This window comes from Mytilus californianus, unplaced genomic scaffold, assembly GCF_021869535.1.
Source record: "Mytilus californianus isolate M0D057914Y unplaced genomic scaffold, xbMytCali1.0.p SCAF_17, whole genome shotgun sequence".
NCBI lineage: Eukaryota > Metazoa > Mollusca > Bivalvia > Mytilida > Mytilidae > Mytilus > Mytilus californianus.
The window spans coordinates 3,009,643-3,081,731 of NW_026262659.1; the positions used below are offsets into that span (position 1 = coordinate 3,009,643).

The 72,089-nt window shown below is 32.2% G+C and overlaps 2 protein-coding genes across 2 annotated transcripts; both read right to left on the reverse strand.

Annotated features, from left to right (window-relative positions):
* Positions 1–5,488: 5,488 nt before the first annotated feature.
* LOC127726240 (uncharacterized) lies at positions 5,489–56,735 on the reverse strand. Its single transcript, XM_052233547.1, has 21 exons — positions 56,614–56,735; positions 55,463–55,550; positions 52,155–52,338; positions 50,845–51,147; positions 48,809–48,872; positions 47,677–47,714; positions 46,455–46,541; positions 45,587–45,676; positions 40,947–41,027; positions 40,593–40,639; positions 39,395–39,483; positions 37,861–38,004; positions 34,793–34,922; positions 25,426–25,499; positions 23,789–23,929; positions 18,470–18,584; positions 17,469–17,557; positions 14,395–14,544; positions 12,399–12,477; positions 11,111–11,196; positions 5,489–7,393 (listed from the first exon to the last, which is right to left on the reverse strand). The coding sequence occupies exons 2-18, from the start codon at positions 55,484–55,486 to the stop codon at positions 14,442–14,444; spliced, it is 1,803 nt and encodes a 600-aa protein (XP_052089507.1). The 5' UTR covers positions 55,487–55,550; positions 56,614–56,735; the 3' UTR covers positions 5,489–7,393; positions 11,111–11,196; positions 12,399–12,477; positions 14,395–14,441.
* A 4,229-nt stretch (positions 56,736–60,964) lies between these two features.
* Positions 60,965–70,732, reverse strand: LOC127726241 (uncharacterized). The gene is made up of 7 exons (XM_052233548.1): positions 70,624–70,732; positions 70,095–70,159; positions 67,411–67,519; positions 66,784–66,830; positions 64,398–64,484; positions 63,538–63,624; positions 60,965–61,658 (listed from the first exon to the last, which is right to left on the reverse strand). Exons 1-7 carry the CDS (start codon positions 70,704–70,706, stop codon positions 61,051–61,053), a joined length of 1,086 nt encoding a protein of 361 aa, XP_052089508.1. The 5' UTR covers positions 70,707–70,732; the 3' UTR covers positions 60,965–61,050.
* Between the last annotated feature and the right edge of the window lie 1,357 nt (positions 70,733–72,089).

Below are 72,089 nucleotides of genomic sequence, written 5' to 3' on the forward strand. Positions count from 1 at the left end.
GCAGTATGCTTAGCGAAGAAGAAGCATATGTCAATTTTAGATTCTAGTTTGACTCTGCTGGGCTTTAAACACTGATAACATCCTTCACCGAGAACCCACTACAACAAGACCAATGACGCGAACCCAGTACCAAAAGACCTCCGAGGAGAACCCACTACATTAAGACCATCGAGGCAAACCCACTACCTTAAGACCATCGATGCTAACCCACTGCCACAAGACAACCGAGGCGAACCCATTACAACAAGACCACAGAGGAGAACCCACTACCACAAGACCACCGTTGCAAACCCACTATCATGAGACCACAGAAGCGGTTTAAAAGAGGCTTGAATATGCCATAATGCATACAATAGAATGTCTCAGTGACCCAATTTTTAGTTTGTGCTTGTTATTGGTAAAAATAAAATACGGACTGAATTTTACTTTTGGAAGTTGACTTAACAAACAAACAAACAAATATGTCATTGCTAATCACAGCGCCCACAAGGAGCAGAATAATCAACATTAATGTCGTACTAATGATTACAAGTGTGTCAATATCAATAAGACACAATGTTATGGATGGAAGCACCTTCAATGAAAATAAAATATTTCTTAAGACTTAAGACAAACAGAAGAACACAACAAGCACAGTAGTTAGTTTTTGTTATAAAATAATATAACTGGGAAACAGAAGGAAGGGGGGGTTGTCACTGGGCATTACTACAACGTACTATTTATCATTTAAGGATCCGAAACTTTCCTATGAGTGGATAAGTTGTCCAATAATTCTTCAAGTTACTGGAGTATGAAAATATTTTCAGAAATCAAATAAATTGTGATTTAATATCTAAAGTACTAACATTTTTATACAATTGTTTTACTTCATATAAAAAGCTAAGACGATTATTTGAAAGTTTATGGCACTGAAGAAGAAAATGAATTTCACCCTCAATCTCAGTACCACACAATTTACAGATACATTCTGATACCGTCAGCGTGTTGTACCTTCCCCTCTCAATCTGCCAATCGTGAGCACTGGAATTGAATTTTGTTATATATTTTTTAATTGCCCTGTAAAACTAATTTTCTAAGACAAATATGCTTTTAAAAAGTCTATAAGTTTTAAACTTGTTCCCATATATTAGTACTTTATTACCACAGTTAAGTCTGCCTCATATCTTGACTTCTAGAAATTGACAATGAGGGTCGGTTGAAAACAGAAATTTACTACAAAAAAGCTTCCCAATTGTGAATTTTCCATTTCTATGTAGCAACATTCCAGAGGCATTTGTATACGGAGTATATATCTCCCAATTGATACGATATTTCCTATCATGATTTCCTTGTAATCATCCCTTCGTAAATTTTACGAACGCAGTCACGAGTTGGTTCACCGTTACGGAATATCCGTTTCACAGATGATATCGGATATGTTTATGATGTCGTAACTACAATCCAGGTCCCTTTCCAAGAATGTGACCTACCGAATAAGACTATTTATCAGGTTTGTAATAACATAGACAACACGATGGGTAGCACATGTGGAGCAGGATCTGCTTACCCTTCTAGAGCACCTGCAATCACCCCCAATTTTTGGTGGGGTTCGTGTTACTTAGTCTTTAGTTTTTTAAATTTTTGTCTTGTGTACTATTGTTTGTCTGTTTGTCTTTTTCATTTTTAGCCATGGTGTTGTCAATAGATATAAGAAGATGTGGTATGAGTGCCAATGAGACAACTCTCCATCCAAGACACAATTTATAAAATAAAAAAAAAAAAAACATTATAGGTCAAAGTTCGGTCTTCAACACGGAGCCTTGGCTCACACCGAACAGTAAGCTATAAAGGGCCCCAAAAACGTTGTCAGTTTATTTTCGATCTATGAGTTTGAATATCCCTCTGGTATCTTTCGTCCCCCTTTTGCAATATATGAAATAATTTGCTACTTCCCATTTACAAATTGTCACTTTAATATAAAAAAGAAGATGTGGTATGATTGACAATGAGACAACTCTCCACAAGAGACTAAATGACACAGAAATTAACAACTATAGGTCACCGTACGGCCTTCAACAATGAGCAAAGCCCATACCGCATAGTCAGCTATTAAAGACCCCGAAATGACAATGTAAAACAATTTAAACGAGAAAAACTAACGGCCTAATTTATGTACAAAAAATGAACGAAAAACAAACATGTAACACAAAAACAAACGACAACCACTGAATTACAGGCTCCTGACTTGGGACAGGCACATGCATACAGAATGTGGCGAGGTTAAACATGTTAGCGGGATTCCAACCCTCCCCTAGCCTGGGACAGTGGTGTAACAGTACAACAAATAAACGAACTATAAAAATCAGTTGAAAAAGGCTTAACTCATCAGATGGGTACAAATAGAAATACTACACAGAGTGGACGTGACCGGGTACTTGTATATCCCAACAACAAAAATACACTAAGTACAGATATGAGAGTACTCGCAGTTACTGACAGCTAGTTCAAAGCCACTAACAACTAATATAAAATCATGCATCTAAGATTAAAAATTCAATCAGTACATATCAAACATCCAATGGATTTAGTGTAAAGACGTCATAAACAGTCAGAGAAAAACATGACCTTGTGCAATGCCAAGATACACGTATCGATAGATTGTAGATCCATGAAAGTGTATATGTATATAACAATTATATTTAGTTTGCTTTTGAATTACTGATAACAAAATCAATATTAATGCCAATGAAAACAATATTCAGAGATCTAATTACAGTGTTGAATTGGTAACCTTTTAGAATAAGTGTATTTAAAGGATCGATAAGTTTACCAGGATCTTTTCTAAATTTCCGGGCACGGTAAACAACAACTCCGTAAAAATGAGGATGTGCTATCCCGTTTGAAATAAGTTTTCTACAGGTACAACCAAAATTCAAAACCAAGTCTTTATATCTATGGAATAATTCAGTAAAATTCATATGAACAGTTGATTCACACTGATTTCTCTGTGTCTTGTGCATGAAATAGGTGCAAACGAATCTTCCTTCTGTTGGCACAATGTTGTTTCCCGATGTCTTATGTCTTTCAGGCTAATGCAAAACGCCTGATGGCTTTTTCATATAACAATATGAACTTATGGCAAAGGTCAAATTCTAAAATGCGAAATTTTCTTTTGAACTCAATTTCAAGGTGATAGCTTATGTATCTCATATCAAAAGACCCCAGGTCTTTAAAATGTATGGTTATGAAGTTATCCTACCGAGCGGCCTTTTTTTGGGAACTTAAGGGAAAAACTCCCACAACCAGAGTACTTCAACCTATGCGTATTCGTGAAGCGTCATGTCAAAACTGACAATTTGCTAAAAAGATTTTGTCAATCACTTTTACGGTTTCTATTTTATATCATGGTATTGACCACAATTTTCTGCTTATTGACCTAGAATCACAAATCGAAAGTAACTAGGTCTTTGAGACTTACAGTTAATGATTTTTCCGAAAATGCAATCATGTCACACAAAAAAGGAATAACTCGTAGTCCATGTAAATAGATTGCTTTCGAATATAGCATTCTGAAAAATATTTCATCGATATTTTTTTTCCTGAGCAGAAGCAATAACGAGCAACACTAGTAAACTCATATTTGGAGAAGATTTCAGTAAAAAAGGGGAGAGTTTCAAAAGGTCAATAACTGTTCGATTTTATATACCAAATATCTGAGCGATGTATTGCGTAAAAAGAGTGACGGAAGAAAAGAAATAATCAGAACAAAATCGAAAGCTCATTAAACGGAATGGTGGAAAGACGTAACTATTAATAGAATGTTACAGAGTAATGTATTGATATCAAAAATAATAAGTATAGCTTATTTTATTTACATGTAATTGTATTTAATGAATGACTATTATTTATTTTGAATTTATTGAACCATAAAATTAATTTTTGACTCTTCACATTTTACATAATCCGCTTCGCGGATTATTCAATGTGAAGAGTCAAAAATTAACTTTATGGTTCAATAAATTGAAAATAAATTATTGTCATTCATTATAAATAAATTTCTATCAAAAATAAGGCTCAAAGAGCTTTTTATATTATTTATATTAACAATAACAACGTACACACATGTTGGCGTATGAATACACAACGTCAGAGTGGGCGTGTCGCCATAAAAATTGACAACATTGAAAATAAAGGTAGTACTTTTAACCAATCAGAAGACAGTAAATACACCAAATTTATTTATTAATATACATTATTCAAAATATTGAAGTTCAAATATATATTTGAGTGTTAAACATAATAAGTACACATATAAGGTAAAACCAACAAATGTTATTATAGTTCTCTTGACATCTACTACTAAATTATTCAGTTATCAATATTGAAACAAAAGGGTCCCAAAAAAGGAAATAAATCTATCCCAAGGTTGTAACTGCTATGGGACAAACCATCAAACGTATATACTAGTAAATGAAGACAACAGAAGTATACCACTGTTTAATAGCAGTAAATTGAGTGAGGGAAAACAATGCTGGGTCATGAACTAAAACTAAGGTCAGCACATCAACTTTAACAGGAAAACAACGGAACAACAGAAACACTAACCTGCAACAAAAACAAACGCCTACATACATAGAAACATACTATTTGATAACAACTGCTATATTCCTGACTTGGTACAGGACAAATGGTGGGTTGAATCTAGTTTTATAGCTAGCCAAACCTCCCGCTTATAAGGCAATCTTAAAATTACCACTAAAATGACAACAATACATGACAGGAATTCGAAAATAGTACAAACAAAAACAAGATGTCTCAGCACAGAGAAATATATAAAAAAATAATATAATAGTAAATTACAACATATTAAATCACACAGCTTACAAATTCGGTAAACTAAGGCCGTGTTCCCATTGACATTAACCTGAACTCGGTGTTGTGTTAGGTGTTAGTGTAATTCACACGTAAACTAAACACAATTACGTTCCAATTGATAACACTCAAGGTTTACATGCAGTTTAAATCATGTTTTGTCTACATGCAGTCGATAGTCAATGTAGACCTTGAGTCGGTAAGTTGTATACAAAACTAGATATTTAGAACATGACTTTTACATTGTATGTTTAAAGAAGGAAGGATTTTTTTTAATAAAAGTGATATTTATAACAATTAATAATAATGTTGCAGCCTACGTTTTTTTAATGCGCAATTGAGACATGTTTAGTATCTTTAAAATACTGCAAATCATGAAAATGGCTTTTATAAAGGAGCAACATTTTTCTTTCAGGGGGTGTTATGTTTTTTTTTCGGAGTCAGAATTTGTTTTCGCGCAAACGTTTTCTTTCATTTTTTTCGACGCTATCAATCAATTATTTGTTTTCAATATTTAACACTATAAGGTATGGGGAAAATCTGGATTCAGAATATTTTTTTGGGGTCAAATTGGGGATCAGAATATTTTTTAAGGAAAAAACCATAACCCCCCCCCACACCCCACCCACCCCTCTTTTTGAAGTCAAATCGTCGTTCCATATTAAATTGCTAGATAAGTTGTCCGAGAATTTGCTTCTATGTAATAAGCATTTAAATGACATATAGTTTACAAGTGTGAACAAATCTAATGTTCAGGTAATAAAACCAGGTGTATGGATGTGAACGAATTTAATGTGAAACCAGTGTACATTACATTACACTAATTGTAAACATGTTTACTTTACATGGCGTTTGGTGTAAACACGGCCTAAAATTACAATGTTTAGTAACGGATTTGATGGTTTATCTAGACATTTTGGCTGCAATGGCCATGTTAACACCACAAAGTTTACTCTGATTGCAGACACACATTGCATCTGGAAATTTGATAGGGCACGAAAAGGCCTAGATATAATAATTCTAAAGTATTTTATGATTGATTCAAAAACTTAACTGGATTTCGTTGTGCACTTTTTCTGTTCCTGCATAATATGATAATATCAACAAACACTAGTTTTTTATTTGATAAGGTAGTATTACCCCCTTTGGTTTCTTCTACCCCTTTGAAAATACATAAACACCACAAGATGGAACAGAGGGTACGTTACTGTCGAAAAACAAAAGGTAGACACGTGAAAAGATGAAATGATCAGTTGTATGATTTTGGAGTTCTTGCGATTCCCTCAGTGTTTGTGTTTGTTTCCTTGATACCTTTTATTTAAAATTGATTTACGAGATTTGAAAACAGGCAATCTACTGTAGCTTTAACTTATCATATTACCAATTTTGAAATCGCCCATCTGTGTCCATATCTGCATCAACAAACTAATGCATCTTTTTACCAAATATATTAAACTACAGGTGAACGAACTAAACGACTGACGGAAACTGAGTAAAACGGCTTAAATAGTAGGCTATCACCTGCCAATGATTACAAGGAATATGAAGATGTAAATGTTATTATTATTTCGTACAGATTGATGTCGTAATAACCTGTGCATTGTTTATCAAGTTAAATTGATGACGAGACTTTTTGACTCTTCAAACTTATTTTTAGATATGTTTAATTACCATTCCCACTGATCTAAGAACCAATTTCAAGTTAAATTTTAAGCAAACTTCGTCATAGGACCCCCTAACATTCTAAATTCAAATTCAAACTTTTGTTGAGTCAAGTGAATATAAATAAAGATGTGGTATGATTGCCAATGAGACAACTCTACACAAGAGACTAAATGAAATAGAAATTAAAACTAGAGATCATCGTATGGCCTTCAACAATGAGAAATGCCCATACTGCATATTCAGCTGTAAAAGACCCCAAAATGACAAATGCGAAACAATTCAAACTAGAAAACTAAAGGCCTAATTTATGTACAAAATAATGAACGAAAAACAAACATGTTACACAGTAACAAATGGCAACCACTGAAAAATAGGCTCCTGCCATTGGGACAGACACATAATGTGGCGGTGTTAAACTAGTTTGTTTGCGCCACCCCTCCCGTAACTTTAGACAACGACACAACACAATTTGGAATTCAAAGAGTCCTGCACAAAGGTGTTTGTCGAAATGGACTGCCCTGATTGCCAAAGACCTGTTTCAAAGTCAACGTTTGGTCGAGCCTTTTCTATGCTTAAGTAAACTTTTTGACAAGAACATTTCAAAATATCATCAATTGTTGAAATATCTGTCAAGGATACAGTTAATTATTTGGTCAGCTCTTCATACTTAAGTTAATCTGTAAGTCAATTGACTGTCTGTCTTAGGTTAATTTCCTTTTTAAAGGTTACAATCACACCTCTGTGTCTTTTCTCATTGCCTTGGCTTTTGTCTTTTGAATATTGTATGGCATCAGTATTCCATTTATCTGCAGCTAGCTTCCAAACTATACTTCCACTAGAATTCTGAATATTAAGTATTTCTCCACTTTCATATAACCTGTTTTAATAGAATAAAAAATTAGAAAATTTAAGTTAACTTCAAATAGCTTTAAACATTAAAATGTTGAAGAAGTATTGTAATTTGTTCTTGTATTAATCACTACAAAAGTCAAAAAGTCTGAAAAGACCAATTTTTGTCTGAATGTGCATGAATGTTTACTCGACATTCTTTCTTTGTCTGAACTATTTTTAAAAATTCTTGACAAAGTCTGAATTTGTCTAATAAAGTTCTGGATTGTTCTTGACATATGTCTTGACAGTATTAACATTGTCTAAAAATTTCTCGACACTTTATTTATCATCTGATAAGTGTCTTGATTAGTCTCGACAAATTCTTGACTGTCTTAAGTTTGTCTCGATCAGTCTTGACATATTCTTGACATTCTTAATAATATCTGAATATGTCTTGACACATTCTTGACCGTCTTAAAGCTGTCTGAATATATATCGGCACATTCTTGACGGTCTTAAAGATGTCTTGACACTATCTCAACAGTATAAATTTAGCCTGAATTGTGTATAGACACATTCCTAACAGTTTAAAAACTTTCTTTTGCAGTTTTATACTCTATCACTAAACTAAACTTAGAAGAATTAGGATACAATAATACATTGCACATTTTGTTACAGTAATTGTTTATTTACCATATTTTCATTGAATATTATGCATGAAAAATGAAATATGTTTACAGTATGATTGGTTTCAATCATGTAGTAATTATTTATAAGATTTATAAATCAACATTTGTAATAATTTACAAGATAAAATTGAGAATGGAAATGGGGAATATGTCAGAGAGACAACAACCCGACCAAAGATCACACAACAACCAAAGGCCACCAATGGGTCTTCAACACAGCGAGAAAATCCCGCACCCGGAAGTGGTCCTCAGCTGGCCCCTAAATAAAATTGTGTACTAGTTCAGTGAAATTGGACGTCACCCTAAACTCCAAAAACATATAAATGAACTAAAATTTAAAAACATACAAGACTAAGAAAGGCCATAGACAACACATTTAAATTGGTTTATATCAACATTCTCACATTTGTATTTGTTAATATTTTAAATGTCATACACATATTTATATTTATAAAAATATTTATATACTCAAAGTTTTAATTATTAAAATATTTAGATGCCCAATTTTTTTTTAACTTGAAATAACAGTATATTCTATAAAGAGAAATAAAGATAAAGATATATCATGTATATTGGTCATGATTTGAAATAACAGTATATTCTATTAAAGAGAATTAAAGATAAAGATATATCATGTATATTGGTCATGATTTAAAATAACAGTATATTCTATAAAGAGAAATAAAGATAAAGATATATCATGTGTATTTGTCATAATCCGTAAAACTCAAAAGTGTCAAGTAAATTTAAGACACAATTCAAAATGTTCAGAATATGTCAAGCCATACTGAGAAAAATAAAGAATGTCAAAAATTTGTCAAGAAATTTTAAGACCATATTCAGAATGTCGAGAATTTGTCGATTAAATTTCATAAATATCTAATATAAATCAGAAATTGTTAAGAAAAATTAGGGCACATGTACTTTTTGAGAATGTCGAGTAATTGTTCATGCAAATTGAGACAAAAAATGGTCTTTTCAGACTTTTGTACATTTGTAGTGAATGAATGCAAAACATTTAATACTTGTTTTGATTTAGAATCTGCAAACAACAGGTTAAACGTCTTACGAAACGTTTCGAATTAACTAATGAATTACGGAGTTTTGTTAAGCTCCTGTAACAAACATTATAGTGTAGTTTTCAGATGTATCTAGAATAATCTCATTTCAGAAAAGATCTATTTTGTTGACGCATTGTTAACCGAACTTAATTATCTGGGATGGAGGTTTAGTTTACTACAAGTTAATGGGGCTTGAGTTATAAAACACACCATTTTATAATCAAGGGCTCATAATTTGATAGCGAGTAAAAAGACGGGCAAATGATCACCATTTACAATTTCAAAACTATTATCAGGATTACATTCTTTATCTAATCAGATCATTTGAACCGCTGTAACGAATTCATAGACAAAAATATTTAGTACGTATTTCAATGCATGTTACTGTCATATGATGTTCCTTTTAAGATGCAACTGCTATTTGTTTGCATCAGGCAGCGAAATGTTTCATATCAATCCAATTATAATCGTCCACTATTATAGGAGATAAATTTGAAAAAAAATCAATAGGTTCCAAGTTTTTTTACTGTTCTTTTCTTACATTGTGAAGGTTTGGAAGTCAGTAGTTAACAATGAAATGATATTAACATTGGATATAAGTTTCAGATTTTTGCATATAATTTATCTTTTGTTCATGCATTTTTCTTTTTTTTCTTCGACATTTTCCAACGGTCTCCAACTACTTTCTTCCGAGTTAGAATAAAAAATTATCATGGAGTCATATAATATTCGTGTATTCTTGTCTCTCATTTTTACTAATGTGCTTTGTCTGTATGACTTTTTGTCTTTCTTTGTTACATACTACAGATTAAGATTATAACAATGGTGACTGCTGTACCCCAACTGTTAACACTTTTAACTATTATATCTGTTTGTTTTGTTAACACATCGTTGCCTATATAATGGAATTGAATGCTACTGCCATACAAGTAAAAGGTTTAGCTAGCTATAAAACCAGGTTTAATCCACCATTTTCTAAATAAGAAAATGCCTGTACCAAATCAGGAATATGACAGTTGTTATCCATTCGTTTGATGTGTTTGAGCTTTTAATTTTGCCATTTGATTAGGAACTTTCCTTTTTGAATTTTCCTCGGAGTTCAGTATTTTGTGATTTTACTTTTTTTTAATGTATTTGAGCTTTTGATTTTGCCATTTGATTTGGGACTTTCGGTTTTGACTTTTCCTCGGCGTTCGGTATTTTTGTGATTTGACTTTTTAAACGTCAACTAAGCTATCTTTGGGATTGAAAAGTATTGTTTTGTATCACAAGAAAACAGTAACGAAAAACATATTTCTCAGATAAATGTATAGAGTAAGGTATAGATGTTAAATCATGAGAAACGAAGTCGGTAGATTAATAAAAAAAAGCAGGGAAATTGTGATAGTTTCGTGTACGTGAGAACTAGTTTATGTACTATTGACTTAAAACTTATCACATATACCAGCCTTATAATTTGGAACATATTACGTGCGTTTCGCATATTGTTAGAATCAAGACAGGCAATTTAAAGTTAACAAGCATCATTAAAAGAATATTTTGAAAATTATATGCCAAATACGACTAGGATTATCTATCCACGAGAGAAGAAACTCATTGTTTCGAATAAATCATTTTTCTATTGTCAGTTATTTTCAAGAACATTAACATATTAATGAAATTTCCTGTCTGCAAAAAAAGTCCTGCCTACTAGGCTGGTTATACACTCGGTAAAGAAACGTCTACCAGTAGTGCCATCGACCTAGTGGTTATATAAACTAATTAAAGATACCAGGTTTAAGATGTTGTACACCATAATATTGTTTTGTCTACTTAAGACACGACCTTTCTATTCAAAACATCAACAGCCTATATTTCACATTTTCTTCAGCACGCTCATACCATCAAAAAGAATTTTCATATGGTTTGAGAATTACCTCCTTGAGGTAAAAATAGACTAGTGTTAATCAATGTGATAAAAAATGTGGATGCAACGGCTTCGGCATACAAAAGTAAAAGAGTTGTTTTGTTTACCTTTTAAATTTTTCAACTTCAACGTCTTCACCAGAAATAAATAAGGTAAATACTTGTTCGTCAACTTTTACTGTGCTAGGTAAATGCTGTAATATATATACCATTAACATTATTCTTAATTCTAGATACTTATATTTCTAACAGCAACATTAATTTCAAAACCACAAAATTAAAGAAAAGAGATAATAATTCCGTTTTGCCCCCGAAATGGTGTTTAGCGGGCTGATATGAAAATTTATTGCATGCCTCCGGCTATTATCACATGTCCTTCCGTAACATTTTCACATGGCGTTCCGGCGTTACTCGGAAAATTCCGGAAAATACATCCCAATCAAGTCAATGGTACGTTTTCAATGAATAACATAACAAAGTAAAGTACAAAACAATTATTAGGAAACAGGAAAATATATAATGTAAAATGCAAAAAAAAAAACTATTATACAATAAATGCATATTTCAAAAGTTTCCAGCATAATTTTGAAAGTTACTTTACAAATGTTGAATTTTCCGAACAGTGTTCATTATGTTTCATTGATTTTTTTTATCATCAATATAGAAATATATAAAACTGTTGTTTTTCTCCTCTGTTGAGTCTGTTGAGGTATATGATAGAAAAATTTCATATCTGATGATACGTCGCACGGCCGTAGATTTTTCACTTTTTGAACTTCTACGTATGAACCACTTAAAAGGATCAATATATTAAATTATTATTTTTCACCATTGTTGAAGCATATGATACAAAGATCATAATATGACATTTTTCATATAAAATGTATTATCAGCCCTCGAGCGTTCGGGTCTTCGGCTGTTGAGCCATTGAACCATGATAATACATCTGAGTTGAAAAATGCCATGAAATAATCTGATAATATTTCTCTAGAATAGGCACTTAATATTTAAGTGACGTGATTTGAAATAACTGAACTGTGTACTTTTATGTCATTTTCAGAGGTAAAAATATATGTCATCCTAATTTTTACTGGTATACACACACAGACAGTTGGTTATTATGATTGTCAAGAAGGGCACAGTCAGACTCCACAAATCATTGAAACTTTGATTACAGATATTCGATTTCGATCATGAAGACCTTTTTGTAGTACTCAAAATATCGTATGTCTCATTTTTAATAATTATCCGAAATAAAATTATATAGTTTATGTCAGACTTCTACGCCTGATAAAAATTTTGTAACTGATTGACATTTTCTCAATCTGGAATAAAACAAATGATATCGTGTTTTTGTTTTCATTTTTGGAGGTAGATTATCTTGAGTATTCCTTACTGGACAATAGTCACGAAAAAGTTTGACTATATTTTCTTTTCCTTCCTTCATGGCTGTCTCAAACGGTGTTTTTCCCCACCTAAAATATTGATAAAATAAGATAATTTGAACTAAAATACATTATAGCGTCTGTCTGCTCGCCATCAATTAATAGCTAGCGTGCGCAATGTAACTTACCATGTACATTCTGTTAGTATAGGAGAATGCATTTGATTTAAATTGTGGCCTGGATTTGTTTTTGTCTAAATCGATTTATGACTTTCGAACACCGGTATACTTCTGTTGTCTTTACTATGCATTGAAAATAAATAAATCGCATGAGTAATCCCAATCAGACCTATTCACGCCTTAAATCATTGACCCTGATATAAGATCACAATGTTGTATGGATTGTAATGATATGCCATTTAGTAACGGTGTGGTAGAAATAGTAACTATGTAAGGATTTTGTATATTATTTACAACGTTCAAATACATAAAGTTGTGGACAGTTTTTTTCATTAAGGTTTCTTTAGGTTTCATACAGATTGTAGTCATAACATTGTTGTAATACATGTCACTTACATCAATTCACAATTTGATAGATGCATGTTATGTCTCTTTTCTTATGTTTCGAAAGCTATTTATGGTCTGGAAGTTTACTTATCACATGTTAACTTTGTACAAGAATCTATTAAAAGAGTTCACCGATTTATAGCACTAACATCATTTTAAGTTGTAAATAAATGAAAAATCGGGATGTATGTCAGTGAGTCACTAATAAAACGAAAAAAAATACCAAAGATATACAAAGGCAACATACAAATTAAAAGAAAAATAAGATGTCAACACGTCTAAATTTTAATATTCCTTTCGTCTCTATTAGCTAAATGGTTAGTTTTGAATAGTAAATCCAAGAGGGACGAAATATACCAGAGGAACAGTCAACTTAGTAGTCATATAAGGAAACATATTGTATATACCGTTTTACTCAAATGTAGATCGATTATGATAACTTAGATTACATTTTACGAAAGCGTGCTAGTTACACTTAAAAAAATGTTTACAAATATTTTCTAGATAATAATTAAAGTTGTGATGAGAATGGGGAATTTGCAACATTCAGTGTGAGAAAACAAACATTTTTCAAACACAAACCTTTAAACAGACTTATTCGGAAGGGATATAGTTACGATACTGTTGTCAGATCATTAAGGATTGCATATTTTGGTATTAATATTGATTCACTCATAGGGTCTTTACATCGGAAATAAACACATTAATTCTAAAACCAGTTGTTGGCATGATACGGGTTACATGTATGTTCTTCTCATATATTTTATGATTGAATGATTCTAAACCCCTAACGGGAAGGATTGTACCTGATTTTCATATGATGAAAATATAATCTTTCAATCAGTTTAATTGAGGTCTGGAGCTGGCATGTCAGTAACCGCTAGTAGTCCTTTGTAAATTTATCTATCATTGTCATTTTGCTTAGTTTCTTTTGTTACCTATTCTGACATCGGACTCGGACTTCTTTTAAACTGAGTTTTACTGTGCGTATTGCTATGTGTTTCTTTATTCTACATTGGCTAGAGGTATAGGGGGAGGGTTGAGATCTCACAAAACATGTTTAAACCCGCCGCATTTTTGCGCCTGTCCCAAGTCAGGAGCCTCTGGCCTTTGTTAGTCTTGTATGTTTTTTAATTTTAGTTTCTGTTGTTAATTTTGGAATTTAGTATGACGTCCATTATCACTGAACTAGTACACAATTTTATTTAGGGGCCAGCTGAGGACCACTTCCGGGTGCGGGATTTTCTCGCTGCGTTGAAGACCCATAGTGCTCTTTTGTCGGGTTGTTGTCTCTTTGACATATTCACCATTTCCATTCTCAATTTTATTGCTTAAATATTCATTTATTGACAGTGAACAATGTATTGTTGCGAAATAAATATAATTAAAACTATATATCATAACTTATTTTAAGATTAAATATGTGTAAATGAAAGTTTACCTATCCTTAGCTGTGTCTGCTTCCTTTACCAGACGACAATCTTTCAGTCAAAACTCCACAACTTGTTCTTGGTTATTATTCACTGCTATATGCAATGCTGTTCGTTTGTCATAATCTGAAACTGTCATATTGTAGCCTGCTTCTTTGTATCTATAAAAACATGACATAAGATTTATTTGCATAAGACATTAAAGTCGATAATGTCCATTGCATAAACATAAGTTATCTATATCAGTAAGTTGATCCTTAATTACCAGTAGGTTTGTCCGTAAATATTACCCGACATCGAAACAAATCTTAAAGAATCATGAAATTGCAAAATTTGATAAGTCGAATACTTTAACGGTCCAAAAAGTAAATTAAAATAAATACTGAACTGCAGGGAAAAATTCAAAAAGGGAAGTCCCATAGCAAAATCAAAAGCTCAAACACATCAAACGATAGAAAAACAACTGTCATATTCCTGACTTGGATTAAGGTGGCTGGGGTGTCTTCCTCCATCTTGTAATTTGGAAATAGCAGATGAAAATCGATTTATATTGTGAATGAATTGTGCAAATTTCAAAGTAGTATGTAATCTATCTGTAAGACTTTTCATGTTAATATAGAAAATTATGTGTTTTATCATATTTATGGCTGTATTTTACAAACAATAGAATATTTTTGTTAGATTCATTTTTTTTCAAATTTGCCACATACGGGGAGATAACACAGATATATGGGGAGATAACTCGGAAAAAATTACTTTTATAATAAAATGTGCTGTGAATTTACCTATTTTATAATGAAGCAAGAAAACGAGTCCAGTGACTCCATTTCTTCTATTTCGTATCTGAAAACATATTATTTGGGCTGTCTTCTCATATTTATCTTAAAATTCTATGGTGTAATTTTTTTCTTACAAATTTGGGTTTTCCTTCCATAATCTATACAAAATCTGACAATTTTGCACAACCTGTAGCATGAAAAAAACCCGGTGACCAACACTTTTTATTATATGTTTGAAAAAAGCATGTATGCACTACATTTTGACGAATTATTAGAAAGTTATATGGATTCTATTTCAACCCACAATATATGTTTAACCTTGTTTTTGTAACTAGTTAAAACCCTGCTTGTTGGAGAGTTGTTTACAGTTCGAATTGATAGTACAGGAAAACACAAGACTAGCCCAATTCTCGTCATTCAGGAAAACTTCAGAAAAAGTATGCAAGATTTTAATATATGTTTAACCATGATTTGATGACACACTGATGACCATTTGAAGTGTGCTTATATTTTTACCTTCCTTTCAGACAGGTATGTCATGGTCATGTTATAATTAATTTTATATAGTGTAAAACTATGGAATTTACTTCATTTATTTTGAAAATGATTTAATAGCTAATGATCTTCAAAGTATTTCTAAGATAGTATCATTCACCGTATATTTACCTCGAGGACTTTGTTCACTTATTTCTTTTAACAATATATGTATGCACTACAGTTTGATCACCACAATTGTCAATGCCCCTCACCCTTTCCATTAATAATTTTTTTGAAGATCAATGTTTCGAGTTTAATATACTGATGGTTGAAATTGGTTTCAAACAAGGCATGAACGTTAAAGTTTTATCGAGCACCAATTTTATAGTTTTATTGTTGATATTCACCCCATGTACCAAGTTTGAGAATAGTTTTATTGATATACAAGAAATTTCTTGGTGTTCCAAAACGGAAGGTCATACAGACAGAAGAAGAAGAAGTATACCTATTTTCATTTACCTGTGTATAATTTAATTGCAAATGACGGAATGTTTTATCAAGGTTGATGTTTTTCTGAAATTGTTTAACATTTCACAGCGGTATAATACTTTTACTTTAATTATTCATCCCTTATTTTTATTAACTTTGTACCATAGATCAATTGAATTCGTTCAGTGTATGTTCATTTGTGTTACTACGTCTTTTGATTGATTATAGTGTGTCTTTCTATGTTGTGATGTTACACTATTGTTTCTGATAAGGGTGAAGGTTTGGTATTATTAAAACGTTTTTACCCGCTGCAATTGTTTGCACCTATCCTAAGTCAGGAATCTGATGTTCAGTAGTTGTCGTTTGTTGATGTGGATCATAAGTATTTCTCGTTTCTCGTTTTGTATATATATAGATTAGACCGTTGGTTTTCCCGTTTGAATGGTTTTACACTAGTAATTTATTGGGGCCCTTTATAGCTTGCTGATCGGTTTGAGCCTAGGCTCCGTGTTGTAGACCGTACTTTGACCTTTAATGGTTTACTTTTATAAATTTTGACTTGGATGGAGAGTTGTCTCATTGGCATTCATACCACATCTTTTTATATCTATGAACGACAGACATATTAACTTTTCTCTACAATGCAGGTCTCACGTTCGACGTTTTACTTATAATTATTGATATTGTCTTTCACGTTTTTCCGATTTCTAAGAAAAATAAGCCCATTTACATTTCAAAGAATAGACATTACACTAAATGTTTTTATGGAATTCAACGTTATTGAATGACTGATGACACGAATATTCGTACCAATATAGGGGCCACAAAAACGGAACTTGTCGTGTGGACCTACTTTAATTTCATAAAGCTGAATACATTTGAATTTAATAAGCCATATAATTTCCTGAATTAAATATTATGTTGTTAAAATATCTAAAACGTGACATGAAGATCAGTGAACGTTGAGATTGGAGCGGTTTTAGAAGAAGGATTCTAGCATTGTATCGACCAGTACATCGAATCCTGATAAAAATATTTCTCAATGTTCTCCAATGTGTCAAAAATAATTGGACAAAAATTATTGTAAACTACGTCGACATCATAAGCACAAAATATGAAAGTTGAAGCCTGCCTTCTTTTGACATAATTCATCAACAAGAAGAACATGCAAAATCATATTATCAGCCAGCATCATACACAAATGTATCATAAAAACGTTTAAGGTCTGCAATCATTACAACTTTCATTTCATATCAAATATAAGATTCGTACTCGAAATTAAGGCTAATTTCTATTCAATTTCTTTACTAGTAAAGGCAAATAAATGAATGTAAACGTACGCTCTTATTCGACGAATGTCCCCTCTTAATGCACTGTTCAATATTCGAACAATCTTTAAATCCTCGTTTACATTTTTCTCTTGTTCTTTCTGAAAGAAATATATGAGCTAGGAAAAAGGTAAATCGATGGTCAGAAAAAAATGTTGTATCTATACATTCAGAAATTCTTAGTAGCTAACCGTCACGTCTTGCGTCTAAGAATTACTGTTAACCATGACAAACTATATTATAAATATTACAAAATATAATTTTTAAATTGACATTATTAATGTACTCTATAATTTGACTTTCAGTAGTTTTAAAATGTAAACAGATTTGAAAAATATGTGCATATAATTGTTTTACAACCGATTTATTCATAATTGTTTTACAACCGATTTATTCACCTTCCATATCTTGGTATGTTTTCAATTTTGGTTGTCTTTACTTACATCTTTTTTGAAATAAAACAATTGTCATTAGTTCGTTTGTCTAATTGGTAGGTAAATTTTGAATGAATGTAACATTAAAAGTTACTGATTGATTTTGGTTATGTACTAGTTTATAAGAAGTTATGAAAATTACATTTTTGTTATTCTCTGTCAGTGGGAATATATTTATCGCATCGACAAATATGATGGGCGTTTTTGGTATTAGTTCAAAACGATACTCACTCCAATTGAAATTTAAACTTATCAACTAGGTTATAATTGGTTGACTTATGATGTAGAAAAGATTATATTGTTTAGAACAAAATATAGAATAGGGAACATTCCCCTGACATGAGAGTATATTGATTGCTAACAACGCTCGCTTTTCTCCCGCGGGCAGCTAGATTCATGCAATTACGTGGACATCCCCTTTTTCACATGAAATGTCCGCATTTGATTAAAAAAAAAACAAAAAAAAAAAACACACACACACACACACAAATGCGAATTTATGCACTTTTTACATATTTTGTACTTTGTCTCTACCTATTTAAACATATCACATTGAATAAAGGTGTAAGTTGACGTTACCTTCTGCCAACAAGACTCTTGTTCCAACTGTTCTTTGTTCGCATAATTTCTCAATTGTTCTGCAATTTCAGGAGTGCAAAATTGAGGCTTAATAAGATCTCCTGGTCGTTGGCCCCTACAAATTATAGTTTGCACTTATTTTATACCTTTTAACAGTGATTTTAAAACAGGCACTCATAGTAAGCCACAGCCTTTGGTTACAAGTAAAAGTTTTTTGGTTCTAGAGTAAAACACCAGCTATAGTCTTAAACCCTGTAAATCATAAAATAGACTTTTTGTCTATATATATGACGTTTCCATCCTAATCTATACCAGCCTAAATGCATAATTAAAAAATGACTATGAATGTTTGTTGCCATATTTCTGATCATGGATTTAAAAACAAGCCGGTAAAATATACAACTTTACGATTTGTATTTAGACTGGCAAATACATGGTTTATTAGTTTTTTTTTTAAATCAGCTTAGTCATATGTTTTTGAAATAAGCCTCTTGTCACTAAACTGTTATAAAGAAAATTTGTGAAAATCCAAGAATTTGTTCCAAATTATCGCATACCTATAAAACGAAAACGGAGTAAACTCGATAAACGCCGAAAAAAACACGACCGAACAGGAAAATAAACCAAACTAAAACAATATTTAGGTCAAAAAAGGCGGAAAACAATCAAAGTGATACCCACACTGAAAATTCGAAGAAAAACTGACAACGCAATAGCAAAAAACAAAAAACAAAAAAACGACAAAAAGACAAAATACAGTACAGATACAAAAAAAAAAATGAGCGACACGAACCCAGCTTAAAACCGGGTTTGATATCAGGTGCTCTTACCACATCTGGCACTCATTTTGTTGAAAAGTGGAACCAATTCGTTATCATCTTGGAAACAGATATTCCATAACGGTCAACAAGCTCGCGATAGCGTTCGTTCAATTTTTAAAGGGAAAAGGGACGAATTCTACGTCATTACGTACGCGTGGAACCCTTGATTTTTTGTTAACAGCAGATAAATTATCGAAGATAACGGACTTGTAAATTGGCATGTCGAACGAGACATTTACCTGCTTCAGGTTCATCCGAGGTACTCAAATTAAGACAGGTGGAAACCAGATCAAATACCGAAGTGGGGAAATTCAGAAAAGTTGTTGAACTACTGCTAGAACAATTAATGTCTGTTGGTATAAAATTCTAACTGTTTAGAATATATTTCATAACAAGTGAATGAAAATAAAACTGTATTGTTTCGTTCATCATTTTGAAGAAATCCTCATCAAAACAAAAATACTTAAACAGGGCTAAACATAATTTAAGACAATAGCCGGAAAATACATTTGTGGCGGGATAAAGCATGTATTTTATGAACTCGATCTGTTGAAAAAACCAAAACCTTTGAAGAAAAAAATAACTGTATATGAACTATAAATAAAAATAACCAATCAATGCGAGCAATTTCTACACAATTTAGCAATCGGTCAACATAACGACCTTGCACGCTATTATTAATTATTTCATTCCGCATTTATTCATGAATGCATTCCGAATTTATTAATGATCAAAGCAAAAAAAAAAAGCAAAACACAATTTGGTGCGATGTCTGAAATTTATTCTGGAAATAATGAAAGATGCAATCATAAATGTAAAGACAAACATTCTTTTATTTCAGATAATATCATAATAGAATGAAGAGTGGAAACGGAGAATGCGTCAAAGAGACAACACCCAACCAAAGCACTCTTAAGGATGTACACCTCTGAGCAGACAAAAAATTCTAGAATTAAACTAGAAACTTAACCTGATTTTTGGGTTTATATGACTCTAACAAAATAATTGGTGAAGAAAAAATCTTATGGTGGTGCACTTCTTTTTTTGCTACAGCCCTTTGAAAGTACCCAATTGTGATGATTTTCCCATTTTTCATCAATTTTTACCTATTTTGGGGCTATTATCGTGAAAAAATCACGGTTCCACAATTAAACTCTTTTTCATACTTTCAATAAAGATGAAGTGGACCAATCTGAATAAATTGAACAAAAAAAAAAACTATAGGTAGGTGTTAATATAAGAAAGTTTTAACATATTTTGATGCTTTTTTGTGTCAAATTTACCATGCTGTCAATTTTGTAAATTTGTGATTTTTCTCAGGTTTAAGTACAAAATGCATATTATTTCTACTTTATTGTTATAAATGATTGAAAAAATACATATCTCAGAAATTGGAAAAGAAAAAAATAATATGGGATGTACATGATTCTGGTAAAATCATTTTTTGTACCCTTCACCCATTTTATCAAAATTTTGGCTAAAACAACTGACTTGATTGGTCGTAAAATTTACAAAATTGATTACTCAAAAACTATTCATTGTAAATACACAATTTGTTCACAGAGTTAAGTTTAATTATAACATTTTTAAAATTCATTGATATTTTCCACTTGTATCACATATTTTGGAAATAATTCCAGAACGAGATTTCAACGAAACTAAAACGTCAGAAGAATACATCCTTAAACGCTGCGAAGATTCTGCATTCAGAGGCGGGCCTCAACTTGTTCCTTAACAATCATGTATACTAGTACAAAACGCCATACTTTACTCCGAAATATACAAAAGAAAATTTCCTGGAAGGGAAACTCATTTCCATAATATTACTAGCCCAGTAGCCAGTACTGCAGTACTAGTATCGACATACGGATTTTGTGTTATTTAAATTTCCTGTCACAAAGTTTCTGAAACTATTTGAAATTGTGTTATAAACATGTATCTCCCTCATGCAAATTTCTGATTCCTCACTCGACTTCTGCTATACTTATTTTTAATTTATGATTTATATGCTCTTCATTGTGTTCTAATACGCTTTGAAATTTTATATGTTTTTTTGCCTCGCGTAATACTGAAGAGACATTTATTGACGAAAAGTGCATCTGATGCAGAAAAACTGGTACTGTTTATATCTTATTATAAATGTTAATGAAAATATCGATAAATTATTTTATCTAAGTGGTATGCATAAACAATCTTAAACTAAGTATTTCCTAAGTAAAATCTTAGTTGTTTCAGTAATTCGTTCTTGATTGCTAAATATAAACGATCATCGTAATGTTCTTCAAATCACGTATAATCAAGAGATAACAGAAGGTAGTAATATACTTCATTCTACCCTTAATTCTCAAACTCGTTGTTGTGTATACCGAAAAGTACTCAGTTTTTACACGCATGGAATTCATGCTGCTTTTTCTCTTGTGCTTACTTTACACAAATGACTTTGAACGTTGAATTGTTATAATACATCGCGTGGTATCACTTGTAACCGTTTGTAAACAGTATGAAGGAAGGAAGAGATGAGGAACGTCGAACATGCAATTCCCTGTTTTCTGTGTGTGGGGAGATCATTTGAATTTTCAATTATTTAGTTTTATTCTAAAGATGTAGGGCAAATTTCCCCTAAATTTGTTTTTCTTCCAGGGACAAAATCGTAAAGTTTTAAGACCTACCAAGAGGTGGATTTTAGAGGGCATAGACCTCCATTTTGTTAAAAAATAAATTGGTTGATTGTTAAGGAAATAACTGGAGCGGCGCCCCTCTATTGGCAGTCAGTGCCCCCCCCCCCCCCCCCCCCAATCCCTTATCAAAATTTCTTGATCCGCCACTGCTACCCAATGAAATTGGAAGTTTATATAACGTATTTATTATACCCAAACCTATTAAATTATTTTTCATATTTCCTTATATATTCAATGATATATTGCTTTTAGCGAAAATATTGCTAAGTACGCTTAGATGTTGATAATAATTTACCGTTTAAATATGAATCTTGTAATAATGTGTTTTAGTAAAGATTGTAGAACTTTTGAAAAATGCCTTATTTTTTATATGGATTCATGGAAAATTGTTCATATCCCCTCTTTTGTTTGTAAAAGGTAAGTGATAAAAAAGTTTATTTCAAATCGAAATATGTTTTTTAAAACCTCAACTAAAATGTAAGCAGGTGGTCTGGAAGAGGAGACGACAGCCCACGAGAAGCTGAGCGATTAAAGTAAAATTCTTATTGAAAAAATAAAATTATAAAATTATTATTAAGCACAAATGCTACACTGGTGCTACGCCATTGAAACCTATATCGTGTTTTGTTAAAGTTTAAAACGTATTGTTTTCTCCAGAAAATATTACATCCATGAAATATGAATTAAAGATTAAGTACGGGAAAGTTTTGGATTACAAATATTTTTTTTTCTTCCCATGCTCATCCATCAAAACATCAACCTTTTCTCTTATGCGCCAATTTTTCATCTGTTTCAACATTGTACTATGTTACGTAATATTGAATTGTTTTACATACCAATATCAATTTAGCCCAAGCTCTTTAAAATAAAGATATGTATCGCTCAATCAATGTAAATAATCACAACAAACTTTTACACGGATGAGTACATAGTGATGAGCTAATATTATTATCATACGGTAATTAGAGAAAGGTTCCGATTTAAGTATTTCTTAGTTAAGTGAGCTAAGAGAATTCTTAGTGAAATCTAAGTTTAAGGAACACTTAATTTATGATGTTTCATGCATACGGGCCCTTGCGGAACATACTGAGTATATACCTATGCACATATATGATACAAATAATAAGTTTAAATTCTAAGAAAGCAAGTAAAAGGGGATTGTAAAATTTATGAGGTTAAATTTGATTCTTTTCCTAACTGTATTATATGGGTAGATCAAGGGAAATCTTGGATGCTTAAAATTGTTTGTTTTTTTCTTCACTTCTTTCCCCCTTATAAAGGATTGATCTCTCTTGTGACTGGTAAGCCACACATCATTATATTGACCAATAACTGATTTTACGTTAGATTTGAAGTACGTTTTTGATAAAGTCAATGTAACAAAATTAACATAACATAACAGTAGATGAATAGTTGTATAACTCCCGTAAATCCATCTATAATCAGAAATGCCTAAATTGTTAAGAGATAATTTGCCTTCTAAATGTACTCACATATTGTTAAAAAGTTTCTGAGAAGTTTATTATATGGTTCTCTGACATGACGTGTATGTTATTATTCATATTTATTCATATTGTTTTGAAATAAGAGACAATTTACATTCAGAAACAAATTATACATGCAGTAGTGATATAATTTTTTTCATATATGTATATGCTCGGAAACGGGCCCTTTAACTTGATTCCGTAAACATTCTTCTAATTCTTTTTATATAAGAGATATCATTTGCCAACTTGAAATTAATATAAGTAATTAATAAAACAAGAAATGTTTGAACACATGAATTCCCTTTTTTGGTCAGATTATTTGATTGGTCTTACCTCCATCTCTGGAATGGCGAAACCTTACACACGTCTATTAGGAAGTGTATAACCTTTTCTTGATTCCTTTCAACTGCTGCATGTAATGCTGTTCGACCATCATTATCTGATAGGTTCATATCAGTTCCCATATCGTGCAAACTATAACATATAATAAACATTGGACGGCAGATCCATATTTCAATATTGTTCAGTTTAAAATCATATTTTCGTTTAATGTTATTCTGTAAAATGTGTTGCCAATTGTCAATGGTGCATCCGGGGGGCATATTTGTCTATATAAATGTTCCTATCTTTTACTTTAAGACAAAATGGTTCAAATGAACTGGAACATTATACATTTGTTTTCACCTTACCTTTTTTATTATAGCGATTACTTGATAAACTGTATTCTTGAAATGGCAGTCGAGTGCAATTAATTAGGTGTTACATGTTTATATAACCGTATTTATCCGTAGAAGATATTGAGTGTCTTGTACAGGGACTTCCCGGTTTTGGTGCTTTTAGTTTTCCCTAACTGCTTGTTTTCAAGGTGCTAGCAGCTTACAATTACATGAGAAACACAAGAAACACATGTCTTTGCAACATAAAAAAGTTTCATACATGTACATTTCTAATCTCCTTTTTCATTAATTTTGTATTTACAGTTTGTCATAGATCATATTTATTCGTTCAGTGTATTGTTTATTTGTTTTCGTTATATGTCATTTGATTAAGTTAAATCATTTCAATTGATATTTTATAGTGTGTCTGTCTATGTTGGGATGTTACACTATTACTGCAGGTTATAATGAAGGTTTGCGTCTGTTAAAACGTTTAAACCCGACTCATTTGTTTGCACTTGTCCTGTTGTTCAGTGGTTGTCGTTTGCTGATGTGCTTCATAAGGTTTTCTCGTTTCTCGTTATTTTTTATAGATTAGACCGTTGGTTTTCCTGTTTGAATGGTTTTACACTAGTCGTTTTGGGGGCCCTTTTAAGTTTGATGTTCGGTGTGAGCCTAGGCTTCGTGTTGTAGCCGTACTTTGACCTATAATGGTTTACTTTTACAAATTGAAACCTGGATGGAGAGTGTTCTCATTGGCACATATACCACATCTTCTTATATCTATGTATATTTGTTTGACAAAAACAGAATTATTTTCACAGCAAATTAAAAAAATTATATTGCATAGTAAAGGACTTACAAATATCTTGTAGAGGAAAAAACGACATTACGGGGCTTAGGGTTAACAGTTCGCCGAATGAATCAATTTGCAACCGTTTCAAACTAAAGTTCAATGATTTTACCTATTAAAAGATAATCAAGCAGGAAGTGTGTAGTTTCTTTGTTCTATAAACGAAAACTGAAATAATGATGCTTGGGACTGATTGAATTTTGATCTGTCAAATTTCAATTCATACATCTTATATGTTTCTAAATGTATGTCTGGATAATATTCTAACATTAGACTTATATATTCATATAAATAGACTGAATAAACTTTTCTTTTAGCACAAGGCGGGTAGATTGTAAAGAAAGGGGTCTTTGTTATACATTTATTGTAAGTTGGAAATGATTAATTCCAATTACGCAGATCACTATAGATTAACAATTAAGATTTTGAATTTATTCAATTAATCTTATATTTGAATTTACCTTTGCAATACGGAAACATCTCCAAATTCTGCAGCTTTCATCATTTTCATAACAACACAATCTTTAAAACTACACTACAACATTAACAAAAAATAATAAAAAAACATTTAAACTTTTTAAAGTAAAAGGATCCAGGTTGCATATTTTGATTCTTTCATTTACTAGTATTGGATTTAAAAGATTCTTCTGTTACGAGAATTAGTTTTCAGCTTTCCGACCAGGGACAGATTTCTTTTTAAAGATATTGAGATATGTAAAATATTTGCGCGAATGTAAAGTTGCGGGAAAATTTAGATGGAGGCCTGATTTGAGTTAACTGCTTTTTTTCCTTAAAAACGCTTAAAACAAATACAAATGATACTTCACACCGCCTTATATTCCATATATAAGGCTTAAATAAAAGTGAAAAAAACACATCATATGAATGTTATGTGATTAAGGTGCTTTTCTAAATTAACCTTCACCAGGAATAATAAAAGCCAAATTGTTGAAGAGCCGTATGACAAAAAAGAATCTAGAAAATAGCCAAATCTATCTAAGGAAAACTTTGCCTTAGGGATTTTAAACCTTAGTTTCTTTATAATTTTTGAAATCTATAAACGGATAACATAAGAAAGCATAGTTATCAATCATGTCAGTACAGCATGTCAGTACAGTAATACTGGCTACTGGGCTGATGATATAATCTGGGACTAAAAGACTACAACAAGAGGCATGGACCCAGTGCTGTACAAAGTAAAAACAACACATTATGTTTAATAACTATTCTAAATGACCATTACTAGAAAACAAAATAACAAGAGAGTAGAATGTGTTTAGATAACAACTAACATTGTTTTACTATATTTCAATTTTAAGAGTGCACTTAGATTGATTGTCATTTGTATTTTGTGTATACCGTATGTGATCTACATGTACATGTTCTGATTTATCTTTCGTACAGATATGCATACTTATGGTTAGATTGCAGTGTGATAGTAGTGAGTGACAATATGAGTAGTTTTTTTTTCATTTTTTTCAAATTTACGTCAATTTTAAAAAGAAGATGTGGTACGATTGCCAATTACGCAATTCTTCGAATTTTTGCTGTCTTCGCTGTTTTCTGCTCTTTGGTCGGGATACTGTCTCTTTGGCCAATTACACATTGACATTATCAGTTTTATTGATTGATATTATTCAAATATTAACTCTTAATAACCATGGTCAGATGGTGATTGTAGGGGAGCGCCTGCATACGGAGTATATATCTCCCAATTGATACGATATTCAAGGGCCTGTATTTCCTATCATGATTTCCTTGATAGAGGATTGCTGCTCACAAGTAAGCTATTAAACCAAGAGTTCCAAATGGTGAAGTTGAAATCATCCCTTCGTAAATTTTCACGAGTTGGTTGTCCGTTATGGAATAACCGTTTCACAGATGATATCGGATATGTTCCTTAGGTTCTAATTACAATCCACTTCCCTTTTCTCGAATGTGACCTTCCGAATGAGACTATTTACCGGGTTTGTAATAACATGAGCAACACGACGGCTGCCACATGTGGAGCAGGATCTGCTTACCCTTCCGGAGCACCTAAGATCACCCCCAGTTTTTGGTGGGGTTCGTGTTGCTTAGTATTTAGTTTTCTATGCTGTGTCTTGTGTACTATTATTTGTCTGTTTGTCTTTTTCGTTTCTAGCTATGGCGTTGTCAGTTTATTTTCGATCTATGAGTTTGCCTGTCCCTCTGGTAAGTTTCGCCCTCTTTTAAAGTCATGACTAATGACAACAAGTAAAAGATTAAAGACAAAAATATATATGAAACAAAGCATTTGTCTTCCAAAGTGCTTTTAAATTCGAACAGAAATGGTACAATACGAAGAAAAAAAAACAATTGATGTTTAAGAGCTACATCATCAGGACCCCATTTGTACACTTAAAAACAAAAACGGGTTAGGAATGTCTTTACAACGAATTCTTTATCGTTATTAGGAGCTATATGTGTCGTTTAAACAACATGATTAGTATTTTGAAATATTGATAGCTTTAAATCATAAGAATTTATGAATAAAAACATTAATAATTCTATCAAAGAAATTTTAAATATTCAAATATATTATAGATGTTCTTGAATGACGTCTGCCTCATATGAAAAAGGAGCAGGTCGACACTAAAAGGTTAATCGAGTTCTATATCAATTAAAACTTCATGTTTCCAAAATAAGATATCAATAAATACACACGTAATATGCTGTGTGTAAAAACGTCATAAATGTCTATATTTGGATCATTTTATAGGAAAGAAGCTATTTCACATGTTTCATTTGATGATACTGTTAGTTTTTGTTAGGAATGTCAACGAGTACTCGAGTATCGCTCTGTAGTACCAAGTATCGATTAACAAAATAATACTCGACTAATCGGTTTCCTGTTAGAATATTGTTGCTTTCTTAAGGGGGATCGGGTGTCTTCCTCCATCTTGGATTTTGAAGTAGCATATAACGTTGGTCTAGATCTTTGATGAAATGTGCAAATTGTGAGAGTAGTATGTAATTTATGAGGGTCGGTTGAAAACAAAACTTTACGACAAAAGAGATGATTTCAGCTTCCCAATTGTGAACTTTCCATTTCTATGTAACAACATTCCAGCAGCGCCTGCATACGGAGTATATATCTCCCAATTGATACGATATTCACGCGGTTGTGTTTCCTATCATGATTTCCTTGATAGAGGATTGCTGCTCACAAGTAAGCTATTAAACCAAGAGTTCCAAATGGTGAAGTTGAAATCATCCGTAAATTTTACTGACGCCATCACGAGTTGGTTGACCGTTATGGAATATCCGTTTCACAGATGATATCGGATATGTTCTTTATGTTGTAACTACAATACCCTTCCCTTTTCATGAATGTGACTTACCGAATTAGACTATTTACCGGATTTGTAATAACATAAGCAACACGACGGGTGCCACATGTGGAGCAGGATCTGCTTACCCTTCCGGAGCACCTGAGATCACCCTCAGTTTTTGGTGGGGTTCGTGTTGCTTAGTCTTTAGTTTTCTATGTTGTGTCATCTGTACTATTATTTGTCTGTTTGTCTTTTTATTTTTGGCCATGGCGTTCTCAGTTTGTTTTCGATCTATGAGTTTGACTGTCCCTCTGGTATCTTTCGTCCCTCTTTTATGTGTAAGACTTTTGATCTAAATATAGAAAATTGTGTGTTTTATCATAATTACGGCTGTAATTTCTCAAAAACACCTTATTTTTGTTTGATTATTTTTTTTTTCAATTTTGCCAAATAAGGGGAAATAATTCAGATCAAGTAATTTTTATAATGGAAAGCGTTGTGAATTTACTTATTTTAATCTGTAGCAAGAAAACAAGTTTGGTGACCCCATTGTTTTCTTATCTGAAAGCATGTTATAAGAGCTATCTTCCCACATTTTATCTTAAAATTCTATCATGTAGTTTTCTTTTTATCACACAAAATTTGATTTTCCATGCATAATCTATACAAAATCTGACAATTTTGCACAACCTGTAACAGGAAAAAAGTCCAGTGACCCCTACTTTTTATTATATTTTTGAAAAAAGCATGATAAAAACTTCTTTTTGACAAATTATAAAAAATTATATCAATTTTAATTAAGACGCCCCAGCCACCTTAAGCTAAACCAAAGATATTTTTTAAATGAGAGCGCCTCTCGGGAATTTGAATATTAATCATACATAATTAAAATTTAAATCCGATTCGAATGTTGGCGTTTAACTGTCATAGTAAAATTCCTCTTAAAAGACGGAGGATACATATGACCAAGAGCACTTTTCCAAGGCTTACACTTTTAGCTAAGCTTAGTCATTCCCCCACCTCTGTATCGTCAGAGCATATATTTAATAAGCAGGACTGTTAGTTACATAACTTAGTTGAGAAATCGCCTTGTCCCTCACAAAGTGGACCAGATAATATTTGTCAATAAGAACAAATTCGTTACACCCTGTGTCAGTCATCAGAAAATGCTTGAAGGCATCAGTAAGTTCTAATCATCACCCCGTTGGTAATAATTAAATGAGTTTTTTACTTTTTACGGTTCCCAAATACTGTTGTTTGAATAATCATTTTTCTATGGATATTAATTAATTACTTGATTAGATTATTGTCAGCTTACATAATTATACATTGAGTAAATGGGCTATTAATTATGACATGAATTCATTGGACTATTATTTAGTCCTAGGTATTTATGTTGATGGTTTTACGTTCATAAGCCAACTACCAACAATACATAAACAGGGTATAATTGGGTTTTTCCATTTGTAAATGTTTTGCAGAGCGAGAACTCGAGTATCGCTCGGTTAATCCAAAGAGTACTCGATTAGTAAATCTTCACCGAGTTGACATCCCTAGTTTTTATACAGTGTATGTTTATTTTATTTAGTATTATGCTTTTTCTATTCATTCGGTTTTGCATGTTCATCACGTTCGTTTTTTTCGGCTTTCCAACGTTTTTTTTATCCAAGCGCTATTGATGAATCTTGTGTAGACGAATCGGTCATCTCTTCGACTGTATTTTTTAGCTTGGTATCTTTCATTTTTACTTTGATGAGTTTTTGAATATCATACTGATTAACAAGGACTGGCCTTGCCACTTAACTAATTAGACAAACACATATGAAATATTTTGTAATCATGTCATAATATTACAAGCATTTTTTATGCATAAGATAATATGTATTACATAAGACTTCAAGAGTTTGTTTTATTATGTAACAAAGATATAACAAATTTTTTTTTAGATATATGTATACATAATCAATAAATGCTCTTTATCGTTTATGGCATGGTATTGGTTGCAAAAATTTGATATTTTTCATTTAAATGCAATATTTCTTATTTAATTGGTATATTTCTTCATTTAAATGCAATATTTTTTTATTTGAATGGTATATTTTTTCATTTAAATGCAATATTTATTATTAAGATGGTATAATTTTTCTTTCAAATGGTATAATTTTTCATTCAAATGGTTTAATTTTCATTCAAATGCAATAGTTTTTATTCAATTGGTATAAAATGTCATTTAAATGCAATATTTTTTATTCAATTGGTATAGTAGTTTTTTTTATTTATATGCAATAATTGCATTATGGGAAATTCTTTGACGTCATAAGGTCAAATTTGCAACAACGTTTGTGATTGGTCGGAAATTGTTTGGATTTCTCCCCTTTCTTTCCAAACATGGGTGACCAAGAATTGAAAAACGCGTCAGAATATCGCCCCTCTAACTAAATCTAACGTTCGTGCGAGTCCTGCAATTGCTGTTAAAATCTTGTGGTCATAATTAGTATTTCTATTGCAAAATTTCGATGGTCAAAACGTTGGGTCCACTTTTCAAAAACCGTTTCATTGTATATGGATTTATATGCAAGTATATCGTTTTTTTTAAATAGATTAGACACCGTTGGTTTTCCCGTTTGAATGGTTTTACACTACTAATTTTTTGGGGGGCCTTTATAGCTTGCTGTTCGGTTTGAGCCAAGGCTCCGTGTTGAAGACCGTACGTTGACCTTTAATGGTTTACATTTGCAAATTATGACTTGGATGGAGAGTTGTCTCATCGGCACTCATACCATATCTTCTTATATCTATATACAACGTAAACCAGACGTTTCTCAGACTGTTTTCTTTTTTTAATAAATCCTTTGCTGCGCGTTGTGTACTGATTGATAACTCAGTCTGGGAGAACAAGATTTATTTCAGTACCAGTTATAATTAGGTTTGAGCAATCTTCCAGTAATTGCAAATACTCTTATGTCGGTGCTTTGTGTCTATTGTCTTTATGTTAGTTTTTTTGTGTGTGTCGTACCGATCTTTTGAGTTAATTTGCTGATTTGTGCAGGTTGTTATTTTATTGTACTGTTTCACCACTGTCCCAGCTTCGGGATGGGTTGCTCACAAACATGTTGTTGTACTGTTACACCGCTGTCCCAGATTAGGGGGAGGATTGGGTCCCGCTAACATGTTTAACCCCGCCACATTATGTATGTATGTGCTCATCCCAAGTCAGGAGCCTGTAATTCAGTGGTTGCCGTTTGTTGCTTTGTTATACATATTTGTGTTTCGTTCATTTTTTTGTACATTAATTCGGCCGTTAGTTTTCTCGATTGAATTGTTTTACATTTTTGATTTCGAGGCCTTTTATAGCTGACTATGCGGTGTTGGCTTTGCTTATTGTCGAAGGCCGTACGGTGACTTATAGCTTATTGATTTCTGTGTCATTTGATCTCTTGTGGAGAGTTGTCTCATTTGCAATCATACCACATCTTCGTTTTTATATCCATCCTGCCATATTCTTTATTTGCCTGTCCCAGGGATGGAGCCTGTAGTTTAATGGTTGTCGTTGGTTCCTGTCTCGACTCATATTTGATATTTTGTAAATTGTTTTGTTATGTATAATTAGGCTGTTAGTTTTTTCGTTTGAATTGTTCACACTTTTCATGTCGGACCTTTTATAGACGACTTTACAGTATCAGGTTTTTGTCATTGTTAAAGGCCTTACGATTGTCTACAAAAAGAATTTGTCTACATGACGGCAAAAAGCTCTACAGAGTTTATGTTTGTAGTATTTCATGTAACCCGACTTAAAACATTTTTTTCTTATCTTATCTTATCTTATCTATAATTGCTTACATCCACTTCATATTTGAACTCCGGTGGATAGTTGCCTTATTTACAATCATATTCCATCTCTTCATTTTTATATTATATACGTGACTTCTAAACTCGTGTTTTCCTGAACAAGTATGAAATAATTTTCACTGGGCGTTAAAATTAGCAACAAACAATCAATCAATTTAAACTTGTGTTAAATAAGAGGAAAACCATTTGATATTTATTTATTTGTTGGGGTGGGGGACAGAAGGATTTCATATATGAATATGGTTGCCTGGTAAGAGCTGAAAAATAGGCATGATTAGCGACAGATTGAAATGAATAATAATGCCCTCTCTTCCCTTCCCCATCCTTCATCTATAAATTTAAACTGACCACCACGGAATAGCCCAATAGTGTTGAAAGTAACGTTAAACACCAATCAATCAAAATCCCTTCCCTAGAATATCAAATAATTGTCCCTTAACTGTTATTGTCCGTGTAGTTCTTATATTTATCCAGCTTATCGTCCTACAGGGATGTCCTACTAAGGCTGTCATACCATAAAAACGTTTATAAAACAGCTCACATTCTTATATATCTGCATTCATAAATTTATTAATTTCACTTTAGACTAAACGACGTCATGATTGTTATGTGCCTCTGCCGTTAACCTATCAAAAGAGAAGAGGTGGAAGAGAGCCAGAAGATCTTCTCAATGCAAAAAAAACAAAACAGAAATGGACTTCTTCTGGCTCACTATCGAAGAACAAAAAATAAAAAAAAAAAAACGCGCCCCATTGATATGTTTAAAAAACGCCTTGCCCCTACCCTTTTTTTCCAAAAAAATGGCATTATTGAATATATAAACAGAGGATAAGGGACGACATCAGAAAATCAATGAATGATAAAAAACTTTATTCAAATAGTTTGGGGCGGGACCAAACCTATAGATAACATAGATAACATAATAATGAAATATACCGAATACGTTGATTGACTTTTGGTTGCCTTATGTCCAGTGGCAAATATGTCACGCATGTTTAGGACAAATATAATAGAGATCAAAGGATAAAGAATAGAGTGAAATGGTAAAAACTAAAAGATATAGAATTATAGAAACGATCTTTGATCTAAAACCCCTACCCTCACACACACACACACCATAACTATTACTGCCAATACTCGCATATATACATCTCTATACAAATATCTAACCCCCTTCTAGACACCGAGGTTTTGGATCCGCCCCTGTTAAATGTGTCTAATTATATGCATTTTGTACGGGTCTAGATAACAGCTAAACGTACAATCATATAATGTGTTGGATACCTAATTATATTATATAATGTGTCACAAAATAAACTTGTATACCCCCCTTCCCAATGCAGTATTGAAAAGTAAATCATTTAAAAGTCCTGAAGATAAAATTTGTTTTGAAATATGCCCTGCATACTTATTTATGCAAAGACATATAGTGATTATTGAACTAATGTGGGGCTTGAAAACAAAATCTATTTAAGGGATTCGGAGACGAGAACAGTAAAAAAAAGCTCAGCAACGAATCCTGAATGTAAAATGATTTGCAGCATAAGACATGAGAGCACATATTATAGATAGTATTAAATATGAAGTTCACGCCTCATATAGTGAAGTCCTATGTCATAGGACTATTGTTGTAACATGGGTTAGTAACTGGTTCCAATTTATCCTGAATTGTCTTTATTAAAGAATTAGTTCCGGAGTATAACAGCGTATGTCTCTACTTGTGGGCTTCTGGTTCTGCTGTCGTAAATGGGTGATTTTTTTTTCTACATGTAGTACAAAAGAGGGGGCTTAGTCCAAATAATTGTAACGTCCTGGATGCTTTATATTCTTTTTTCATGTGTGCCTTCCTGCAACGTCTCTGAGGATCAAGAAAAGTAAAAAATGATATAGCACTAAAGACCGTCATGATTACATGTATCTGGACTTAGAAAAGGGAGGGGGCTAGCTATGTATTTTTTTTTATTTCAATGTGTAGACTGTAGGAGAGTTTCTTCAGAAAAGGTTTTCATTGGAAGTGTTTTTGCCATGCACGCAGACATCTGTTTCTATCCATGAACAAGTTGTGTGTCAAATTAATTATTATTACTTATCACTCGCATTTTTTGCTCGTCCTGGCCATTATTGGCATTAACAGCCAGTGCACGAACTCGCACGAACGCCAAATTTAGTTAGAGGGGCGATATTCTGACGCGTTTTTTAATTCTTGGTCACTCAAGTTTAGAAAGAAAGGGGAGAAATCCAAACAATTTCCGACCAATCACAAACGTTGTTGAAAATTTGACCTTATGGCGTCAAAGAATTTCCCATAATGCAATTATTGCATATAAATAAAAAACTACTATACCAATTGAATAAAAAATATTGCATTCAAATGACATTTTATACCAATTGAATAAAAAATATTGCATTTGAACGAAAATTATACCATTTGAATGAAAAATTATACCATTTTAATGAAAAATTATACCATCTGAATAAAAAATATTGCATTTAAATGAAAAAAATATACCATTCAAATAAAAAAAATATTGCATTTAAATGAAGAAATATACAAAATAAATAAGAAATATTGCATTTAAATGAAAAATATCAAATTTTTGCAACCAATACCATGCCATAATCGTTGTAAATTATGATATGAATAGTTCGACCTATGATAATCTAATGATAATAAAACAGTTTTTACCTTATATTTCTGTAAACGTCTATCTTTATTTAAAAGATCAATTATTTTTTGCAAACTGCGTGTTGGTGCATTGCTATCATTACGTCCAATGTACCATGCTGCGTCCTCAGCAGCTGTATGTCCTAAGCACCTTAAAAAATCAAGTATATTGAAATTCTTAAAAAGGTCTAAAATCAATGCATCATCAACTGAAATAGAAAGGGCTACCTTACTACCAGCATATCCCACAAAAAAAAAGAAACGATACGATTTTTCAGGGAAAGTCTTTTTTGAGTAATTTTAGTTTGTTAACTCTATGTTAATTTTCGTGATGTCTATCATGAAAAGAAGCTAATTATGGTAGTTATACTCATTGAAGCAAGGCCGCCTTTAGCGTGTCATTCTTTGACTTTGAGCGCCAACATATATTCTATCGCTCAGTTAGCTTGTTATTCAACTACAACCGTTTAATATTTGAACAGCTATAGGTTTCTACCAGGGTAGTACCTAGCATCCCATAACTCAATATGCATAATTTTCATTAACATTAAAATGTTGTTTGCAGCATTTCCATAACAAAAACGCTCGACTAGAATTAGATCGGGGATTTCAATCGTTATCTGAGTTCATATCTATAAATATAGCGATTTTAAAATCATCTTTACCCTGCACTCCCTTTGGTCTCGCCTCAGGCTGTACTGGAGTATTTTAGGGTGGTAAAATACTAAAATTATATATATATATTTACATATAATTCGTCTCAAATTTAGCCCAAGAAGCTTAGACCTTCGAATTTGCGTTAGTTAATTTTTTTTCTTACCTAATCGGAATTAGAACCCTTGCATCTTTGACATCGTGGCAACACCACATGCACCGTGTCCAGCGCCATAGAACACTTTGGGGCATGGTTAATTAAATTATCATCCTTTACGACGGACATAATACCTAATCTGAAAGGTACATCATTTGCTCATTGTTTAATGCCACTATACAATATGTACTGTGTTAGAACCCCAGATAAAGCCGACAAGGAAAGGCATTACATCGACCACTGACAGCGGTATTTTTAATTTAGCCTAGGCGGTCTAATGGTCTAGAGCGCTAGACAAGGTGCAGGCAGTGTTGTCACATGCACAAGTGTTCGAATTCTACTGAGGGAAGAACAAATGTTGTTGTGCTAAATTTGAGACGAACTATATATACATCTAGAGCGCTGGATATGAGGCCAGGCGATAGGTGATAAAGTGTATCAAAGGTGTAAGTTTAAATCCCGTTCAGCGACAAGACCGGTACATACGGGAATTTAATTTAAGGAATCAAACCGTTGCTACAACAGCTACTGTAGTTGGGATCCCAGGATTGAAAACAATCAACTCACAAACAGACCGCAATCGACTGAACAACATGGCCTGACATTAGACCGAGAGGCTGCATTTTGCACTAGTTTTGAGGCCGTTACACAGACGGAATAGAGCCAGATGGTATAAAAAATTTAGAGGCTTGACATTCCGCAAATGGCGTAGAATCTGGTTCAGTGATGAATCACATTTTGTGCTTCAGAGACATGATGGAAAAACTCGTGTATACCGGTGCATGAATGTACGTTTTGCTTACTAGTGTGTCCAAGAAGTGGACAGCTTCGATGGAGGAAGTGTCATGGTGTGGGCGGCTATCTCAAATTACCGTAAAACGGAATCGGTACATGATCCGGGTAATTTAACGATTGAAAGAGACAACATTATCCAGCCTCACCTTATTCATGTCATTGACCGAAAGAGGGAGTTATTCCTGAAGGACAAAGGTCTCGCACAGCGCGTTTAACAATTGGGATGCGGGATGGGATGATTTAAGGTGGAATATTGTAGTATAATGAGAATAGAAGAAAATCATGCCCATTCAAGATGATAATGAGAAGGCTGCTGCATTTCTGCTTCAAATTATCAAAAGAAATTTGAAAATGAAGCTATACGAAATAAACAATATGACTTAGCAATAGATGAAAATGAAATATTATGTATAATCTGTCCGAGAAAAATCCTCCCCCTGATCCCCTTAAAAATGAAATTATTGTCCACTTATGCTCTTAATGTCATAAAAAAATTGTTCTCCAATATAAAAATAAAAAGATGTGGTTTGAATGCCAATGCGACAACTATCCATCAAATTCATATGAAGTGGATTTAAGCAATTATAGGCAACTGTACGGCGTTTAACAATACCGTACCCACATCGTGTAGTTTGCTTTAAAAGGCCACAACGTGAAAAATGTGAAACATTTCAATTGAGTAGGTTGTATGGCACATTAGGTACATTACCCATCAAAGTTATTTTAAAAATTCATCCAATTGCTTGTGTAACTAGCATGTTTTCCTATACACAAGGTAAATTTACATGTACCATTTATTTAAAACAAATCAAGACTTTTGCTGTTGGTTTTACTAATGAACGTTTTCTAACTTCCTACTATTCCTTCAATGAAGCAAAACCTCCATAGTACCAGTTTACACTCATGCATTTGCAGTTTGAAAATACGAGAATCCTTGGAACCCAATGAATTCATTTAATTTCTCGGTTGTTGCAGACGTCACATGCGTATATATTGATTCCGAAAAAAATATTCAAAACTTAACTTTTATAATCACGATCATTAGTAAACCTTTCTGCATGCATTTTTGGTTCGACAACGGTCAAATGTAAACGACGGTCAAATGTAAACGACGGTCAAATTATATTTTCCGTCTTGGGAGTGGTCCTCACTATGACATACTCAAAAGAAATTGTGTTATCTTCACGAATTATAATCACAAAATATTCATCAAACTTAAGATGCTAAAACAAACTTAACCTAACCATAAACGAACCAGAAATAATTATCTTGCAATGCACGCCGTTCAACCATGTATTTACGTACAAGCGGTTATTGATTTATAGTGGCGAGTACGCAACACCTCACAATACGCAGGAAATGTTGATATACCTCGGAATGCCAATCCGTCTCACTATTCCTATCCTAGATGAGAATGAACAATAGAAAAATCTTAAGCTAAAACATCGACAATACAAAATATGTAGATAAATAAATAAATAACCTATCTTTTCTTTCGAGATGGCCAGCATTGTTCTGCAAAAGGTATACCACTGCATCATACTTTCCTTCACATGCAGCTAAATGCAACGCACTTCTTGTGTCGTAATCTGTATCATTTATATCAATGTATTTTTGGTTACATATTCTACAATGAAAAACAAACTTTTCTTCAAGCACAGTCTGAAGATACCATGACCTTGTATATAAATATTCCATATTTCAGAAAGTATACACGACGGCCTTGAAGTATAAATTCTAGGTCCTGAAGTTCTTTTTCATCTTAATTACGTGTTATAGTTTTCTTTTATTTATCATTGTAATTTGTTACTTAAACTCTAGACTCTTTATTCAATTTCTGGGTAATATCCTATTGACGTGGCTCAGTACATATGAATCCCGTCATTGTGTTATTGTACTATGGTAAATACTTGTATACTTGTCGTTCGTTTTTGATAATGTGCTTTGTCTATATATATATATGCCTTTTTGTTTTCCTTTGTTAACATGTTTGTTTGTTTTTATAATGATTAAGATTACAACACAATGTTAATTGCTTTACCTCTATTTTTTTAACATTTTTACCTATTGTGTATTTTTGTTTATTCACACATTGTGTCATACAAGTTTAGCGAGATTTTAACCCAGGTTTAATCCACCATTTTCTACAAGTCCGGACAGTTGTTTAATGTGAGCTTTTGATGTTGCCATTTGATTAGGGACTATTTTTCTTGAATATTTTACAAAAAAATATAGCCGCGGAAATAATTATAAGTTAAATAAGTATTCTGAAACAATTATAAACTTTGGCGTAAATAAGTAAAACATCAGTAATTCTTAAGATAACAGTTTAAATTTCAAAGTTAAATGCTGATAATTTCAAGATTAAAGCTGAATGTTCCAAGATTAAAGCTGAATGTTCCGAGAAGAAAGTTGGAAATTCAACATTTAACTATATAATTCCGAGATAACAGTTGGAAATTCAAAAAAGAAAGCTGACAGTTCCAAGATTTAAGCTTGAAATTCAAAGGATTAAAGATGATAATTTCAAGATTAAAGTCAACAATTTAAAAACAACGAAGGATGGCATTTTTACGGTTTCGTAGTATATATATACAAAACGGATAAAATGGCAATGTAAGGAAAATAATTACGAAAACGATTTTATTGATGTATTCTGATATAAATAGAGATGCTTGAATTAATATCAATCTCGCCAAGTTGACCACATTGACTATAACATAGTTTCTCTCTATCTACTAATTGTTTCTGCAAAACACAATTATCGTTAAAAAATGCAATTCAATGGCAAAAGAGGCGACTAATCGTTGCAGCCATGTTAGCTTCAATCGGAATAAAAGCAAGAGCATTAACAAACTATTTTACTTTTATTGTGACCACATGACAGCATTTATGAATACAAAATCTTGCCTAAGAAACTTTAGTCTTCATTTACTCACAATTACGGAATGCATAGCTTGACTGAACATGAAACTGTACATTGTTAAACTTCGCATCATTTTTTTAAAAACAATTACCTTTTTAACTGTTTCATGTCACCTTCAGAAGCTGCTTTGAGTAATTTATAAATCTGTAACTCGTAATGCTCATTGTACACATTTGGAGGCTGTAATATACATTTAACTATTTGAAATTAACTTCCGAATGAATACACTGAATAATTCGAAAATTGAGTTACATAAAAGTATACAAGACAATTACCATAGGAAAAGAAAACCAAAGATATTATACAGAGCATAAGTGGAAGAAAAGTGGAAAATACTTTGCCAAAAGGAAGAAAGACGAATGACAGAAAAAAGTGCGCACAAAAATTATTGACATTGAAAGAGTGGCCCTTTTTGAATCAGTGTAAGGGTATCTGTCGGTCAGTTATATATGATAGAGCTGTCAGAATCAGGTCAAGAGTAAAACTGACAGATTCAATTGTAGGGCATGAAATTCAGCATCAATTCTAGGGTAAAAATGTCAGAATCAATTATAATGCAGTACTGTCAAAAACAATTCTTGATCAGTGTCAGTATCAGTTCTAGGGTAAATCTGTCAAAATCAGTTATATTCACAATCAGTTAAAGGGAAATAATGTCAGATTTTTTTCTAGGGCAAGGCAGTCAGAATCAGTTATAAGACATACATTTTAGTATCAATTCTTGATCAGGACTGTCAGAATCAGTTCTAGGATAGAACTGCCGAAATAAGTTATGATATAGAACTGCCGAAATAGGTTATAGTAGTATACAATGGTATAGGACTGCCAGAATTAGATATATAATAAAAAGTAAAATAACAAAAATACCTCACTGCATTGAAAATTCAAAACAAAAAGTCCCTATTCAAATGGAAAAACCAAAAGCCCAAACACATCAAACGAATGGTATATAGTATCAATCGTGTTCACATGTTGAAACTACAAAGTTTGTTCGAAGTTGTTAATTGATCAACTATGAAATAATGACAAGGACTCGGTAACGTAATCAGGCAAGGTGGGTGGGAAAGGGGAGGGGTGTAGAAGGTTTACGTTTCCCGCTTTTGATTGTAAAATATATAATTGTTTTACACAAAATCATCAAGTTTTATTTATTAATTAGAACGACGGCTACATTTGAACTGTGCAGTATATTTGAGGTAGTGATTGCACGCATAAGCGTTGAATTATCCAGATTAAAGCACAGTAAGAACAAACACATCTTGTCTATGTCATGTGTTAACTAAAGTTACCTGCACTAATTGATGAGTGGAAAAAAGGAACACCACATATACAGTACCTACAAAAAATATTCTATTATTAGTGTATTTATTATCTAAGAACATTCGAGAAATGTAGCACGAGGTCAACTATCGTTTATCTTAATATCAAAATTACATAAGTTACTACAATATATATAGCATATATAAACAGATAATGTGTAAAACTATCAATATTTGATCGCTGAAACAATTGCTTTGCACAAATGTATTCAAACATTTCTTTTAAAAGAATTGTTAAAATGACGCATCGTATTTATGAACAATCTGAATATAGATTATTCTTTCAAATTGATAGAAATAAACCTTTGAGTAAATGCAACTTACCCAATAGTACACAAAATACTAATATAGAAACTCCAACTGCTACAATATTCCAATTGTGTTCCACAAATATGATGGCAATAACTGCAAAACGGAATATGTTATTTTGTATACAAACTTTTTACTACTAAACTTTACATTTATAGTATTCTGAAATGCTTTCAATTTGTTATAAAAACAGTTTCAAACAGGTTTTATACATTTTATGTAAGAACATATGAACATAGGGTAAGCTGACATTAAAGTCTTGTTTTTAAATTCTTTAAAAATGGAAACAGGGAATGGGGGTATAAAATGTACTGTAAAAGAAAGAGTATATACAGTGATTTCTTGAACTCTGATCCTGATAAATAAGTATTATTGTGAGATAAAGCATTTTTCAAGAGTGTTCTACTTTGCATAAATGTTAGTTAAGGTTGCACTTTGTAAATACAGCTGTTTCATTAATCACGCGTCTTTTGGGGAGATAAATAATATTCATAAATATTTTGTTTTGTTTACTTACTGGTTTCCAGATATGATCTCTATGTTTCTTTTCATAGAGACATAACTTAGGAATGTTACCAGTATAAATGCACATGGTAGGCTGTGGAATTGAATTCTGAGTAAGACACAAAGTGAAGGGAGGGGTAGTGCAGAATTTTTAAGTTTGCAACCCGGATTTGTTTTCTCTCAATCGATTTATGACTTTTGAACAGCGGTATACTACTGTTGCCTTTATTTGTCCTGTTGATAACCCAAAAGTAGGCAGTAACACCTGAATGTGCTAGTTTGTGACCGCGGCATAAAAAAACACAATCTAGAAATACGAAAATACCTAAAATAAACTAACAGTAGTGTGTAATATCCTAAATACATACTAAATAGTCCATCGGACTCGGACTTCTTTTGAACTGAGTTTTACTGTGCGTATTGTTGTGTGTTTGTTTTTTCTATATTAGCTAGAGGTATTGGGGGAGGGTTGAGATCTGAAAAAGCAGGTTTAACCCCGCCGCATTTTGCGCCTGTCCAAAGTCAGGAGTCTCTGGCCTTTGTTAGTCTTGTATGATTTTTAATTTTAGTTTCTTGTGTATATTTCGGTGTTTAGTATGACGTCCATTATCACTGAACTAGTATACATTTTTGTTAAGGGGCCAGCTGAAGCACGCCTCCGGGTGCGGGAGTTTCTCGCTGCATTGAAGACACATTGGTGGCCTTCGGCTGTTGTCTGCTCTTTGGTCGGGTTGTTGTCTCTTTGAAACATTCTCCATTTCCATTCTCAATTTCATATTCACAGAAATAGCAGACCTTTTTAAAGCAAATCTGAGACCACAAGGGGCAAAAAAAAAGCACAGAGAAAAATGAGAAAAATGCCTACCCCTTTGTCATTAAACAGGTAATGTTACCTGTAAATTATTATGATTTTATTATTATAAAGGTCTTTAGTAAAGAAAATAATTTCTGTGCTTAGAAAGTGTGCAAACAAATAAACAAATGTAAGCAGTCAAATTATAAAACTTTTAGTGAATGCATACATCAGACTGGTAACTTCATACATACAACTTTTGTAAATATGGCTTTGTTTAAACACGTTGTGTTCACATATAAGCTAAATTAGGTTAGATATGTGGTTAAAGACGATATTGTTGTCACAAGATTTCCAAACTGACAATTTGATGCAGAAATAGTTAACTTGTAATGATAAATAGGCATACAGTAAGATGTTGCCAGGAGACAGATACAGAATTGGATAATTTATATAATCTTGAATGTTGGAATGATTAACTACTAAACTTTACATTTAAAGTATTCTAAAATCCTTTCAATTTTTTATCAGAATAGTTTCAAACAGGTTTTATACATTTCATATAAGAAAATATGAACATAGGGTAAGCTGACAATAAAGTCTTGTTTTCAAATTCTTTAATAATGGAAACAGGGATGGGGGTATAAAATGTACTGTAAAAGAAAAGAGTATATACAGGGATTTCTTTTACTCTGATTCTGATTAATAAGTATTGTTGTGAGATAAAGCATTTTTACAAGGAATTCTGCTTCTATCGATTAAACAAAAAATGAAGATTGTACAAATGACCCCTACACATAGCAAATTAAATAATTGCAAGCTATTTTATTCAGGAGAAGACTACTGTTAAAATATTACCATTACATCTAGAATTCAAACAGAGTTTTTTTTCTCAATTTCCAAATAATTATTCGATGAATTGAAGACTACATATTTTGTTACTTTTATTGATTTGCTTTGAATAAGTAAAACAAAACAGCTGTACCATAAAAATAAATCAATTATTTACAAGACATTTTATTGTCAAAAGGGTTGGCTCTCTGTTAATACAGTATTATCCTTAAATTCAATCGATATTTCGACGTTCTAGTTTTTATATATATTTACAGAATTCATATATATATATATATATATATACAAGAAGATGTGGTAGGAATGCCAATGAGACAACTCTCAATCCAAGTCACCATTTGTAAATGGTAAACCATTATAGATCCAAGTACGGCTTTCAACACCGAGTGTTGGCTCAGACACATCGAACAGCATGCTATAGAGAGCCCCATTAATGACTAGTGGAAAACCATTCAAAGATGTTTTGATGATTTTTATTCAGTGCGTTTTGAAAATAATATTTGAAGAGAAGAATCTAGAGGCTGTAAATAATTGTTATTGTACTGTTTTTAGCATGCGCAAATAAGTTTTTGAATGAACAAAAAAAAAGTTAGAAACAAACAACACACCACAACGTACGGTAATGAAGCAACATTGGTTAAAATACAGAAAATGTCTACGAACGCACCACAACTTTGCATAGTGACAACTCAATTGATATATATTTATAAAACTATCGAAAGTTACTGAAATAAAACTAACATTCTCTTCATGGTTCTCAATAGTTGTTGTTTCATTTACATAATCAGATGAAAGTGCGTGTTTGAAAATTAATATTTTTCTACAATTTTCAGTTAACCTTTTCGGAGTCGTCTTCCAGACTTAATAATAACTAAAAACTTCTATACTTATTATAGTTCTGTTGTATTTCATTACTGATCCAAGCAGATAAAATAGTTTGAACATATATGTGTATCACAAGACGGAGCCACAAAGGTTCGTTAAAATATGACAAATTCGTAAACAATAATCTTAGACGATGTAATTGTAACACTTTATTGCACTTTAACTTCAGTTGCAACGTTTTCAGGGTAAAGACGTCCATTACTGTTTTTTTCCCGAAGTCATCTCATAGGTGAAACGTGTGGTGCGATTGAAAAATCAACATATTAAACTATGAAAATTTACATCAAAGCAAAAAACTACTTGCCTTTTGTGCTAAATACACCCATGTATATTTGATATCATTAATAATGAATCTACAAAAACCAATTTTTGTTATGTATTTCAAATAAAAGTTCATCTTAATTCTTAACACCTCCTGACGGTCACTTATACACTGACCGACCTCAACATAGACTTTTCTAAAAAAATATTTCTACTCTAAAGGAAAGATGATACATATTATCTACTGTTTCATATAAACAAAGTTCCTCAATTTTTTTATGATTTGGAAATTGATTCTATTCTGTAACATAGAAAAAATGTTCTGAATTTTTCTTTAGACCTCGACACCAATAGCACTGTTCGAGAAATGTTTCAAATAACTTTAAAAGGATAAACTAATGTAAAAAATAATGAATCTCTTTTTGTGAGACAATTCTTTGAATCTTTTGATAAAATGGAGTAATAAGTGCTCGTGGACCAATATTTTTATTTGTTTTTTTTTTAAGGATGTTCGCTACTCTGTTTCAAAATAACAAGCTTTTTGAAAGACTGTCATAAATTGATAGTTTATTAATGAAGGAACTAAAAAAGCAGAAAAAAATGAAGGGTCCGTGTGCTTGTTTTCGAGATATAAGCCATTGAAAATTTGGCGGGAAATGATTCTCTCTAGATTTTTCATTCATTTAACATTGGAACCCTTTTTCTTTCAAAAACATTGAAAAAATAACAAGGATTTTATAAGATTTTCAAATATGGCTTTTTAAACTATATATAATAAAATTATGAAAAGAAAAGTAGGGGTTAGTGGACAAAATTTCTTAATGGAAAAACATAGATAAAACAAGAGGATTCCGAATATCTGACAAAAAATCAAAAACAAGAGGAGCGAACATCCTTAAATACGATATGTTAACTTGTGTTTGCTGGGACATGTGTATCTTGAATTATCATGTTCTTTATTTCAATCGATGTTTTAAATGCTGTCCTAAAAATGTAGGTGATGATACAGTTTGATTCTCACTGATTTTCAACTTCGTACATTATGTGGCCACGTTTTGTAGTTTGATTCGAGCGTCACGTATGGGTCTTCCGTGGTATCTGAGATCACCAGTTCTTATAGGTGTTGGTGTTGCTCAGTCTTTAGTTTTTTATATTGTGTTTTGTGTACTGTTGTTTGTTTTTGTCTTTTTTAGTCAGGACGTCAGTTTATTGTCGACTTATGAGCTTTAATGTCCAATTAGTATCTTTCATCTCTCTTTCATAAACAAAAGTTGAAAAATAACCTACAAAAAGACAAAATTACCAGCCGCAGCATGGTGTTATAAAAATAAATTTACAATCAAAGTTTTTGTCAACTTACCATTACTGGAAAATAGCGCAGCAAAAAGTAATAGTACCATAATCATCTTATAGTAAAAAGGCCTCCAAACCTTACCCCAAATTACAATCGCTGAAATAAATAATAATAGTCTTCCTTAATTAAAAAACGGACAGCAGTATCTTTGGGTTTTTCGTCTTATTATTATTATGAGAATGTTGATGGACTATTAGTTCCCGGGGGTATTATCAGCTTATTCGTCAGTAATTCAGTACTGACATGATTTATGTCAAACCTTCTTACGACCTATATTTGTAAACCTCTATTGCATATGATCTCTGCTGTGGAGTTGTCTCATTGACAGTCATACCACACCTCGTTTTTTAAATCTATAATTTCTAACATTGTCCGTTTTAAAATATATAAATCATAAAGAAACTAATGTTTGAACTCCCCAAGCCAAGGTTAACCTTACATAGAGTTTATAATTGATTTTTGGTCTGTTTTGGATGTATTTCGTATTTTCGCTCTTTAACTGTTTCAGTTGTTATACATCCTTTGCATTAAAATATCGGCTTTACGCGTACCTGATGAAGATAAATCCAGAAAAGCGCTTTAGACATGTTATAAAGTGTTGTTTTCAATTTTGCTAACAGGCTACAAAACATAATTATTTGTATGTACTTGATTTGATCATTCTATTACAAAATGCATGAAACATAAACATAACCTGCTGTATTTACACAAACAAATATAACAAAACTTTTAAAAAATTTACCAGGAATGATTGGTTGGGAATGATTTTTTTTTTACTTTCTTTACATAGAAATACGTATGAAATATAATTTGTGCTTTTCATGTTAAGTTTAAATTTATCATATGTATCCACTCAGTGAAATGATGATATTACCTAGCAGCATAAGTGGACAAACTACAAAACCTGGGACCACGACCATATTGAAATCATACTTGTTAAAACTTCTTTCAATTACTTCATCTGAAACAAACAATTTTGTATTTCGTAATTCTGATATTGTACAAAACAGAAAATAATTGTAAATAACCAAACTGTAATAAATATTGAATACTGCACGTTAAATAAGTTTGTCATTTATTTTAGACGTTCAACTTATTAAAGTCAAATGCTATAGATGAGTATTGATATAATCTAACATAATTTTATTTCAGTTTACTTGCTAAAAAATGCAGATATAATCTTTATTGGCTAAGTCATATTCAGTGATGATTTGAAAAAAAATGGGCCAAGTAGTTTCATATTTATAAATGAAAAGATACCGACGACAGAAGACAAAATATTAAAAATTCAACCGAGAAAACAATGGCCTATTTTTTTAACAAAGCAATACTCGACAATGAAATATGATATACAGCAACCAACAATAAAATCATCATATATATATAGATACCAGGATTAAAATTTTGTATTTACGCCAAACGCCCGTTTCGTCTACAAAAGACTTATCAGTGACGCTCGAATAAAAATAAGTTAAAAAGGCCATATAAAGTACGAAGTTGAAACCACTTAATTACAGGTGGATCCTTGCTTGTGCAAGGTTATACAAAATGTGGCGGGTTAAAACATGTTTTAAGTGTTTACACTTCCCTTTACATTGGATAGTGGTGTAACAGTTAAGATTATAAAACATATATTCACGCTGTAAAATAAGTTGAAAAGGCTTGATAGCAATAACGGCGCTGTTCCTTTGCTTTTTTTCTGTGCATGTACTAATTTTATGTCATAAATGGATACCCCATGTCCTTTTCCTTTTACATAACGCATGTACATTAACAATGCAGCAATATCAGTTTTGACGGGATATAAGATTAATAGTGTTATACCAGAATATACAAACAAGTATACAAGTGAAGTATATCTTACAATTTTACAATTAATTAAATAAATCAAGTACCGACATTATCATTATTCAAACTAAATACGTAACCTTTAGAATAGTTTCCTATCGTTCAACGCTTTATGTAGACCGTCGAATTAAAACAAATAATATTGTTGTTATTTGTCAGTTATGTTGTTTTCACTTTCAATTCACACAGCACAAACACAACAGAAACCACGACGCACATCGCTCATATATGTTTATATATATATTTACCGTTATTTCTTTTAATGATTTGGGAATGCAGACTGCCACTAAAATATTGATAGTTATCAAAATCAATAAAAACTATAAGTGTTATAACAGAAGTCTTTTACTAAAATTACATGCAAAGTTTTATTTAACGTTGAAATTCAATAAACTTCATAAACACAAGCTGCTGTGAGCTTTTCACATTTACAGAGTAGGATAACATGTGGGATATCACTATTCCCAATGATTTGTTGTACGGTTCTATCATCAATGTTCGTAAACTATTAATTAGTATTCTCTTATGTTATTCATAAGTTGGTGTTGTTCCCTCTTTCTTTATCGTATTTTATAGACTGTTTTTGTTGTCTTTATGTCGTTTTTCTTTATTTGTTACGACGCTGTTAATTTGTCTTCGACTAATGAGTTTCGGTGTCCCTAATGTATCTTCTTTATTTTTTAATAATTTAATGAAACTAGCCCCAGTTCCATATTCCTAGCTATAAATCAATCCTAACTGAAGTGTATTTGTGATTTTGCAACCAAATGTTGAAACACCATGTACTTCCTGTAAGAGCATTATAGAACAGGTCAGATGATAACATGGATAATGCATTAATACGATGCTAATTATCAGCATAAAATTACGTGGCAAAATTAAGCAAATCATCAAATCTATCACATGAATTGAAACCCGGATGCAAGGTAAAACATACACACATATTGATATTGATGTAAAATCAGCTTAGGGTTAGATAATAACTGAAGACTGCTTAATGTATTATCCTTCATGAATTTAAATTCGTTTTTATGTATATTATAGTATTTCATATAAAGTATTGATGTACAACTGTACGACGATGTTTCATTAAGAATACACTGAGAGGTGTTATGGAAAAAAAAAGGATCGCTGATATTGAAAAAAGCTGTTTGTCATCACAGCTAAATGATAACATTTTCCTTTGCCAATCTTTACTGTAGGTATTGTGTCTTTATTTAAATTTGTTATTGAATAATCGTATATTCATATTTGTTTCAATGAGTTAGCATGTTAATTGTCCTGTTCGCTTTATTTTACAACTTTGTCAACTCACGAACAAAACATTCATTGATATGAATGTCACAGTTAATATCATGTTATGCAAACAAATATCTATACCTTTTCTTCTCTAAAGTAGGACATTTCGAGTCATTACTATGTTCTCCTCTAACACATTTATAATCTGCCAAAAAATAATAGAGAAAGAATTAATTCATAATTCAATAATTACATTAGATGTATGTTTCATTAAAATACGTTATTCTGATTGGCTACACTGCAATCTCGCGTTATTCATGTTATTCCTTAATCAACTTCATTACACAATAAAATTTATCATTCATGATGACACGAGGTCCCACAATAAAGTGCACAGGTAAATTAAATAAAAACTTGATAAAAATTGTGTTTTCATGATCCTAGCTAAAAAATGTAATTATAAGTATTGAATGCTTCTTTTTGTAACTTCATAGGGTTGTAAAAGCGTTGACCGTGCGCACATTTTAAGAATGAAGCGCTTCCGCGCTTCATACAAAATGTACTTCGGTAAACGCTTTTACACCCCAATGAAGTTACAAAAAGAAGCATTCAATTCTTAAATAAACAATCGTTATTCTAGAATTCTGTCTCTTTCTTTATATTATTCAATAAAATTGAGAATGGAAATGGGGAATGTGTCAAGGAGACAACAACCCGACCATAGAACAGACAACAGCAGAAGGTCACCAACAGGTCTTCAATGCAGCGACAAATCCCCGCACCCGGAGGCGTCCTTCAGCTGGCCCCTAAACAAATATATATACTAGTCAGTGATAATGAACGCCATACTAAACTCCAAATTGTACACAAGAAACTAAAATTAAAAATAATACAAGACTAACAGGCTAGAGGCTCCTGACTTGGGACAGGCGCAAAAATGCGGCGGGGTTAAACATGTTTATGAGATCTCAACCCTCCCCCTATACCTCTAGCCAATGTAGAAAAGTAAACGCATAACAATACGCACATTAAAATTCAGTTCAAGAGAAGTCCGAGTCTGATGTCAGAAGATGTAACCAAAGAAAATAAACAAAATGACAATAATACATAAAAAACAACAGACTACTAGCAGTTAACTGACATGCAAGCTCCAGACTTCAATTAAACTGATTGAAAGATTATGTCTTCATCATATGAATATCAGGCACAATCCTTCCCGTTAGGGGTTTAGTATCATACCATCATAACATATATGAGAAGAACATAACCCGTGTCATGCCAACAACTGGTTTTTAAATAAATGTGTTTAGTGCCGATGCAAAGACCCTATAAGTGAATCAATATAAACGCCAAAATATGCAATCTTTAATGACCTGACAACATTATCGTAACTATATCCCTTCTTAATAAGTCTATTTAAAGGTTTTGTTAGCTTCAGAGGTGAATACTGACATTTTTGTGCTTTATAAAGAATATTTCCATAAAAAATTGGATGTGAAATACCTGAACGTATAAGAAGTCTGCATGTTGAGCTATATTTACGAATGATGTCCTTATACCGATGATAAAATTTAGTAAATGTTTTGACTAGTTTGTGATATCGAAAACTCTGGTGTAATAATTTTTCAGTAATACATAAATTTCTCTCGTTAAAATCTAAAACATTGTTACATACACGAGCGAATCGTACAAGTTGAGATATATAAACACCGTAAGATGGTGACAAGGGAACGTCACCATCTAAAAATGAATAGGAAATGAAAAATCATCTCTTTTATCATATATTTTAGTATTAAGCTTTCCGTTAATGATATAGATATCAAGATCGAGGAAAGGGCAGTGGTCATTGTTAGTATTAGCTTTATTTAAAGTAAGTTCAACATGATAAATTACATTGATATTTCTTTTGACATTTGAAACATCTTAACCATCTCTTGTTTACTTCTTGATTCTCTGCTATACCCTCCGATTGACAATGATGTCATAACTAAAACTTTCGAAAAAACAGTTGAAAGAATTTTATCACGAATCTAAGATCCAGTTAGTGTATTTTGAATGTGACAAAATTCCATATGAAGTATGTTTATTCTTATAAACGATAGAAATGGCCTCCACATTGAAACAAATATTTAGGTTATCATTTATCAGTATGCTTTATATATGTAAATCATATATACCTGACGATAAAATAGAGCCAATAGCACATTTACTTATGTAACATGAACAATCTTCAGCTGATGGTATGCAAAAGCAATTTTGTTTCGGTTGTTGAATAAATTTATAGCCATTTGTGTAATCACAGCGGCAAGCTCCATCTGAAATAAGGGTACCATTATCAAAGACAACTTGGCCCTCTCCTTCACACAGCGTCTTTCGAAACAGGCAAACTCCACTAACGTTAGACCATAATGGGAAAGGCTGATATCGTTCTGACGAACAGTCGACATTTCTAAGACGTCCAGTTATTACATACTTCTCGCCTTAAACAAAATTACATTTCAAGTTATATTATTACAATTAAGTTGGAGTAATTTAAAATCTACTGTATAGGGAAAGTTATTATGTATTATAACCAACCGTTTACATAACAAAGGTAACCTGAATTTATCTTAACAAGAAGTTAATATTAGGATCGTCCTGGTTTTTTGAAAATGGTCTGTTGACATCTTTTAGTTTTTTTTATTGTGTTTGGTTAATTGTTCTTTCTTATGTCAGCTTGCTTGTACATAGCTTGCAACAAGACTTTTTACCAGCATTTAAATCTATATGCATGTTCTATTAGGACTCTACACCATCGCATCATTGTTGAAAATGTCCAAATCTGTGAGTATCGATTTGCCGCAATGATAAACTTTTAGTTGTTACAAATTTGCAGTTAATTTCATCTAAATTCATATAAATAAAAATGTTATTGTTATTCTTTACCATTGATAACAGTTTGAATATGATACTGAATATTTTGAGTTGTTCAAGAGTTATCATGGAAGCTTTAAACAAATTCTACTATAGAAATGTCTTTTGTATATTTGTATTGAGCAATTGGTCACACACATTGGAAGACAATTTTTCTACTGACAGTAATCAATTTTAACAGTGAAGTATAATTAAAATTGATATAACAAAAATACAGAACTATCATATTCCTTATTTTTTTTATTGTACTTTTTGGACAGGCATATATGGTGGATTAAACCTGTTTTTATAGCTACCTTATAAGGACTTATTTCATGTGGTCTAAAGGAAATGTAACGCCTGCTTGATACGGCTATTATCTTTGAAATGATTAAGTTTTTCTACTTTGTGGTTTCCATTAGTCTATGATTGAATATATATGATATAATTGTACGGCAAACAATTTTAGAAACTGGAAATATAATACAACATGTCATATGTATGGATAAACAAGCATGTATTTATGAAAAGATCAATTTATTAAATCATCGTTTTTCAAACACATACAAATTTGTATAAATATCTATAGACTTACCACGCGTTACATAATCTGGATTCTTGTTACACTGTTCAGAAAACCATAACCTATTTGTATCATAGAGACACGTGTATTCTGATCTAAAACTGTTTGCGCAATATGCTGATGCTCTTAACGGTCTCTGAGATACTTCCGGACATTGTAAATAGTAAGAACAAGCAGTAGGCGACACCAGAGAGATCTGAAATATAATTAAGTATAGATTCTGTCTGAAGCTATTGTTTAGAAATCACAATTCATAGCGAATACCACATAATACTGTTATGTTTGCCGAATGAATGAAGATAATAGTTCTAAATTCACATTACATTTTGTAGTTGACACAAATATTAGTGTAATGAAGTATAATATAAACTTTAGAATATTAAATGGGATCTTATGCTAAATGTGTCGCTAATGATGATGCATGTTTTATTCAGATAATTGTTTTTATCGATCCGATATTGACTCTTATATTGAACGTATAGTGAATTTTTCATCCAAAAGATCACCAATCACTATGATGACGCCAATATGCATATTTTGTAAATAATGTAGAATTTACTACATAAAAAAATCAAATTATGATCTCAGGCAATATCTATCAAAACCGCTTCCACCGTAATATGCCTTTTCAAGTTTATATTCTTCATAAATAGTTATCAAAGGTACCAGGCTTAAAATTTGATACGCCAGACGTGTGTTTCGTCTACTTAAGACTCATCAGTGACGCTCAGATCAAAATAGTTAGAAAACCAAACAAGTATAAAATTGAAGAGCATTGAGGACCAAAATTCCAAAAAGTTGTGCCAAATACGGCTACGGTAATCTATACCTGGGATAAGAAAATCCTTATTATTTCGAATAATTAATACTTTTGCAAACAGTTAATTTATAAAAATGACCATATAATTGATATTCATGTCAACACCGAAGTGCTGACTACTGGGCTGGTGAAACCTCGGGGACGAAACGTCCACCAGCAGAGGCATCGACCCAGTGGTGTAAATAGTTATCAAAGGTAACATAAACCGTAACGTCAATATAAAAATAAGATGTTACTCGGTTATTAATGTAATAATTATCATATAAAAGGCTAGGATGTCAAAACAAGTTTGCGTAAAGGCTTCTTAAATTAACAAAAAAAAAAATCACCATGGAGTTAGTAATAAACGACTAAGAAATTATATGACAACCGCCATCCGACGACAACATAGGACTAAAACGTAAAAAATTAAACATGTTGATTCCTTTCTTTGGAAAAGGCATACCTTCACGCATAATAACAAACCGTGGTAATTAGTTGTCAAGGACATGACTCATGAGTGCGGTACAAAGAAAAAACTTTAAAAATATATTTTTTCCATGATTGAAATATCAATTTCTAAATGTCAAAAAGATTTAATAGAAATACTTCATTGGCATATTGAAGGTGCAATATGGAAGCAAGATCAGCTTAACATTCCGGCTCACCTGATATTACCACAAGTATTTGATGGGGTTTGTGTTTATCAGGTTGTAACTATATATGTTATGCTTTTTTCTTTTTTTTTCTTGCCATGGCATTTTTAGTTTTTTACGACCTATGGTTTTAAAAAAGAAGATGTGGTATGATTGCCGATGAGACAACTCTCCACAAAAGACCAAATGACACAGAAATTAATAACTATAGGTCACCGTACGGCCTTCAACAACGAGCGAAGCTATAAAAGGCCCAGAAATGACAAATGTAAAACAATTCAAACGAGAAAACTAACAGCCTAATTTATGTACAAAAAGTAAACGAAAAATCAAATATGTAACACCTCAACAAACGAAAACCACTGAATTACATGCTCCTGACTTGGGACAGACACATACATACAGAATGTGGCGGGGTTAAACATGTTAGCGGGATCCCAACCCTCTCCTAACCTGGGACAGTGGTGTAACAGTACAACATAAAAACGAACTATAAAAATCAGTTGAAAAAGGCTTAACTCATCATGATCAGATGGATACAAATAGAAATACATCTAATAAAACACAGAGTGGACGTGGCCACGTACTTGTATATCACAACAACAAAAAGACACTAAGTACTGATCTGAGAGTACATGCAGTTACTGACAGCTAGTTCAAAGCAAATAAAAACTTATAAAAAAAAATCATGCATCTAAGACTATGAGTTTGACTGTCCCTTTCTGTCGCTTTGAGTTCTTTGATAAAAGCCCGACTATATATGTGCCATTTCAAATGATATTTTATAGTGTGTCTTGCTATATATATATATATGTTGTGATGTTACACTTTTGTTTTAGGTTAGGTAAAGTTTGGCGCCTTTTAAAACGTTAAAACCCGCTGCATTTGTTTGCACCTGTCTTTTGTCAAGAACCAGATGTTCAGTCGTTGTTGTTTGTTAATGTTGTTCATACAAGTAAGTGTTTCTCGTTTTTCGATTTTTATATAGCTTAGACCGTTCGTTGTCCTGTTCGAATGGTTTTATCACTTTGTTGATTTCACTTGACTGAGTGGGGTTTAACCGGTTCGATTATCATAGACCAGTTCATCGACAGGTGTTTTGGGATAAACTCACCAATGAAGTGTTCAGTCATTCTATTGTAAATTCGTTTCAAGACACTGATAGGTGATTATAAAATAACATGAGCAACACGACGGGTGCCACATGTGGAGCAGGATCTGCTTACACTTCCGGAGAACCTGAGATCACCCCAGTTTTTGGTGGGGTTCGTGTTGCTTAGTCTTTAGTTTTCTATGTTGTGTCTTGTGTACTATTAATTGTGTGTTTGTCTTTTTCTTTTTTAGCCATGGCGTTGTCAGTTTATTTTCGACCCAATGAGTTTGACCTCTTCAATAATAATTATAACGGCTATTATCCTTATCACACACATTTTCAAATAGACTGTCCTTATACAAACTAAAACGTAAGCTCCGCTCGATCAGTTGAAATGACTTTGGTTATACACTAGTCATTTTGGGGCCCCTTATAGCTTGCGGTTTGATGTGAGCAAGGCTCCGTGTTGAAGGCCGTACTTTGACCTATAATGGTTCACTTTTACAAATAGTGAGTTGGATGGAGAGTTGTCTCATTGGCACTCATACCACATCTTGTTTTATCGAATTACCAGATAAATATCAGAATGAAGGATCATGGAAGTTTATTTCTGGGCTTAAATACATGTGCAGTTATATATTAATCTTTGTAAAACAAATTCAAGGTTGGTACCAATAAAGACAATATATGTGTAGGATGTTCACACTAATATAACGATGTCCTAAAATTTTGTAAACCAGATTGTTACATGTGTAATGAACTTTATACTCACCAAAAAACTATGAAGTACAAACATTGTGAGCGTCGACAGTACCACTTGTACCAACAACACAACATATTATTTCTTCTTTAATTTGCATCTACAGATACATGTATTATACAGACAAATCGTTTGTTTTTATTTCTATTTATAATAAGATATTATTCGAACAGCGGTATACTACTGTTGTCTTTACTATACTATAATTAAAAAAGACTTGAAAGTACTAAAGTATTCTTCGCCATTTCATTGTTAAATAAAATATGAAATACAGAACAAAAAAGTATTTCAGTAAATTGATTTATATTGATTATTATTGTTTTGATGATACTGTTGTTTTTGTTATATATCATAACCAAGTATAAAGGAAATACGGAACTCTAACTGAAACCGTGATTTTATTGTTAATTCCGTTTTAAATTTAAGTTCAAATGACATGGGTATAAGCAATAATAGGTCAGACTTTATAATCGTGTATGTACATTTTGTTAGTTTACAAAACAAGGAAGTTTATATATATTTAAAAACCGGTTTACTATTCTTAACAATGTAAAACAAATGCCCAGCAACGTTTTAATGGTAGAAATATTTATAAAGAATGACACATTATTTAAATCCCAGTTTTATAAACCCACACATATGTAAATGTACCAGGAAGTTTATTTACCATCATAATTATACATTATAAATATTACAAACTGATTTCTTTGTAGTGTTTTGTAGTCTATTATCTTCGCCCTTCAATTTTTGGCCATCGTGTTGTATTTTTTCTTCAACTTATGAATGTTTAATAATTAAATAAGTAACTATCGACTTAATTATTTTATTTTTGATTTAGTTGGTTACTAGGGTAACTACGGACATCAATATCCTGTCTATTTTGCAGATAAATTAAAGTTGCATTATTCAAACCAGTTAGGATTGTATTGTCCATTTCCTTTGATAGCTTCACTTTCAAACAAAAACACTGTAAAATATATAGATCTACATATATAACATGTCACACCAAATAAAGAATTTCTAGACCTTCATTTAATGACATGTCACTTTTAAAAATTTTCTAAATATAACAACTATGAGATGTTTTCATTTATGCAAATAATCATTATAAACATATATTTAAGATCGCAGTTGTCCAATACAAGTTTAGTTTTAATACTTACATATTTTCTTTTAAATCTACTGTCAACATTTTCACGCTTATCATATGTCATGCTTGATTTCCTGTGCATAAGAGTGTTATATTGGTATTGTTATTATAAACGGAAACGTATCGATACAGGAGCCTATTGATGACAGGTAAAATCTTGTAAAGGGTGATTTAAAGGGGTCATGGGAATGCTTAGCAACCTTATCTACTTTAGGTTTTATATTAAAAGTAAAATCACAAAATACTGAACTCCGAGAAAAATTAAAAACAGAAAATCCCTAATCAAATGGCAACATCAAAAGCTCAAACACATCAAACGAATGGACAACAACTGTCATATTTCTGACAGGTACAGGCATTTTCCTAAGTAGATTTATATACAGATAAAAACTTTTCTTTATACATTATAATACTGGTTAAATCATTGACATTTCAGAAAAATAGTTTTGTCATCTTACTTGTAATTGGTTACAAAACGAAACGAACAAGGAAATCAGGAGAAGTAGAACTTTATGCCGAAACAGAAGAGTTATGTTTCTCCTTGTATTTCATGATGGTATGATACTTAACCCCTAATGGGAGGGTATGTGCTTGATTTTAACATGATCAAGACATAATCTTTAAATCAGTTTAATGAGGTCTTGAGCTGACATGTCAGTAACGGCTAGTATTCCTTTGTAAATTTATGTATCATTGTCATTTTGCTTAGTTTCTTTTGTTACCTTTTTTACATTGGTCTCAAACTTCTTTTGAACTGAATTTCACTGTGCGTATTGCTGTGTGTATGTTTTTTTCTACATTGGGTAGAGGAACAGAGGAGGGTTGAGATCTCATTAAACATGTTTAACCACTCCGCATGTTTGTGCTGTCCAAAGTCAGTAGCCTCTGGACTTTGTTAGGATTGTATGATTTTTAATTTTAGTTCATTTATATGTTTAAGATTTTAGTATGACGTCCATTTTCACTACACAAGTACACATGTTTGTTAAGGGCCCAGATAAAGCACGCCTCCGGTTGCGGGACTTCCTCGCGGTGTTGAAGACCCATTGTTGCCTTCGGGTGTTTTTTGTTTTTTGGTCGGGTTGTTGTCTCTTTGACACATTATCCATTTCCATTCTCAATTTTAAATGTTAATCTTTTCATAATCAGAAACATAACGGTTCTACCATATACAAGAAATATAATACTTTTTCGGGATATATTTGACGTCGACGACAAGAAAGCCAGCATAGATAATATCATATAACTTTTGCAATTACCTTATACATATCTAAACTATATTTAACTTGAATTCACCGATTGTATATTCAACAGTTAAACGGTTTTTCATGATTAATTTCTTTTTAATCATGTTGTTCGTGTTATAAATGATCTTATTTACTATTCGTGGCCTCAAACGCAAATAAAGTATTGATGAACAAAAACTCATATTCATGGGAAACAGCTCGCCTAGTCGAGTGCAGCAAAGTTTTATTTTTCTGATAATACAACTGTCCTCAATCACTTTGCCTGCACACTAAGACCGCTGCAGCATACTTGTCTTTACAATGAAAAATAATGAAAGAAAATCTTTCATATCACAAAACAATATTTACATAATGTTCTTTTAAGATCTGCAGACAAAAACGTAATGAGTTTACAATAATTATAAATTAATACAAAAAAATTTCATAAAGGAGGGGGGGGGGGGGGGGGGGGGGGTGGGGACTTTACTGCACTAAGACTGAGCTTCGAACGGTCAAACTATGAAAATGTATTTTCAATGTTAACTTTTACCGCGAAGGACCAGTCCATGATATCATATAAAGAAACTTTAAACCCCTAACTCTGTTATGATAACTTATTGTTATGCAAAAATAATTTAAATATTATTGTAAACATGAACGCATGTTCTCAATATCACAACAAACCCATGAGCTATCGATAGTTAATAAATACATACATATGATATTAAAATAAATACATTAATAGATATCAGTGTGAACCGTTGTAATATGAAATATGAAAGCAGCTGATCATAATCATAATAATTACATTTCTATTTTATCTCGCTAGAGTGTGACAGTCAAATGTTTTATGTTTTTTTGTATCTTTACAAAGTCTCTGACAGAAGAGCAAAGTGAAATACACCAATTTGTTTATCAGATCTGAAACTAAATCTTCGTTTTGCAAAGTACGGTGGATGTGAAGAGAATTTCACGCATTTTATAACATGCCAGGTATCCTATATTTTCATAGAATGGGTTTAAGACTCACAGACGTATGTGTTTCGTCTATGAGATTACAAAACATATACTGAATTATTAACCTGGTATCTTTGTGGAATTGTTAATGAGTGGCAAACATTTTCTGTTTTTAATGGTTTTGTCTTAATGTTGATGTGTTTCCCTCGTTTTTAGTTTGTAACCCGGATATGGTTTTCAATCAATTTATGACTTATGAACAGCGGTTAACTACTGATAACTTTACTTGACGTAACACTTTAAATGATAAAAGGTGAAAAACGGATGTCCTAAAATTAGTGTTGTTAAATTGAACTGTTTTATCTAAGCGGTTACTTGGAAATCGTTCGACCGATCAACCTGTTAACCGGTAGATAAGTTGATAAGTTGATTTTTTTACTCATCTTCAGTACTAAACAAATGCACGGGCATTACAAGGCTTGGCTTTGGACAGTCATATAGAAGTTTAATTTTTATTAATCCAATACTACCATATTTACTATGGTGTTTGTAATAACTTCAGATTAGGATGATGATAATCTTCTTGATCTCGGAGAATTGACGAAGTCTGAAACCGGTGTTTGTTTCCTTATCTCTGGTGCTCTGTGGAGTCTTTCAGCTTGAGATGATTAATCGTGTAACTTGAATCACACAGTATTGTATATTAATTCCCTGTACATAGTTTGCTTTATACCATTTGTTTCTGAACGGTCGGTTTTCTTTTAAAATATCAACCTAGACGATACCAATTTTCAATAAAGTTTGCTTCAAAGCATACAATAATTATCTATGTAAGGTAATGTGTTTACCGTGATTAAAATCGAAACTACAATTGATTTCGACATTCAATTTACTTGAAAGTTATCGTGTGTTGTTGTCAATTAGGATTTTGCTCCGGTAATTAGACTGAAATACCAAAAATCGTCGTTGACACACATTTAAACTTTCAAAACAAATAATTTAAAATTTTAATAATTTATCAGTACACTACACGGACATTATGTGAGAGGAATGTTTAAGTGCAAAACTTTTCATAACACTTTAAAACAAGCTTAATTTTAACATATCAGTCTGTATGACTTTTAAAATATCATCGGTTCACATTGTATTGGAAATTATACTATGACCTATATATTTCGTCTTTTGTTTACATCGATACGGTCTGTCTATCATTTGGTCAATCCTGACATCCTAGAAAACTTTAGAATATGCTTTATCCATACCTCACTACCGATGCAGATTTCTGATAATGGTTGATACAATTTGACGCGTTGAATGTTTACCCAGAGTCGAAAAATATTGCATTTATTTCTTTCTTTTTTTCTGAATAATTCTGAAAGATTTTTTATTCAAAATAGGTAAACTTATATATAAAAAGGAATATAATAATGTCCCTTTGGTATTAATTGCCTCTATTATCAATAATTCTTGTAATGTCCATTTTGGTATTCCCTGCCCCTTTTGTGTCAGTAAAAGAATACAATCAAAGACCATATATATCCGTAAACGTAATTAACTTTAAAAAGTATCATTTACATTCTTGATTGGTACTTTGGTGAAATACATATTTAACTATAATTAAACATATTTCTTTCCACATTATATTAAATTCCATGAAAGTTTGACAAGGTTATTAGTGTCTATTAAAGGCAACAGTAATATACTGTTGTGCAAAAGTCATAAATCGATTGAGAGAAAAAAAATCCGGGTTTAAAACTAAAACCGAGGGAAACACATCATTTTTAAGAGGAAAACAACGAAACAACAGAACACTGCAGTGCAACAAAAAGCAAACAACAATGTAACATACATGGAAACGCACTGTTCCATAACAAATGCCATATTCCTGACTTAATACAGAAAAAAAAATGGTGGGTGTAACCTAGTTTTGTGGCTAGCCAATCTTCCGCGCTTTATGGCAATGTTAAATATACCGCTAAAATGACAAAAGTACGTGACAGAAACACAGTACAAAAGATGTCAAACTACAGTCATAAGCTTTGACGCCACGGACGCTGACGCCGAAATCTATGATCTCGCTTCGACAAAATAATTGTCGCAGGCTGGACATAAAATGGGATATTCAAACACTATTCTTTCAGAAAAAGGATATTTTAATGCAAACAATCTAACATATAGCAATATCTACCACTAGCCTGACCCGAATGTCAGTGGTATCGTTGTTTCGTTAGGAATACCACAGTAAGAGGATGATTAAAAATTTATTTTTAGAATTTGCTTTGCTTTTCTTCTCTGTTTTTAAAATTTTCTGATTTTGTTGTCATGAGTAGACCTATTGTCAGTGGTTTTGTATCTGTAGTTTGAAAACAATCATTTCCATTTAGTAGATCAGCAATCCTGCTCGCAGAACTTCCTGGAGATATTTCCACCATTTTTTGAGTGGACTCACCCTCCAAACGATGATAACCATGCACATCGACCTCTATCATTTGCTGATAGGGATTTAGATAGTCGTCATTGGGAGAATCTACTACATCTCCCTCAGAATATGAGCTACTACTTACATCTTGGTCGACTGTTAAATAAATGTCATCTTGATTAACATGTTCATCTCTGATAATGCTGCGAATAAACGTGTCATTGCAAATCATATTATCTTCATTAATTGATTCATAAGTACTACTTTCATCGTTAAATTGAACATTTGTTTGATCGGAAGGTACTTGTTCATGATGTGTTCCTGGTGATTTTGATTTGTTTAAATGTTCAGCTTTCCTTTTGTATTTGAAACAACATGATCCTAGAGCAACCATTACTACAATGCTTCCTGCACTTATTGAATAAATAATAAGTTCTCTTTTCAGAAATATCCCATCTGTAAAGAAAAAAGTAACGTACAGTGAAGGAAAAAGCAGAGGATTGAATTTGTTCAGGGAGCAATAATAGTTTTCTTGTTACCCACTAAATCAAATATTTCATATTAAAGTCATTGTTTTGTCATTTGTTTTTCGTTAATATTTACAAACAACGATTTGTTCATCGGCGTCACTTAAGGCAATAGCAGGTCTAGGAAACGCTCTATTCTGACCTCTTTGTACGAAAGACGAAGACAATGAGTTCATTAAATGGGTCAAAACCCCAACAGCTAGGTTGTACAGAAGGATATTTGTCTACAGTTAACATATAAGTTTAGTGAAAAATAAAATGTAAAAAAATAAAAAAAAGCAAATTTAAAAAACTGGTATCTTCTGAAAATTTTATTTACAATGGCTTAGTTCCATGGTTTAGAATGATGAGAGGAAAATTCTCAATGGATTTTTTAATAACTAGTGTGCAAAGTTCGATGTGTCAAAACGAGTAGTTGATTTTTCAAAACAGGTACCCGCTTTTCCCTATAAATTTTTCAAAATTGCTTTGATGAACAGCCGAATGAATGGTTAACTGCAAACCGTTCAGTAAAAGAATGTTTCAATTATATTCAGGACAACAACAAATCGACAATAACTATACATGAAACACCCAGAACGTGTCCTTCATCTCAAACGTGTCTAATCCCCTAAAACCTGTCTATATGACGTTATTGTAATCCAACACAGGTCTAGCTTGTGTCGGGCGTTGAAACGTGACCTTTTCATGAACATGGCCATATTCTTAAAACGCTCAAATACGTGTGATTTGTTATAACAAATGTTATTTGAAAACAAAACGAGTTAAGGTTATTACAGCACCTTAGACCCGGTCTGAAAATACACAAGCAGAAAATATTTCATGCATTTTCAGGACGAGAACAAATTAACAACTAATACAATTTGTACGTCTTTATAATTTGGGCTACAATTAATTTTTTTGTCAAGCAATCTCTGTGACTTTTATTAGTATTTTCACTGCCTCTTAGTTCCTTGTTAAAAACAAATTTGTATGTATTTTCTAATATCCTTTCTGTGACTGTCCTCACCATCTCTTCAATTGTTACGAGGTCATCAGTTTTGATTTCATTCTTAAGCTTCTTACTCAGTAATTCACGGATAGCCTTTTTTGTTTATGTGTGGTGTTTTAACTTCAACAAAAACCCGATGTATTCAATCGAGTCTCTAACGACTGCCGTAGACATCATTGAAGTCACAGAGAACACATTAGCGCTAACAATTTTGAGACGTGTTGGTGTCTTAAAATGAACACGTTCCGGCGGATAGAAATTGTTAAACACGTTTAGTGGAGATAAACAAATTGACATGTTTAAGCGGAGGAAATAAACGGGCACGTATTGGGAAAGTGAAATTGGATCAGGTAAAGCAGCACATAAAACCACACTCAAGTAATACTCATTTCAGTCGGAAACGCTCTTGGACTAAACGACAAACGTTATAATTTCAGTTTTGATTTCCCCAAAGAGTTGTTGCAAGGGTTTGTAAAGTGCAGAAAGCTTATATTCCAAAGGACTTCGATCAATAACTTGGGTTTAACCGCCAGAGAGAAAAAGTCAAGCTTACATTTTGTTCTGCCCTAGTCGACCCTTGGGGTACTTTAAAAATGAGCATTATATATTAAGTCGAACCTAACGAACGAAATTAAATGGCATTTGCTTTGTAGAGCTACACAAACGACAAAACAGAACATTTTTGTTTATACACATATGCATTTTTAATTAATCCGTTTTCCATTCCAAAGAAAATATTTATGATATAATATGATTGTTATTCATTTAATGGATGAAATAAATAAATATACTCTTAAATAATTAATAGTTTTTATACCATTTTTATCATATGCTGATAAACTATCAACTGTTGTCATAACATGTGTAGATTCCTTTGGCTCTGTAAATGTACTGTCCCACTTTTCTGAAAATAAACCTTTGCCAGTAGTGTTGTAATCAAGACAAATTTTTATCTGGTATGATTATTAACATGTTTCATCTGATGTGTTTTGCAAACATATTTTGTAAAATGTTTGATTATTTTGGAAAGTACTTGCAAAAATCCTCATTAAGGTAAATATGCTTGTAATTGTTGACGAGCATTGTAAACCAAATGTTCCAAACCTGGCTGAGACAGGCATGGTGCGGGAGTTTCTCGCTGCATTGAAGACCCATTGGTGGCCTTCGGCTGTTGTCTGCTCTATGGTCGGGTTGTTGTCTTTTTGACACATTCCCCATTTCCATTCTCAATTTTATGGATATTCATAAGAACGGACATGTACAAAACCTACTCAGCACAAATACACTTAACACCTCCACAAATATGCACAGGTTGGTTTTCGTTGACTGTGATGTACATGAATCCGCAGTTGATTTTCTCGTTTAAATTGTTTTACATTTTGTTATGTGAGAACCTTTTATAGTTACTATATGGTATGGGTTTTACTCATTGCTGAAGAAGTACGATGATATAAAGAGCTGACACCTAAGTTATTAGTCTCTTTTTAATTTTTATCAATTTGGCAATCATACCAAATCTTCTTTTTTTATTCAACTTTGCATTCTTCTTATAATAATTTAATGAACTTACATACTCCAGTTAATATATTTATGAAATATGGTATGGTAAAATAAGTCTGTAATTCTTATAGCGGGTGATAAATAAATTTACTCTCAACTAATCAAAAGTGTATATACCCTTTTTATGAGTTGCTGAAATGCTATCAACTGTCGTCATAACATATGTTGAATCCTTTGGCTCTGTAAATGTACTGTACAACTTTTCTGAAACATTTTCGCCAATGGAGTTGTAATAAAGAACACATTTATAACAGTTTGCTAGATAATCAAAAACGAAGTTGACGAGCATTGTAAACCAAATGTTTCAAAAGCATGTACCAAACCTGGCTAAGATAGGCATGGGTATTCATCAGAAAGGACAGGACATGGAAATATACAAAAGACACTAGGCATACATAAACTCAACACCTCCACAAATATGCATAGATTTTTTCGTCTACTCTTTTGTACAGAAATCAGGTTTTCTTGTTCAATTTGTTACAATTTTTTTAATATCGGGTCCTTTTATAGCTAATAAAACAAATCAGGTTTGGGTTTTGCTCATTCATTGTTTTTAACTTATTAGTAATTTGGTCGACATTGGATAGTTGTATCATTGGCAACCATATTATTGTTTATGCACACTATCCCAAGCGAACCCCTATAACAATTGAAGGTAATTTTTATCTTCAAGGTCTTATATTCCTCATTTTAATTATACCTATACTCCTTCACTGAAAATATTAATTCTCCTGAAACAATGCAAACTTCGATCGCTTCAGTTAAAATTATTCATAACTTGTTTAGACATGAAATGGATAAACTCATATAGGGCCTTTTGTAGTTTCCTCTACAGAATAGGTTTTGCTCATTGTTGAAGGGCGTGCGGGATATATTAAAGGTTGCATTTTGGCTTCTGGGGGATAATTATTTCATTTGCAATTACTAAATGTACACCACATCTTATCTTATTAACAATTTAGACAATTGATATCCTTTCTTAACTGTTTGAGGTTGTTTTTATACTCAATGTAGAGTTACTTTTTTACTTATGTATTCCCTATATCGATTCTCTTATTCACAATAAACAGTCATTCAAATCAATGCATTTTTTCATTTTAATACGCTTATTCAGATACAAGTCATCAAATACATGAATCTCTGAAGTTGTAAGATATCTTCAACAATTTTTAAGGTAACATTTTTCCCTTCACAACTGAATAGTTTAAAGCATGTGATGTCTTTATCATGTTGTTTTAAAATAAGATTGAAATACATTAAATTGTAATTTAATTTCTGATACAAAGGAGACGTTTATCCTAAATTTCCAGACAAATTCATTTAAACCTTACAACAGTCCGGTCAATTAAATAAGAGCCAATGCTTTTTTTTTTATTTTAACAACTCATATTGATATAAATGTATTGTAAATGAATGACAAAAAATAGTATACATTTGATGCGTCAATCCAAAGCTTAACTAAATATATGTGTCTCAGGTGACCACGGATATGTTCAATTATTGTATCAACAATCCCGTCTTATTTTCTCGATTTAGACATCACCGATCCAATGAAACCTATCACCAAATTTATATTTACCATGAATAAATAAAGGCAACAGTAGTATACCGCTGTTCAAAAATCATAAATCGTAACGAGAAAACAAATCCGGGTTACAAACTTAAATCGACATAACACATCAACTATAAGAGAAAACAAAAACAACAGAAACACTGAACTGCAACAAAAACAAACGCCAACATACATAGAAACGAACTATTTGATAACAAATGCCATATTCCTGACTTTGTGCAGGACATTTTAAGACAAATGGTGAGTTGAACATGAGCAATATGACGAATTGTACAATTTGAGCAAAATCTACTTACACTTTCTGTGCACTTGAAAGTTTTTGATTTGGTTCTTTTTGCTAGTCTTCAGTTTTTTTAATTAGTGTTTCGTGGACTATTTGTTTTTTCGTCGTCTATTGGTTTTTGCCTTTGAGTCGTCAGTTTTCTCGTGTATTTATGGGTTTTGATTGTTCACCTGGTATCTTCCGCCTTTTTTGCAATGTTTTATAATATATGCTAAAAACGGTGAGATGCATTTACTTTGTAGTCGAACATTTACTTGGTAATCGAACGTAAAATGAATTTACAGTAGCCTTTAACGATAGTATCTGCGAAATTTTTTAATATGCTACTACACTTTTTTAAATGGAAACTAAAGTTATCCAGATTCATTTGGTTCACATAAAGTATGCATCATGGTACGGCATTTAGGAAACCTATTAGTTGTACTTCCGTCCTTGTAATTGAAATTGATTGTCAATCCTATTCATGTGAGGATAATGTCAATCAAATAATTAAACAAAAAATAAAAACACCAACCAATTTCCCTATCTAATTATTCATCCATTTTACGACTAATACTATTATTTAAGAACAAGTGTACGACCATATCTCTCTCTATGTCCTTGTTGTTGTTGTCCAACAATATCAAACATTAGAAATTAGGTCCTACCTGACATGACAGTTGTCACCTCAACACATCCATCCACAATATCACATCTGTAAAAGAGAGAAATTAAAGACGAAGAAGTGTAAACGGCAACGAGACAGCAACATAACGACACCATTACCAAACTATAAAAAACTAGGAATTTAGCATTATTTAGGTCAAATTACATGAATTAGCATGTTTCAATTGCCATAGAATATTGATTAGAGATAAAATAAAACTTCAAACAAATTTCGATTAGAAGCAAAAAGTGTTGCTGTTATGATCAGGTGGGAAAGAGAAAAAATATTTATACAGAAAATAAATGATCGGGCATAAGAAGTGCATTAAAAAAAGTAAAGGAAACTTAGAAATTCTATATTTTAAATTATATATACTGTAAAAAGGCTTCTTGTACAAGTGATCTGTCCAGAATTGTGTTATGTTGGCACTTAATTGAACCAATAAAACAAAAATCCCAAAACACATAAAATAAAAAAAAACAAAACAAAAACGTCTGTGGTAATGATATTTAGTTTTCAACTATTTTCATCATACTCAACATCAGTTGTATCATCTGTTGGAGATCTAATATAATAATAACACGGATTCATATAATATAATGTACAGTTATTTTTATAGGCATGCTACCTTTCGTTATGCAGGCAGCTACAAACATCTCTGCATTTTCGTCCCCACAGTCCAAGTGAACATGGTTGGCATGGATATCCGTCCTTTGAAACATACCCAATTTCACATTCTATATGAAATATATCGTTTTCGAAACTAATGTAAATGCGTAGTTATAAATATAAAAACATAACGAGGGATTACAATATACATGATATAGTGAACGTTTGAAAGAAATTCATATAAAGACGAGATGAAGCGGGATTGTCGATGGGACAAATATCTATAAACACCAAAGATAAAAATGTAGACATATCGACGATAGCGTACAACAATGGGACAAAACCATACCATATAGTAAATATAGGCAAGATCTAATACTGTGAACACATGTCGCTAGTGACGTGAAACATAGTCATACCGTATCGGTCAACCAATTGGTGATGGCTAACGTAAATTTTGTAAAGTGTTGTTTTCAGTTGTTATGCCTCATAATTCTGTTTGAGTAGTTTTTGCATAAGGAGCACACCCATTTTAATAATTGAGCTTAACATATCTTTGAGATATATAAGATATATATGTTGCTGTTGCGAAATGGGAAGGTAACAGTTGTAAAGTTGAAATTATCATGCTAATAATAGATTTTTAAAATAAAGTCGTCCATCTTTGTGAATATCGATGACAACATCAAGATATGAGTCAGATCTTCTAGTTTCGGTAGTATCCCTCATCCAAAATTAACTGGAAACTATGAGTTGTAAGCACTCATTGAATAGTGTGTTATTGATTGACAGGGAATCATCAATATATGTTTATCTGAAAGTTAATTTAAAGAACTTTGCATGATGTTCTTTTCTTTTTTTCCTTTAGAAGGTTTTGTGTGCATTATGTTGCATATGAGAACAAATTAAATACGTCGGCAAGTTGGATGCACAATTAGTAACGATTGGAATAACGACTGTTTGTTGAAATGCTAATCCACTTAACTCAACAAATATTATCAAAACAAAATGATTACTTATGGAAGTGTTTAGGCTACTTGATATAGTGAGTTTTAATAATGGTATGGAAAACGGTTTGGTTCGAGTATAGTGAATTCCAAAAGGTTTAACAGAAGATAACAAAAATTGCAGGTCGTGTTTATATAGTAAGTTATAAAAGACCCCTTGATGAAATATCTGACAAAATCAAAAGAAAAAACTCAACCGCCTGATTTATACTTCAAAAATTAACCAACAACATATAGCAATCACCGACAACTATAAGATAACAGTATCCTGTCTTTAAACAAGGCAGAACAACATGTGTGGGGATTAAAAGCTCATCAAGGTTACCATGCTTATAGTTTGATACGCCAGACGCGCGTTTCGTCTTCATCAGACTCATTAGTAGCACTAGAATCAAATCTATTGGAAGACCAAATCAAAAACGATGTTGAAAGGCCAAATATTATACGAAGTTGGGAGGCCAAATCCAATACGAAATTACATAGCATGAATAACCGAGCATTCGACAAAAGTTGTGCCAAATATAGTTAAGGTAATATATGCGTGTTGGTAGAAAAAACTGTGTGTTACGAATTTGTGTAATATCTTATACACAGTAAATATACAGAAAATTAACATATCAATGATATAGCAAGTCAATACAAAGGTGCTGACTACTGGGCTGGTGATAACCTCGGATAATCATGTGATAGCACATCATAAGAACACATTGTAAAAATCTTTTGGAAAGGGTTCATCTACTAAGTTCGGATTTTTAGAACTAAACAACTAATGAAACGATAAAAGACACAAATAAGTCCAAAGAATGGCTATGGGCGTATATAAAGCTCAATAACAGCTTCCGAGTAATAAACTGAATAAAGATTAATGGCGCGTATGTTGATCATTAATGTTAATAAAGGGTGAAAACGTCCTCTGTTATCACAACTCTGTCTACTAAAACTGTTCCTAGTAATTGGAATAACAGAGTAAATACCTATAAGAATATTCATGCATATTTGTTAAATTAAAAAAAAAAGGTAATGTCTCGATGTTCCTAAACTATTTAATACTGAAAGAAACTTTTAATTCATGCATACTCAAGATTTCGCTTTTCATTTGCAGAACATCAAGGGAACAAAAATGGAATAAATGTTTGCATTTACTACTTTCTCAATTCTGCAAGGCTACACATATTGGGTGTTCTTTGTTTATCGTCCATTGGTACTTATGGCATGCATAAAAATGCAATCAAATTTCATGTGTGAGATTTCTGACATAGAATAGTTGTTCCAAACATGTGATATTTGAAAGAATGGGGTAGCAATATTTTTCTTCTAAAGTCATTCAACTCTGCAACGAACCAGTGTCTTAATAATTATAAAATCACAACTGACTATGGTTTTAACATAAAGTAAAAATAATTTATTCACTTGCATTTACTTGAGTATGAAGCTTTCTATATCAAAATAATGTGTTGATGTAATCGAGTTAGCAAGATCAGCGTTGCAACTGTGTTTTGGTTATTATCATCAAGTTGTAATATTTGTGGTTTTCCTTGAGTTTAAACTCGATATGCTAAACATATTTTTTTATTATTATATTAAAGTTAAACTGTGTTTCATATCTTCTGTGTACTTTATCGGAATTCGGTTGTCTTTGTTTTATGTTATTTCGATATCATTTTGTTTTCTTAATATTTACTGATATAAAACATACCAACACATGTGCCATTCTTTTCCTCATGATTATTACAACAAAACCATGACCCAGTTACACCATTGCTGTACAAAAACAAAACGCAAATGAATGTTTAAAACGAATCATGCCGGGTAATAGTTTATTACAAAAATAAAATTTGCTCAGTTCTATAAAATTCATCATTCGAATCTTCATCGAGTGACTTGATGTGTTGTCTTTACTCCAGACATTGATGTTAATACTTGTAACAAGTAACCAATCCTTGACACTGCTATGTGTCTTTTTGTTTTGTTGTCGCAATTGGTTTCCATTAATTTTTTGCGGGTTTCTCCGAATGCATTATTTAACTTTTTTTTTTTAAATAAAACTAGTATATTTGTCAGTCAACATTTTGATTTGAAATTTATCAGTTCCGATTACTATTATTTCCAATGTCTCAAGACAGGAAATTTACAACTGGTATTAATGAGGAGAAAAGTTAGGTTGTATCATTGATAGTCATATCATAATTCCTTAATTAACCTTTTAAAGAAGATATTAAGATTACCTTAAATCATCATAACATTTGTCACTCTGAACAAAGCCTAAAATCCAAACAAAAATATATATCACCATCTTCAGTATTTTCATGATAAAATTCGATGACAAAGGAAATAATTTCCGTGATTCTACAATTATCAGTGTATATACTGATATATATTATATTTCCGGTAATGAACAGAACAATAACGAGTAGGTGCATAATCACTTTTGGAATTCCGAATGAAACGTACTTTACATGAGGCACCCTCTAACATCAGGAATCTCGTCTGTGGTTTTCTATTTTTTTGTATATCTTTGTAATTTTTAGCTCCAAAGACTTATATTTTAAATTTTGGGAAGTCTATACAATTTCTTCATAAACCTTGGAATCGATGGTGTGGTTATCGCAGTTGAATATTGGTTAAGACGGTACAATGACATTTTCCACGCTGTATTTGGAAGGGTTTAATTTTGAATTGTCCTTTATGTTGTCCAAATGTGATATTTGAATGGGGATGACATTTAGAAATCAACAAATAAAACGATAATATATATTTTTTAAAACAATAAAACTGCTAAAATACAGTTATTACTAAAATTACAAACGTTGGCGTTACGTTACTTACATATTGTGGGGTTATTGGTTTCCGCTCTGCGTGCTAATTGTGAGAATGCAAGTAAACATTTTTAAGTCTTTGGTTTGACCTCTTACACTGGAAAACCTAGCACGCTAACCGCTTCATCACAACATTTACATGGCGTTTTAGTTACCTTTCGACTTCTGAATTTGAATGTTCCCTTTGTTATCTTTAGAATTTCTATTAAAGAAGAGGGGCGAAAGATACCAGAGGGACAGTCAAACTCATAGATCGAAAATAAACTGACAATGCCATGGCTAAAAAACAAAAAGACAAACAGACAAATAATGGTACATAAAACACAACATAGAAAACTAAAGACTAAGCAACACGAACACCACCAAAAACTGGGGGTGATCTCAGGTGCTCCGGAAGGGTAAGCAGATCCTGCTCCACATGTGGCACCCGTCGTGTTGCTGATGCTATTACAAGCCCGGTAAATAGTCTAATTCGGTAGGTCACATTCGTGAAAAGGGAAGGGTATTGTAGTTACGACATAAGGAACGTATCCGATATCATCTGTGAAACGGTTATTCCGTAACGGTCAATCAACTCGTGATGGCGTCCATAAAATTTACGAAGGGATGATTTCAACTTCACCATTTGGAACTCTTGGTTTAATAGCTTCCTTGTGAGCAGCAACCCTCTATCAAGGAAATCATGATAGGAAATACAAGCCCGGGAATATCGTATCAATTGGGAGATATATACTCCGTATGCAGGCGCTGCTGGAATGTTGCTACATAGAAATGGAAAGTTCACAATTGGGATGCTGAAATCATCTCTTTTGTCGTAAAGTTTTGTTTTCAACCGACCCTCATTGTCAATTTCTAGCTGTAAGTCAAGATATGAG

Bases quoted from the DNA above. Each gene is read 5' to 3' on its own strand.
- LOC127726240 (XM_052233547.1), bottom strand. From the start codon at position 55,486: ATGTTTGTACTTCATAGTTTTTTG. The intron at 46,542-47,676 runs GTAAATATATAT...TGTTTGTTTCAG, and splicing joins AATCATTAAAAGAAATAACG to ATGAAGTAATTGAAAGAAGT. The intron at 41,028-45,586 runs GTAAGTTGACAA...TCCGTTTTGCAG, and splicing joins TGCGCTATTTTCCAGTAATG to TTATTGCCATCATATTTGTG.
- LOC127726241 (XM_052233548.1), bottom strand. From the start codon at position 70,706: ATGAAAATACTGAAGATGGTGATATATATTTTTGTTTGGATTTTAGGC. The intron at 70,160-70,623 runs GTAATCTTAATA...GTTTTTGTACAG, and splicing joins AAATGTTATGATGATTTAAG to CAATGGTGTAACTGGGTCAT. The intron at 64,485-66,783 runs GTAGGACCTAAT...AAAATGTTTCAG, and splicing joins GGTGACAACTGTCATGTCAG to AAAAGTTGTACAGTACATTT.